This window comes from Talpa occidentalis, unplaced genomic scaffold (assembly GCF_014898055.3).
Source record: "Talpa occidentalis isolate TD23 unplaced genomic scaffold, MPIMG_talOcc4v2.1 talOcc4.4, whole genome shotgun sequence".
NCBI lineage: Eukaryota > Metazoa > Chordata > Mammalia > Eulipotyphla > Talpidae > Talpa > Talpa occidentalis.
Genome location: NW_023604295.1, coordinates 39,464,495 through 39,525,442, shown reverse-complemented (window position 1 = coordinate 39,525,442; position 60,948 = coordinate 39,464,495). Strand labels below are relative to the sequence as shown.

The following is a 60,948-nucleotide window of genomic DNA, read 5'->3' as shown; positions in this document are numbered from 1 at the left end:
TAAAAATCCATCTTCTTTAAACTCTTGCTACTTTGGGCACATTTTGTTATGGCGTCCTAATGTATCATAACAGTCCCATTGCTGATTTATAATGATGCACACTTGAAACCTAAATAATGTTGTAAACCAATGTTACTTCAATAAAAAATTAAAGGAGCTTTCCTGGTGGTGCAGGGGTTGAAGTCTCAGCACTATCAAGCTTTTGCTAGCCTCTGCAACAAGAGTTTGATCCCTGGCTAGGGAGCTACCCACATGGTGCAGCAGACCTCTCCTGTATCCCCTGCTATTCCCTTCAGTGGATCCACCTGTTCTGCTCCCCACTCTGTCTCTGGTGGATGCTCTCACCCCTGCACCTCTGGCCTGTACCACAGTTCTTGTATGCATAAATAAATGAAATAAATATTTAAAAAAAAATAGAACTTTGAATTCCCTTGAATTCTCCCGTAGCTGCCCCTCTCCCTCTTCCCCAGAGCAGACTTAGGTGATCTCTGAAAGTGGTTCACTAGTCACTGGACCCAGAAAACCCTATGAAATCATAGAAAACAAGAGTTCAAATCTTTGTTCTTGGTCTAAGAACACTCGTCAAATTGCCCAGCACATCAAGGGTATTTATATTTGAAAAACCACCAAGTGTCTGAAGGACATCGCTTTACACTTTCCTGTTGTTCCGTCATTACAGCAGTGCTCTTGGTGCGCCCTGGCCAAACAGTAGGGCTGGATGCAGAGTTGTGATCCCCAAAAAAGCTAGATGTAGAGTTGTGACCCCAAAAGAATGCTGAATTTCTACTGCACATGCTTAAAAATGCAGAGTGTAAAGCTGAACATATGGGTTTGGATGTAGAGTCTCTGGTCAGCGAGCACATCCTGGTGAACAAAGCTCCAACGATGCGCTGCAGAACTTAGAGTTCAAGGCCACATCAGCCCTGCCACAGGGAGAGGATGCTTGCTGGAAAGAGCAGGCCTCTTTGTAAACAAGAAGAGGAGGTTGCACAGAAGAAACTGAAACAATGAAAATTGATGGCTTGGGAATGGATTCAGCATAAAATAAATGCAAATTAAAGTAAAAGCAGAAGGGTAAACAAATATATAATAGAACTTTGTTCTTTGCCTTTTAATTAGTTGTTCTAATGATCAATTAGAGGCAATTCAGGAATGTATGTTCATTTAAATGAAACATAAAACAACACAGATAGAAAAAAATCCTATTCATCGTTGCTCTCTTCTCCCACAGCCACAGCAGTTTTGAGTGTGTTCTTCCAGATCTTCTATGCGTTGTGTGTAGGTATAGATAAAGCTACATGTATGCGTGTCTGTGCATGTGTGATGTTGGTATTCACTGGGTGAGATTTCCTTTCACCTGCACTGCCCCCTCTCGTTTCTCCCCATCTGTGCTGGGAACCTGGATTGATGGCCTTAGGTGGCTGTGTGCTCCTTCAACCCACAGTCCTGTTAGGAGAGATTTACAAGAGAGCAAAAAAGGGGAGCCTGCTTGTCTTTGAGAGTCACTGTTCTGAGGAGCAAGCTGAACTTCCTCCTGCAGATGAGTCAGGGCTGTGGGAATAACTGGGAGCTGTGGCTGCCCATCCAACATTCTCTGGCTCCAGTGAGGGGAGCAGCCAGTGAAAGCCAGTAGGTTACTGAGAGGGAAAAGACGTGGGGATGCAGGCAGAGACATGAGCCCTGGTGTCCATCCCAGTCCAGTGCTGTGGACACAGAAGGGCCATTCGATGGGAAAAGGGACACTTTGCACGACTTCCTAGCATTTTGTGTTAGCATGGTGGACACATTGTGAGGATACTTTCCTCACTAGGTTCCCTCACATGCTGAACTAGAACTGAGGAGCTACACATTTATGAGTTTCCCCCAAAACCAGTAAGGACAATCATATTATATAATCTGCTAAATGCATTAGATATATTTTTCTTTCTCAACAAATAAAGAGCAGCCCATGTGTTAGAACTGGCTACCTGCTACGGTGGGCATGACGGTGGAGTCTCTGTCTGCCTGTGGACAACTGTGTTTATAATGACCTGCCATTGCACACGGTGTGTTGAGCACTTCTGAACATAGAGCTTTGTGTGCACATATGGCCAGGTCTGTGTAAGTGGCAAGGGCCTTGGTAACTGGTTTACACATTCTGAATTTTGATAGCCACTGTTCGACCAGTTTCTATTCCCATCAACAGTGCATGAGACCATGCCCACCCAGGCCAGCCTGTGTTCTCTCCATCTTTGTTATCTGCCAACCTACCAAGGGGACTTCGTTGTGTGGTACTGACACCCTGCCCCCCTGAAGTAGACAGAGCAGCGTCATAACTTCAGGGATGCTAGGTCACATGACCTCCAATTCCAAGGATTCTATGCTCATTAGCTAGAGCACAGAAACATACGTGGGTGGGGGCAGTGGGACTTCTCTGAAGCCCTGAGGCAACCCTGGACTTCTGGTTCTTCAGGGGGCCTGGAAAGTGAGCCTTGAAGTTTACAGGGCCTGTGGGTGGTGATTCAGGCTTTTACTTTCACCATAATAGATCTCATTTCTGGGGGTTGATGGGCCATTTTGCTTTTCTGAGGTAGTGAGCGTGTGTTCCAATGAAGGAGAGCTTGTCAGTATGCAGAAACTCAGAGGTGCTGTGATTGGACCCCTAGAACGACCCCCAATCTGGGGAGCTGGTTCTTCCCGCATGACTCAGCCCACATCCTGTCATGAGGCCCAAAGGGGATGACAGGAGTGCTTTGCCTTGTGGGCACCCAAGGGTGGTCCGTGAAATCCTGAACCCCTGCCAGATGCCATGACCTGCTGTGTGGCTCAGACTCTGTCTCTCCTTCCTCCAAAACCAGTGGTAGTTCCTGCAGAGGAACCTCACACTCCTCAGGGAGGCTGCCCAACCTCTCTGGTGAGGCCTGTTATACCCCCTGGGCTCCAAGGCTCTGAGTGTGCAGTCCATAGTGCTCCCTCCTTCCTGATGATGATTCTCCTTGCCTCTCTCTCCTACATTTCCAGATCCATCTCATCCTTTATGGCTACTTTCTACATAAAACTCAAGTCCTATCCCTTCAAGTGTGCCCACATTTATCAACCTTACCCAGAGGAAGGTCCTGTCAGTGACCTCACTTCCCTGATCCTCCTTCAGTCTTCACTCTGCATCTGTCTAGACACAGTCACTCTTCTATCTGTAATAGATGTGCATCTGAGCACACAACCCAATGGGGGTGGAAATAGCGTACAATTCACAGTCTAGGCTTCTGCCACTTAGCGTGTGATCGCAGGCAAATTAGTCAACTGCCCTGGGCCTCAGCTTTCCTATCTGTAAAATGGGAGTAAAACTCCCACTCACAGGATTAGTTAGTAGATTGTGGTTCTCATTTGTGTGAGTGTGCGTGTGCATGTTTTGACACTCTTGCCAATGTGTAGAGGTATTTTTGGTGGTCAGGCCTTGGAAGAGATGCTGCCACTGATATCTAGCCAGTAGATGCCAGGGGTGCTCTAAACACCCTACAATACACAGGACAACTCTCCACCACAAGGAATTCTCTGGCCCCAAATGTCAGCAGAGATGAAGTTGGGAAACTTGGTATCAGTGAAACAATGTGTAGATGTGATGTCATACCTGTGGCTCTGGTTCACACAGTTGCCTCATGAACATCCATGCTGCTTCCCTTGCCCCCTGAGTCAGTTTTTTAGGGCAAGAAACATCTGATTCATCCCTGGGTTGCCCACAGCTCTGTCACAAGGCCTAGCCCCAAGGGGCTGGATAGAAGGGTGAGGCAGGAAGGAAAGATGAGGAGAGGGGTATTGTTATTCTTGCAAGTTCCATGAAAGGAAGCAGAAGACCCTGATTTTGGGGTTTGGAGGTGCCGGGTAGTAAGAGCGAGGGTGTTTTCCACACAAACTTTATTTGGAAGGGAGGTTGGTGGCTGAAGTGATGGGGCTGCGAGCTGTGTGGAGCAGTGCCTGTCTGCGGACCCGGGTCTCTGGAGGGACAGGGCACTTTTTGTTTCTGGTCCAGGATCCCGGTGCTGGGTGAGGAGGAATGCGCATGATTCAGGCTGCCAGGCTGGCCGTGTCGCGAGCCACCCAAATGACTATTCGGTAATGACTCTGCGCACTTTTATGTCAGTCTTTCATCGCAGATCTCAAAGCACGGGCAAGCATTAATTAGGGCTCTGGGTACTCAGTGAGGCAGTATGTAAATATCACTCTCCCCAGCTGGCTGAGAGGGTAAACTGAGCCAGGGCAGGGCAGGTGGCTGCAGCCCAATGCAGCTCACGCTTTGTTGACGTTCCGTCTCAAATGAGAAGTTGAGGTTTGGCAGCCTCCTTGCCACTCCCCAGCCTGACTTTTTTCTTTCCTCCCTTCGCCCTCTTGGGGATACCCTGAATAGAAAGGGTTTCTTGTCCCTCTCTGGGGCATCAGGTGCAGGCGCCCATGCAGAGGTGAAGGACATAGCACCTTTCCTTTCTCCAATAAGCCCCTTCACTGGGGTGTGTACCACTTCTGGCAGGAAGCAGTGAGGGGACAGCGGACGATGTCAGAAGCTCACTGAAACATTGTCCTTAGGAGACACAGCTGAGGGAGGGCAAATTTCACCTTTCCTTGGAATTTAAAATAAATGCTTCCCCCAAATTGTTGAGAATAGGCGTGTTCCTTGTATTACCCTTGCAGCTATTCTATAAAATTGAAGCAACCTCCAAATAAAACCTTTGCAAGAAGAAAGAACCTGCCTTTTCTCGAGCCTCTGCTCCTCTCTAGAGCCTCGTGGCCAGGGCAGCCAGCAAATCTGAAAGAAACATGGAGGGAAAGTAGAAAAGAGGAAAATGTGCGTGTCTGTGTTAAGAAAGCCCCTTCGGCGGCGGAGCTCCCAGTCACCCTGTTGCTTTGCTGGGGCTTCAGTGGCGGCTGTCGTCCCTCCCCGCCGCCCTGGCGACACTGCCCCCTGCGGTGACTCACGGCCGGGATCGCTTAAATACCGGGAGGAGGGCAGGGCGAGCGGCACTCATGCTGCAGCCGTGAGCTCTAGTCCTCTTCTACGGCTCCCTCTGGTCCACAGCGGGTAAGTTGGTGGCTGCTGGTAAGTAGGCAGCCCGGCCCCTCCCTCCTCCTTCCCTCCTGCGGACACCACAAGGTCCCAGCCGGCCATCTCCCCATCTCTGCCCCATCTGGCCTTTTGCTAACCCTGTTCCTTGGAGAGAGACTCCAAAAGGGGCAGGGCTGGGGATGCACTCCGGACATTGCTAGCTGGAGCCTGCGCTGGAAGGCATGGCCCATGGCGCCTGGGTCCCTAGCCCCTCTCTGCAGGTCCTGCTCTACTTGCCTTTACCATCCCATGATGTCAGTCCCAGGGGCTGAGAAGATATTTTGGATGGACAGGATGCGTTGAAGTTTGACTAAACTATCATACCCATTACCCATCAAGTTTAGCTCATCCTGGATACTGGCTCCATTGGAGGAAGCATTTCTTTCTTTCTTTTTCTTTTTTTTTAAGGCTCTCTTTTTAGGACCCCATGTATCTTTCCTGACACCGTGGTGACCTGTGACCTGTCCTGCATTTGGGTCTGTCCAGGACCAATGAGATCTTCCTTCTTGAGGGCTTTCCCAGGGAAAGACCCTCTTTTGTGGACTTAATCTGTTACATAAGCAACTCCAGCAGAATAGGCTTGGATTTCCTATTTGGACTGCAGTTGTGGACTTAGAATTGTTCTGGCTTCCAAGTTTGTGTGTGGCTTAGGTGACCCTGTTCTGGCAGCTCTCCTCTCTTGCCAGCCAGAGGTGGATTTGTGCTGAGGGTGGTATGATTTCAAAACTGTGACTGTCTTACCTTTACTAGTATCTCTGCTCAAATGTAGAGCAGGAGCAGGGCCAAGTTATCAGCTATAGAAACCCAGGTCTTTTCTGCAGCTTCTCACCTGCACCTGAGAGTGAGACATTTTACCTCCAGGGTCAAATCTATCACTCAGACTGCAGGTGCTGGAGGATTGTCTGGGATTGTATCTCTCTATATCAGGTAGCTCTCAGATGCACTGGTGCCACTGTCTCCATAATTCAGGAATTCTCTAATGGAGACTTTCCTTTTATTCTGCATCACTTGAACATCTGGGGCACATTCAGGACTAGACAGACCCAATTGTCTGTGGTCTTGAGTCACCAGCAGGCTCCACAGTGTTGAGACAGGCATGTGAGGGTGGGCAGGGCTGGGGGGAGGGTTCTGAACAGAGCTGCATGTATGGAAGGCTGTTCCAGAGCAGGGGGACTGTATCTGGGCTTGCTCACTAAATAGAGGCAGCGATGGGGAGCAGGTAGGAGTGGATCCAGATGTGGAGAAATAAATAGCGACAGGAGACTTCTCTCCTGTACCAACTTGGTTCTGCCTGCAAACACTCCCGAGGCTGTGATTACACATAGCAATTTGCTTCTCTGAATCCTGACCACGAAAGATCGACTGCAACTTCTGGTTTCACTCCCTCCTTTGGGACCCAGGATTTGGAAACTGCCTGAAATGTTTCGATGAGAGGCTGATCCATGTCTATTTCATTTGGGGCCCCTACTTGTTACCCTGTGAAGGGGCTATAGACCATGGCTGTTTTAATCGGAACCTCATGGGGGAGCTTCTCCTTGCTCTGTTGATAAATTTGTCAGTATCTCCTGCTACTTTTGCCAGGCTAATTATAGCCCTGCTTTGACCTCTGCAAGAAACCAAGTTCTACCTCCCTTAACCCGGGGGCTGGAAAGAATTGGCTTTTTCTTACTAACTTTTAAAAAACAAATGAACAATAATTTGGATTTGAAAGGCACTAGAGATGGGGGTCAACAACCTTGAGTGAGGCAGGAGCTGAGGGTGTGCCTGGTCTTATCTTGGGCTCTGGGGTGCTTTGGGTTTGGCAAAGCCTTGAATGGGGCCATGTGATGAGATTACAGGATCACCCCCTCCACTTTTACTTTCTCTTTTCGCTCTTCTCCTCCACTCCTCCACACCACTCAAGAGCATCAGAGGGAGCAAAGCCACCTCGTCCCCCCATCCTAGGCATGCCAGACACACGGGTAATAAGATACGGAAGACTAGTGATAAAGTTCAGGGGTTCGCCAAGCATTGTGATTAGGGAGAACACTGATCTAGGTGTCGGGAATCTTCAATAGACCGATGACCTTTGGTCAAGTCCCTTCCTTCCTGTGGGTCCCTAATTTTCCTATCCACAAAATCACCAGATGGTTTGACCAGATGGTCTTACCAGGCCCTGGCACCTTTGATGCCCTGGGCTCAGTCTAAGCACTGCCTCAGGAAGCAGCATCTACTCCTGGGTTCAGCTTCGCACACACCCAGATTTCTGACAGAGATGCAGAAAGGACCACTAGAGGGAATGTCTATCAAGGAGCCGGAGCACGCTGGTGGTCTGAGCTGTGAGTCATGCAGCTCAGGAGAGGGGTCCCAGCCATTTAGGCTCAAGTGCTGCTGAGTGCGGCTTGTGGACACCTGCAGCGGAGTCACTTGGGGAACTGGTTAAACATGCAGGGTCCTGGGCACCCCAGACCTAGGGACCAGGGTGTCTGTGGGTGGAGCCTCCGGAGATCCCGATTTTACTCAATAGCATGAGGAACAGTAATTACAACTAAAATTTATTGGGTGCTTATTTTGTGCGAAGACTAAGTGCTTTACGTCTATTAACTCACTTAATCCTCACAGTAACCACGCTATGAGGTCAGCTCTGTCAGCAAGCTTCCCAGGTACTTCCAGGCAATTTTTATGTCCTGCGCTGGGAAGGGGGAGGTTCCCCTATTTAGTAAGAATGAGATGTCTGTACACACTGAGCCTTTCAGCCAGATGGCAACTTCAGGGCTGTTGGGCTGAGCACTGAAGAGAAGCTTGGTTGAATCTGACACTGGCTTAGGGGTGCGTGTGTGTGTATGTGGAGGGAAAAACCCCTCAACAACTTACAACTTCAAGTCTGGCATTTCCCTCAGGACCCTTCAGACTGACCAGGGAAGCATCTCACTGAGGCCATGCTTAGGGAGACCTCTGAGGGGAAAGCCACAGGGTAGGGAGGGAAATTTCTCTGGGCCTCAGTTTCCCCAGGTGTGCTGGGAGGGCCAGGACCACCAGTTCCCTAGGGCCCCTGTCAACACCCAGACTCCATGAAATGCTATTGACAATGTGCACTGATTAACCAGTGGGATTCTGCTTGGAAAACTCTGAAACAAGGTGGGCCTGAAAAGGTGGGCAGATGTTTCTCAAATCTTGGTATGAAGGTGGGGCCAAGCCAGGTGGCATTGCTGGTGCTTTGGCATGCCTTCTCATGAAGAGCAGGTGAAGGGAATGGGTTAGGGAGGCTTCAGGCCTCTCTTTTTGTCCCCCCTCAAAAGATGTCAGAGTTATCAAGGGCCTTTGGGAGTCCTTATAGGAAGGAGCTGAGGCCTGGAGAATTTACCTAAATTCAGGTCCATCTTAGTGTCAAGACCAGATTTATGCGTCAGTCTCTAGGCTCCTTCCAAAAGCTTTGCTCTGTGGCATTTAAATAAGAAGGCATCTCGGGAACATCGTATTTAGGGAATGTGAATGTGAATGATGTTATTAAACCAAAAAAGTCCCAACCCTCCAACCAACAAAGCCCAGGGCTTTGAGGCAAATTATGTGTTTGCTTGTGAATCATAGGCTGCTCTTGCTAAGAGACCCCCAGAGTGCCGGTCCCAGCGCTTCTGCTCCTGGGAAGGGATGCCATTGGGTGTCCAGGTGAGCTGTCTGTCCTTCTGTCTGTCTCCTGGTCTCACTGACTTTCCAGGCCAGCACTGTCGCCAAGCGGCACCTCCTAGGACAGGAGCTGGACCAAGTGACTGCAGTGGCTGAGGACATGATTGGTCACCTGGGGAGGAGGGTGTAATTAGGGTAGCTTTGTGGATCTTTAACTGGCATTTGTCACAGCTGCCAAGCAGCACCGGGCAGCGTGGGCTATTAGGCTGCACTGTGCTGGGCTCCTGAGGGCTGCAGGCTGCTGAGCCTCTGTCTGAGAAGACTGCTGAGATACAAGGGCCCTACTCCCAGGTCTGCTGGGTAACTCCGCCCTGCCCTGAGGGCTCCGCAGCTGGTTTGAGGTGGACTTTCTGGAGGGCCTTTGGAGTAGGTGGTGCCAGCTGTGGCAGTAACAAGTGCTGGAAAACAGGAAACCACTGCATGTGGTGCCGGGGTGGGCTCTGCAGACATGAGGATTTATAAAAAGAAAAATCTGCAAATTCCTGAAATTTTTGTCAAGCTGAGTATGGCCTACTTTAAACAACAATGGCTCTGTTCCCATAAGAGAATTATCTTTGCCCTCCTCTTCCCAAGCCTCAGGGTACCCTCCCTGGGGCTGACTTGAAGCCCCCTCCTCAACTGCGGAGGATGAGAGACGGTATAAGATGGGTCCTCAGAGGGTGCCTCGCCTCACACCCTCATTTACACATGGGCAAATTAGAACCCATCTGCCCAGGCTATGGGTTCTTATTTAAACTCTGATGCTTGGGTGTGGGGCCATTTTGAAGCATGCCAGGCATGGCAGTGCAAGCTGGGATGTCCCTAGGGGAATTTAGAGCTTCACCTTTGGTAAGGCAGTCCAGGGGGTCAGTCTCTCCCCCACACACACATGCTACGGAATGGGCAAACTCCCACACCTGTCCATGCAACCCTGGGAGCACAGGTCTGTCAAATGGATGTCATCTCCTTGCTTTGGGATTCAAACTTAGAATCTTAAAGTCTTGGGAGGTGAATAGGACATCAGCTGCCATCTAGGCCATATCCTGCTATGTGTGAGAATCTTCTCTCCAGCTTCCTTGCCAAGTAGTTGCTCAGCTTCCAGTCAAACACTTGCAATGATGGGGAGTTTACTACTTCTCTGAGGCAGTCCATGCTGACTTGAACAAGGTCTCTTTGGGGGTGAACTGGAATCTGCTATCCCATAGCTTCTGCCCACTAGTATTGAGCTCTGGAGCCACTCTGAGTAAAGGTGCCTTTTTTTTTTTTTTAATTCCAGGGCAACTCTTCCTGTATAGAAGAAAAGTACTTGTGGGCTTCTTGCATCTCTTCTTCTGGTTGTTCATCCACAGTCTCTTCAGTGGAGTTTCAGATATTTCCTTCTGTCTCATCCTTCTCTAGAAAGTCTTTAAGAGAGCAATTGTCATTTCCTTCTTGAATTTCAGGGCAGAACTGGGCACAGCACTATAGGTGTGGCCTGATCAGGGCTGTGTAAGACCATCCCCTCCTTTGTTCTGCACTCATACTTTTATTAATGCAATCTGAGGTCACATTAGCTTTTGCAAGCTGTCTTCTTTCTTGTTACCATCAATTAAAAGCCCTATATATTTCTCCTGGCGTAGATGTTGAGTCACTTTTTTCTGTGCCTCCTGTTTAAGCATTTAGTGTTCTGCTTTCAGATTCTGGAGCTGACATTTGTCTATACAAGTTTATTCTTTTAGATGTGTCCATAGCTTAATCTGGTCCCATTTGTTTGTGTCTAGAGTCCATTGGCCAAGTTATTCTTCCTTTCTTTTCTTTCCTGTTCTGCACACTTAGTCAAGTCCTTATTGCAACAGTATAGCAGGTCGGCCTTGGATGGACTGTGAATAAGTGAACTGTCAAGGTCTGGCTGGGTGAAGATGAATTTGGCTTCTGTCCTCAGAGTAAACTTTTGGGGAAGCAGGAGAAGGGTGTATTGAGCTGAGGCCAGGTTGGGATGCCTGGATTATTCTGAGGCATGGGCTAGATTCAGGACTCCATGGGTTGAGGAGACAAAGGGGCCAGAGAAATATCTTCTCCACACAGCCAGTTTGTGCTTGACATGTATAATTTGAAATTCCTTCCTGTGACTCAGGATTTTTGCTCATTTAAAGGGGAAGTGCTGTATGAACACTCAAAGAATTCTCCCAGTAATCTGGAGATGGAGGTTTTAAGCTCTGAGCCTCAATTTCCCTCCTTCCTTCCCAGCCTCATAAAATGATGGCAATGTATGTCGAGCTGTTCTTAACCCTGATGAACCTCAGGTGGAAGTCACAGAAGTCCTTAGTGCCTAAACTAAGAGTGCCAAGGTTAGAAGCACTGTGAGGCCTTTCTGCTCTGAGTCTATAAAGCCCATGATGTGGATGAAATTGGAACAGCCATTTGCACAGTACTGCGTGGGGTGCCCGCACACCCATCCCTAGTGTGCTCCTCACAACAACCTGGGGGCAGGGGGTGGGGGAGGCGGAAATTAGCATACTGATTTAATAGATGAGGAAGCTGAGCTTGGAGGCCTCAAGCTTCACTCAAGGTCAAATAGCTAGTTAGTGGTCCTTAAATGTTTGTGTAGGGACCAGTCTCCATGTTTCCTGCCTTCACATTCTTTTTTTTAATATTTATTTTATTTATTTATGCATATAAGAACTGGGTGTAAGCCAGAGGTACGGGAGGGTGAGATGATTCATCAGAGACAGAGTGGGGAGCAGAACAGGCAGATTAACTGAAATACACAGCTGAGGGGAGCAGCGGGTAAGACAGGCGAGGTCTGCTATGCCAGGTGGGTTAGCTCCCTGGCCAGGGTTTGAACTCAGGCTATAGTGATGACAACGCTGAGACTTAATCCCTGTGCCACCAGGGAGGCCCAAGATCACTCAATGTTTCTTTGTGGCTGCTGGGACAAGGACCCAGAGGCAGATCCCAGGCATCAGCTGAGCCTCTGTACCTCTTTCCAGCAAGACAGGAAGTGGTGGAGATGATGATTTCCTCTTGTTGGAAAGCTGGTTGTGTTTAACCTGGATGGGCACAAGTGAAATGCTTCCCAAAGGGGCAGGTTGGTGATAGTGGTGTTGGGACAGGGCGGGGCAGGGTGGGGCTCAGGAGGAAAAAGCTGAGCTCCTCTGCAGTTTTTTCCCACTGGATCACCAGAGTGCTCTTGCCTGTGCGAGCTGCTGCTTCTCCTGGAAGGCTGCCAAGTGTGGCCTCAGCACCTCTCCCCCACCCTCCGGCCAGTTTCAGGCCCTATTTATTTGTTCTCATTTCCTCTCAGTTCTTTCTAAGGAGGCCATGTTGGACCAGAAAGTTCAGGTGCTCTGAGTTTACTCTATATAGAGGTGAATAAAATACTGTTCCTGCCTTAAGGATAGAGGATGAAAGACAGATATCCCTGCCCTTGAAAGGCTTATTGGCTAGTGAAGGAGACAAAGAACAGGAACACAAGAAATGCCCTAAGTTGTGGCCTGTGCCATCATGGAGCTTGGGAAGACCACCCACATGGGAGAGCAATTAATGCTGACTCACGGAACCTGGGAAAGCTTCCTAGAAGTGATTGCATTTACATTAGACTTGGAGGTATGGAAAAGATTTGGATGAGGATGAGAGCACGCCAGGTCGGGGCAGCTGCTTGGGCAAAGGCATGGAAGTAGGAAGGCATGAGGGATGGAGAGGAAGCCTGCTGGAGCAGACCACAGGTAACATACGTTGGGTATGTTGCGATGAGCTTAAAGGCAGGCAGTATTTGGCATTGAATGTTGATGTTGGCTTACAAACAGCTGCATCATGAGTGAGGTGACCTTGACTCATGTGTGCTTTCTCCCCTTGCAGAGGCCATGCCATTGAAACATTATCTCCTTTTGCTGGTGGGCTGCCAGGCCTTGAGTGCAGGGCTAGCCTACTATGGCTGCCCTAGCGAGTGTACCTGCTCCAGGTCCTCCCAGGTGGAGTGCAATGGGGCACGCATCGTGGCAGTGCCTACCCCTCTGCCCTGGAACGCCATGAGCCTGCAGATTCTCAACACACACATCACTGAACTCAACGAGTCCCCATTCCTCAACATCTCAGCCCTCATTGCCCTGAGGATCGAGAAGAATGAACTGTCCCACATCATGCCTGGTGCCTTCCGCAACCTGGGCTCCCTGCGTTACCTCAGTCTTGCCAATAACAAGCTTCAGGTTCTGCCTATTGGCCTCTTCCAGGGCCTAGACAACCTGGAGTCACTTCTCCTGTCCAGCAACCAGCTAGTGCAGATCCAGCCGGCGCACTTCTCCCAGTGTGGCAACCTCAAGGAGCTGCAGCTGCACGGCAACCACCTGGAGTATGTCCCTGATGGTGTCTTCGACCACTTGGTGGGCCTCACCAAGCTCAATCTCGGCAAGAATAGCCTCACCCACCTCTCCCCCAGGGTCTTCCAGCGCCTGGGCAACCTCCAGGTGCTCCGGCTCTATGAGAACAGACTCTCGGACATCCCCATGGGCACTTTCGATGGGCTTGGCAACCTCCAGGAGCTGGCCCTTCAGCAGAACCAGATTGGTATGCTCTCCCCTGGCCTCTTCCACAACAACCGTAACCTCCAGAGGCTCTATCTGTCCAACAACCAGATCTCCCAGTTGCCCCCTGGCATCTTCATGCAGCTGCCCCAGCTCAACCGCCTCACACTCTTTGGGAATTCCCTGAAGGAGCTCTCCCCAGGGATCTTCGGGCCCATGCACAACCTGCGTGAGCTCTGGCTCTATGACAACCACATCACTTCTCTACCTGACAATGTCTTCAGCAACCTCCCCCAGTTGCAGGTCCTGATCCTCAGCCGCAACCAGATCAACCACATCTCCCCGGGGGCCTTCAATGGGCTGATAGAGCTTCGGGAGCTGTCCCTCCATACCAACGCCCTGCAGGAGCTGGATGCCAATGTCTTCCGTGTGTTAGCCAACCTGCAGAACATCTCCCTACAGAACAACCGCCTCAGACAGCTCCCGGGGAACATCTTTGCCAATGTCAATGGCCTCATGACCATCCAGCTGCAGAATAACCAGCTAGAGAACCTGCCTATGGGCATCTTCGATCACTTGGGGAACCTGTGTGAGCTGCGGCTCTATGACAACCCCTGGAGGTGTGACTCAGACATCCTCCCGCTGCGCAACTGGCTCCTGGTCAACAAGCTCAAGTTGGGGACGGACACACTCCCGGTATGTTTCAGCCCAGCCAATGTCCGAGGCCAGTCCCTCATCATCATCAATGTCAATGTCCAAGTCCCTAGTGCCCAGAGTCCCATGTCACCCGAGGGGCCCGCCTACTCGGAAACGCCACAGTACCCAGGAACATCAAGCTACCCTGACACCACCTCCTCCACCACTGAATTCACCACCATGGATGACTACACAGACATGACCACTGTTGAGAACATCGATGACCGAGGCAAGTGGGGCATGACCCGGGCCCAGAGTGGGCTGGCCATCGCTGCCATTGTCATTGGCGTCATTGCCCTGGCCTGCTCCCTGGCTGCCTGCATCTGCTGTTGCTGCTGCAAGAAGAGGAGCCACGCAGTCCTGATGCAGATGAAAGCACCCAATGAGTGCTAAAGAGGCAGCTGAAGGCAGGGCTGGGGGAAAGAGGGGCCACAGAGGAGCTGGGAATTTCATCGGTCAGCCTTCACCTCCGGGTGCACAGAGTCATCCCCTGATCCCACTCTGTGGGTCCTGAGAGATAGGGGTCCCACCTTTCCCTGACCTGCCTTGTTCTCCTGTCTCCAGGAGAAGTAGGTCGTATGGGACTTTCTTCCCACCAGGGAGGGCCTACAGATCATGGCAAAGCCTTCTGGGGTTCTCATTTGTATCCCGGAGCTTCTCGCAGAAAGCCCCTCCTCCGAAGCCTCACCAGCACTCCTCCCAGAACAACCTGCCCCAGCCTGCCCTCCTGCTGGCCTCCGTAGACTCAGTTATCACAATGCCTGCCCACTTTGTGGGAATAGTTCTCCACAGGGACAGTCCCTCTTTCAAGTATTATGTACGTTGATAAACCCTCTTTTGCTCCTTTTGTTTGTGTTCCCTCAAATGAAACGTCTCTCCTTGATTTTCTGCTCCTGAAGGCAGGGTGAGTTCTCTCCCTTAAAGAAGGCTTCAGACCACTGAACTGGTTTCTTAAGAGGTGCCCAGCATCCTGGTTTTCTAGGTGCTGTGAAAGTGAAGGAACACGACACTCCTCGGTGCCTGCCTGGAGTCAGAGCCGTCAGCACCGTGTCCCTTGTGACTTTTGTCTGGAAAACAAAGAAAGGCACCATGCAAATCCAACCTTTCAGAGGATACTTCCAGACAGAAATGTTACCTTGAAAAATTTAACCCTTAAAGGAATAAAATAATATAGAAGTCCTGACCCCTAAAAACCTTTAAAATCACCTTATTGGTACCAGATAGAGAAAGCAACCTGGCACCCAGGGGCCTTGTGTTCACCCCTGGGCTTTTTCTCTTTTAACGTTTTACTGAAGAACAACATACATACAGAAAAGGGGGAGCGTGCCAATGTGTGGGTTGACGGGTCGTCACAAACTGTACACTCCCGCGTCATCAGCATCCAGATCAAGAAAAGGGATAGCACTGGTATCCTCCACTCCAGGCTTTCACTGGACAAGACCAGCACTTGTGGAGGTGACATGAACTAAACTGGGGCCTGGCTTCCCATGAGCCAGGATGGGTGTCTCACCGCTCCCCGCCCCAACCAGCACTTGCAAAGGCCCAGCTGCCATGGGTGGAGAATATGAGGGTACACGCTGGCCTGGACAGGAGCTTTTATTAAATCCCCAGACCGGGAGAGGCCCCCAGGCTGGCCGGGGCAGAAGCAACTGGGCTACAACAGCCCACACAACCACACCCCCCTGCCAGCATGCTGCCTGCTGCCCATTGGAGGCCCTTCTGCCTGGGCCTTTTATGGGCATGATATGCCTATAACTGTTTTTAATTTTCACTCTCCCTTTGGGGGAAGTGAAATAGTTCAGAGATGAGATCCTTTAATTGAACAGCCAAGTGTAATGGATGCCACAATCCCTCTAATGTCATGGTAAAACTCAATCAACATTACAGCCAGCTGGCAACTGAGCTTCAGAATTTCAAACACAGAATTTCCACAGCAGGGGACTAGCAGGTCGTGCATCTGCGGACTTTCTGGAGTTTCTCCTGTCTGCGGTCTGGTTATGAGTTGAGTTGTTTGGTCTCCAACTTGAGGTACAGTCACATGATCACATGCCCTCACCACCCTTCCTGTGGCACATATAATGTCACACTGGGAAAGAAATTACACATGTGACGTGCTTGCCTTCCTCTGGATAACTGACCTACCAGTTTAGCAGTTAAAAGTAGTGAAATGGGGATTTGATATCTACTCCTGGAAAGAGCTGCAGTCAATGCTATAAGGATCTAGAAATCTCCCATCAATCCTGACTGGCTGTTATTCAGTCCCTCTGCCCCACAAGACAAGTAAGCACTCCCAAGGGGCCTTGGCAGCATGCTGCTGACAGGATGAGCAGATCTCCCTTCCAGTCCCCTGCACAAAGGGTCTAGGAAGATGTGTAAGAATTAGTGCATTCTATAGCTTTTTACTCTGGCCCAGGGCACCTGGGAGAAATGACATCATCTCACCGAGATAAATCTGGGTGTCCAAAGTGTTTTAGAAATATTTGTAGTAACCGGTAGATGCGCATCAAGACTTGCCAGGGCCCAAAAGAAAGTGAACCCAGTGCTTGGCGCATGGACAACACTGCATGGTGGCCTGGCATACTGATCCTGAGGCCTGCTCTCCTCCAGACAGGAGACATGGGTGGCACTGCATTCCTCAAGGTGCCCCTTGGAACCTGGCACCAGCATCTCATTGTGCAAGAGAACACTGCACTCAAGATGGCAGACAGGTGAGGGAGGAGTCCTCCTCATTCTGTGTGCCCTGACAATCTGAACCCAGAGCCTCAGGTCTTTCTGGCGTTGGTCATCACATTGGAGTACCTTCCTTTCAGGCCTAGGATATGAACATGTCTCCAGAACAAAGACTGGCCAGAGGCCTCAGATGACACCCACCCCCTTACCCCATCAGGAGCAGCCCTCGGGGGGTGGTAGGCCTTGGCCTTCTGAGCTTACCTATTTATTCTCTTCTCTCATCAGAGTAGATTGGATGGAACCATCTGATTCCCTGTTCCTCAGTAGGTGAATCATATTATTTGGTCAGGGAACTGCTGGAGAAGCTGAGTGGAGTTTCCTTTCCAACAGGACTGGCATGAGCCACTTGGGCACCCAAAGTTGAGGCTGGGTCCAGAATTCACTTTGCTTTCCCTCTGCTCACTGGCTCCCAGGTCACCTTGTCAACACCTGCATCTCCATTTGAGTTGTTGGGGGGAAGATAATTAAAGATAATTAAAGTAGAACCACTCTTTTCCAGACATGCTTCTTGTGCATAGGTGCTCCCTCAAGCTCCTGCCAGGCATCCTCTTGTTAACCCTCACAACGCCCTGTGCACAAGTCCTGCCATTATCCCCAGTGAGCAGGCCTGAAGCCACTTGTTCTGCGGCAACATTATTCCACAGGCGGTGTGTATTCCTTCTCTTTTCAGCTTTGTACAAGGCCTCTTGGGGCCGTCTTGGGCTTTCGTCATTAAAGGAAGAAAATGGAAGCCTCTCTCCCACTCCCCCACAAAGTCTTTGCCACCGGGACTGTGAGAATCAAAAGATTTGCAGAAGGCAGGAAAAAATTAAACTCATCCATCCGTTAAAGGAAATAGGCTCCACTCATGAAGTTGTTGGCTTTGGTGTGGATATTGTTCCTCCTTTTTAGAATTTAGAGGCACAACACAGTTGTAGAATACTTCTTGGGCAACCAAACCATTTCCACAGCCTTTTGAATGTCGCTGTAGAGTGGAAGCAAGATATCTCCAAGTCCAGGAAGTTTATGGAGGGTCATCAGCTAGGGGTAACTGGATCACTTGGGTGGGAAACAGGGGTGGATGGATCCCCACCTTTAGAAAATCCAGCTCACAGGACCCACAGTTGGAATTAAAAGGGGTGTTGGGTGGGGCAGTGGTGGTTTTGGGGAGGAAGTAGTGGCAGTGATTCAGAGAGGGTGAAAGGATGCTTCCCCAGGCTAATCTCCCAGCCTGAGGCCTCTCTTCCCCAAAGAGAGATATTTTCACTGACCTGTTGCCTTCACGCTGTTTTCCAGAAGTAGTTCAAATTTGCCTTGCATAGAGAATCATTACAAATAGCCCCAGGTGCTTGGTAGTGCATTTAGAGTATTCTAGGGCCCCCCAGGGTTTTATAGAGTGTGAGCCCTGGTGGGCAGGGTTGGGGTTCTGTCTTTGCTGGATGCTGCTTGTAACAAGTTTGGTGTACAGAATCAACAATAAATGGTATACACAGGATACTTGTGCTCTCTGTGAACATCTTGGTTAAGGGATACCACACCTGTTGATTCTACAATTGTTACCTGCGTGCAAGTCTCACCAAGATAGCATCTCAAAGAAAGTAGATTCTGAGCTGGAAAAAGAACTTTGGAAAATGAATGGGCATCAAATAAGAAATAATACATTTAGAGGTTAGTGTGCTGGAAGGGTCCTTGAGAATAGGCTCAATCCTCTTTATAGATGAAGAAAGTGAGGTCAAGTCAAGAAATGAATTTCCCAAAGTCACCTAGAGGCTGAGCTTGCACTACAATTAGGCCTTCAGAATCCCTGGTTGGAGTTTCATCTATGTCATCAGAAAGACATTGAAGCTCGCTCAGCATTCATCTAACGTGCAGGCATTCAATACATGCACATGCATGCACATATTCACACATGTACATGCCTGTATCCCATCGAGGCTCTGGGTGGGAGGACTACCCTGCATACCTTTGCACTCCTTTCAGTGCTTAGCGCCAGGCCTGGTGAGTTACAGCTCTCAGAGTCACCCTCTGAGTGAAGCTGACACCCTCCCTGTGTCCAAGTGTCCCTCTGGTTCTTTCAGTCTCAGGCTCCTGGAGCTGCCACAGCTGCTGGCCAAGGTCCAGGGCTTGAGAGAGGGCTGATTTTCTCTGCTGTTCCTTTTTTTTCTTCATAGAAGAATTAGGGTGTGGGCCAGAGGTGTGGGGGGAGAAATACACTGCTGAGGGGTGCAGCAGGCCAGACAGGAGAGCTCTGCTGCGCCATGTGGGTTACTCCCTGGCCGGGGATGAAACTCAGGTCTTAGCAGTGATAGTGCTGAGACTTAAGCCCTAGGCCACCAGCAAGGCCCTCTCCTGTTCTTTGACCCACTGCTATGGCCAGCAAAGGGCTTCCAAAAATATTTGCTTGGGTCCCTAAGCTCTTAGATCCTTTCTGTCAGATATGAGCCTGTCCCAGGAGTCTGGGTCAGAATAGGAGTCAGTGGCATGTTCACTATCTTGAAGAGCTGGTCCCTATGATGACCAAGGAAAGCCTCAGTGTCCTTCCCTATCCACTGACCCTTCCACTCAGACAGATTTCTGGAATTCTGGATAACGAGGAAAAGAGTTCGCTTGGTTTTGTACCCATGGTTGAACACCTGCAGACAGGAAAATCACTCCCTCCCTAAGCAACTTATTTCATCCTCAGATCGCTGAAAAGCAGTGTTTTTCAGATTGGGCCAAAGTTCACTTCCCAATAACTGTTCCCCCTTTTAACTCAGAAAAGGCTTAGAAAGTTCATTAGAAAAGCAAATGCAACAAAAGAACAAACCCACAACCCTTGGAGAAAGCCAAGCAGATGCTGATGGCTGGCTGCCCTGGAAACTTGGGTTCCTGGGAACCAGCCTGAACTTTTACAAGAAGGGGTGCCATTATGTACTGCTAATCCCAAGCCTTACCTCTGGGGCAACCTATTGGGAACTTTCTAGGGCCCTAAAGTGCCAAGTTCATGACCCCCGCTGGAATTTGGCCACATCACAGATTTTGTCTGTGGGAGTAGTTCGGGGTCATTTTGTTATCTTCAGAGGCCTTGCCCCAGATTTTCTCCTTTTGTCCCATGACCCTGGTGACATTCCGGGAATGCCAGGCCACGTGAGGGGAGGAACCGCTACCTGGAACTTTGATCAGTGCTGGGGCGGAGCTCACACTGACCACAGAGTGAGCCAGATGCCCTTCTACTCCCGAGGAAGATCCAGGGCAGCCCATCCAGTTCAGCACCTAACGGTAGGTCTCCTGGGGTCACTAGAGAGCCCCTGGGTCTGTGGAGCTAGGAGAGGAGGTTGGCCTGGGGTCGTGACTAGAGAGCAGGAGGGCAGCTAGCTGCTGCCCCCAGCTGTCAGTTTGTCTCCAGCTCAAGGCAGGCTACCTATCCCTTTCCCGCCCTGGGAGGAGAAGCCCTAAATTATCAGCCAGCCTGGGAGAAGGCCGGAGGGGTTCTGAGATGAAGGGACCTGGGCCTTGTGTTCAGGGACTCACAGTGAATGGTGCGGATAAGTAGGTGACCACATGTCTGGGTTTGCCTGGTTCTGCCCTCACTTATGCTTGTCACCTCTCATGATTTTTTCCTAGTTTTGAAATTGAAGTAACATTGCATTATAACATTATATAAGTTTCAATTTATACAAGTTTGTTGTTGAGAATCAACCTGTGTATATGCTACATTTAGTTCACCTCTGAAAGTCTAATTCTATTCTTCCCCATACCATTGTTCCCTTTTTTCCTGGTTACCCCCTTTTCCCCCTTCTTTCCTTCTGGTAACCACTGATTGGTTTTAGAGTTCAAAAGTTTATTTTTGTTTTATTTAGCTCATCTCTTTGTTTTCCCTATATACCACATGCGAGTGGAATCATACTGTGTTTACCTTTCTCCATCTGTCTGATTTCATTTAGTAACACCCACTAGTTCCATCCTTGACGTTGCATAGGACAGGATTTCATCTTATAGCTATGCATGTATATGCATATAACCGAGCAGGATTCCACTGTGTCTACACCCCACATCTTCCTTTATCCACTCAGCATGCGTGCACTTAGATTGATTCCAGTTCTTGGCTGTTGTAAACAGTGCTGCAGTGAACACGGAGGCTCATATATCTTTTGGAATTAGTGTTTTTGCATTTTTTTGGGTAAATACTCAAAACTCACATAATCACTAATCGCTATCCTGTTATCCCCAGAAATGTCTTGATTTACATGATAAAGTGTATAGTCACTGTAGGAATAAAACTTGTATATAGCGACTTTTTGTTGATCAATATTAATCATTTACCAGCCACTGTACTAAGAGTTTTATATTTATTATCTGATTTAGTCTATTTACCATGCAGTGGAGTACTAATTTTAACCCTAAGGGATGCGGTTATAATCACATCTGGGGATACTGAAGCTGAGAGGCGTGAAGTGACTCGCCAGAGACCACACAGCTAATAGGGAGCCATGTCAGAATTTGAGCTCAATCACAGTGCCAGTAGGGCCCAAGCTTCCTCACTCCATGAGGCAGGGTACAGAGGATGACACACAAGAGCCCCAAAACATTCGGCTCAATTCAGCACATAGGGCCTGGGTAGCTTTTCTGTGCCCTGCCCTGATGCAGGTGCCCCGTGGGCTCACAGTCAAGTCCACATTCCATAGTATTCACAGAACAGAGGACCTAAATGGTCAAAGGAGGACATGAGTGACCTGTGGGGGCTGTAGGAGAGGCAATCAAGGAGGACTTCCTGGGGGAATTGAGGCCAGGGAGGATAGAGTTAATGGGGCCACGTAGCAACAGGGAAAGGTGGCACTGGCATTCTAAAGTGGAAGCAACAGAGTAAGGAAGGGCTGGAGGGGGATCGGTAGGGAGCGTTTGATGAAAGGACACTACCCAGTTCATAATCTCTTATTTCCGAATGGTAGCTGTCTCTTCTTCAAGAATACTACGGCAGGTGATAGACAAGCTTCTAAAGTCTGTGCAATGTAATTGCAAGGCAGGAGAGAAATCAAGGGAGCCCTGGTTATGTGCCTGGAAATGGGCTGCATGCTACATATGATCATCTTAGTTTTATAATAACATTTAGCATTATACAAAGTGATACCTGTTTATTATTTTAAAACCATAAAAATAGGGCCTCCCCGGTGGCGCAGCGGTTGAGCGCTGGGTTGCAAAGCTGCCTGCAGCCTCTGCAGTGCCGGTTGGATCCCCGGCTGCTCCCCGGCCACCGGAGGAGGGTCCCACATGGCGCGCAGACCTCTCCTGCCGCCAGCTGCTCCCCTCAGCAGTGTGCTTCGGTCCTTCTGCCTGCTCTGCTCCCTGCTCTGGCTCTGGTGAATTCTTTCACCCTCCTGTGCTTCTGACTGTACCCAGTGCTTATATAAATAAATAAATAAATCTTTAAAAAAAACCATAAAAATACATAATTAAGCAAAGGGAAAAATTAAAATTATCCATAATTCTATTTTCAGAGCTAACCACTGCAAATACCTTGTATATAATCTGTTGTTTTCTATGCACAAATATACTTTAAAAATGGGAACTTAGCATTTGGGGATCCCATATATTTCATTAAAAATATGGAATGCTTTCTTTCCATTAAAACATATATCTACTATATAATTTTAGAGACCTTAGAGAACATTTTCATTAAATAGGGAGACTTCATTTAACCAATCCATCAAATTGGGTATTTAGATTGTTTCTGATGCCACAAGCTTCCTACTATGATCTGCTTCTAGTTACACACTATGACCAAAAAGTATGAGTCTTTCACCTCCCCAAATTCTCCAGTTCTCTGCAGACACCAACTGGATGTTGTACAAGTCAATTCGATTCTGACACTAGCTATCTGAAATTAGTGTAGATGACACAGCTTACAGGTTCAGCCCAAAGGCAGAACCCAGCAGCACGTCCAGACGTCCATCACCACCCTCCGTCCTACTTGACTCTGACTGGAGGTTCCCTCTCCTCAGGTTCAATGATCTCCTATAACAACTCCCAGAACTCAGGGAAACACTGCTTGAGAGTGCCAATTTATTACTGAGGATGCTGTAGGAGAGACAGATGAATAGCCAGCTGAAGAGATAGAAGGTCGGGAAGGGTCCCCCATGCAGGAACTTTTGTCCCCCGAGGAGTTTGGGTTGCAGCACCCTCCTGGCACGCAGATGGTGTCCCCAACAGAGGAGCTCTGCCACCCATCATTTTTGTGTTTTCTGGAGGTTCCATTCTGCAGGCATGATTGAGCCAGCCGTTGGCTTTTGGCAATGGGTGGACTGGGCAGAATCACATGGTCAGGTCCTCTAACACTAGCCTCTATCTTGAAGCTATCGGGGTCCAGGCATGATTGAGCCAGCCATTGGCTTTTGGCAATGGGTGGACTGGGCAGAATCACATGGTCAGGTCCTCTAACACTAGCCTCTATCTTGAAGCTATCGGGGTCCACAACAAACTCAGAGTCTTTGACAGGAAGGATTTGTTATCGTAAATAACAAAAGACACTCCTCTCACTCTCACCACTCAGGAAAGCCCAAGGCTTGGATGCTTTGTTCAGGGAACGTATACATACACATTTCTTATTATCTCACAATATCAGAAAGAAGTCCATGCTAGTGATTGCACTGAATTGCCATGATAACCTGAATGACGCTGTGATTTGGGTAGTATTTCATCACTAGTCTCAATTTGCAAATGCAGAAATGGAGACTCTGAGAGTTTCCTTCACTGTCTGGGACAGCAGGTTTGGGGGCTCCGGCAGAGAGAGGAAGAAGCAGGAGCCCAGCCCAGGTCTGCTGGTCTCAGTTACCTGGTTTGTTTCCCCAGGTCAAAAGGAAAGAAGATGGGGTGCAGGGAACAGCAGGTCTTCCCTGGGGACTTGGATGAGGCAATCAGGGGCTCCAGACGAAACTTGGAAGTCCCTCTTCCCGCTCCTAGTTGTGCTGGGGCCCGGGGGTGGGGTGGTGGTGACAGAATCCAGTGCTGGCGACAAGGCAGATGCTGGTGTGGACAAGTCTGATTGAAACAGCAGTGCCTGGGGCGCTGGGTCTGGGTACTGGCTCCATCACTCTGGGAGAAGTGAGGGTTAGTTCCATGGTAGATGATAAGCAGGTTTGTGGCGCACACAGAAATGTACTAATGCAGAAGAAATGTGAGAAGAGGAAAGAGTACATTTGCAACAATTAACCAAAAAAAAAGTCAAATTTCCTTGACTTGCTGAGAACATGGAACATTTTTGTAGGCATGTGCCAGTCTCTGCATAAATGAAGCAGCATTTCCTTCTTCTGACTGCTGCCCCCCTGGCCCCCTGGTGCCAGCCTCCACAATGCCGAGGGGCACTTTCCCAGTCCAGACCACCCCAGAGATCCTGCTCTTGAGGGTGGGCCAGGAGGGGTCCACATCCCGGACGTCCTGGCCTGAGCCATCTGAATCTGCTCCACTTAGCCAAGGACACATTTCCCTTGCTTGGGAGGAAAGAACTAGAAAAAGATGCTGTAGAGAGGCATCTCGCTGGTCCACGAGAGGTGGTGGGATAACCTCTACAATCTCTAACTACTTCAGAAAAGAGCTGGGCTGACCTGAACTCAGGATCACCCTGATCTTGCTAACGCTCACTCTGTGCGAAGCTCAGGCTGAGCACTGGCCAACTGTTCTCTCACAGAGTCCCTGCAGCAACCCCCTGGGAGGTAATATTGCAGCTCACCATTTTGAAGCCAGGAAAATTGAAGCACAGAGAGTAAGTATTTCAGTGAAGGCCACACAGCTAAAAAGGGATGGAGATAGGATTTGAACCTGATGTCTGACTCCAGAACACAAACTCAGCGTGGGAGAATGAGACTTGGGCTGAATGTGGATCAACTGGAAATAATTATTATTATCCTCTGAGTATTATTCCTGCTTGCTCCAGCCCCAATAGACTGGGGCAAGAGGAGTCTTGCCCTGTACTTTAGAGGCCCTCTTCTGGCTTTGCCTCCTCCTTCCCAAGGGAGGAGAAGTTTGCAAGACCAAAGACCCGTGGGCTGTGTGGATGGTCACCCCTCCCCTAGGTCCATCTTCCTGAGATTGATCATGTCACAGAAGCACAAACCCTCTGAGGTACAGGGGGAGCTGTGGGTGGGGTCTCCATTCACACTACACGACAGTTAGGTGGGGGAAGCAGGGAGAGATAGGCGGTGAGGTTCCCTTGCGTATGGGCACAAATGTGAGGAGCGGGCCTGCCACCCACCCCATGCACTGCCTTACCGTGAGGGGTGGCTGCAAGCACCTTGCTTATATTCAGCCAGTGGTTCTCCCTTCTTAGCCATGTGCTCTTGGGGCAGTTGCTGTAGCTTGGGCAGTTTCCCTGTTCTGGGAATATCCAGATTTACTGGAAATTACAGAGCTTTGTGGCCACCCTCCACTCAGCCACTAGTGTCCCCCTCACCCTCCACCTGCCATCACCCAACCAGAATTTGATTTGTCTGCACTTGCTTGGTTTTCTGTATTTTCTATGCATCAATTGGGTGACTTTTGTTAGAAACTTCTAAAGCACAGTATTTCTTTTTTTTTGTTTGTTTACAATTTTTTTTATTTAACTGAAAATTAAATTTTATTTATTTGTTTGTTTTTTTAATATTAATTTTTTTTATTTTTTACATCATTGTTCATTTTTAAACAATATTTGCGTCCCCCCCACCCCTTCGGGTGTAGTCCCCTCTTCACCTCGGGTGCATTGGGGAAGGAAAGTTTCCTTCCCCAATGCACCCGGGCACCATCACCACAGCCCCCCTGTGCTCCTCCTTGCCTCCCTCTGATCCTTCTCCCTCCTCCTCCCCTGCAGGATGTCTCTGATTTATAATTGTCCATTTTTGCTTTGTTGTGTTTTGTACTGTTATTATTTTTTTACAGTGATGTCTTATTTGGTTCCCTTATATTCCTGATGTAAGTGAAACCATCTGATATTTTTATTTTTCTTTCTGACTTATTTCACTGAGCATAATTCCTTCTAGTTCCATCCACATTGCTGCGAGGCATGAGTTTATCTTTTTTAATTGCTGAATAATATTCCATTGTGTATATAGTATATATATGCCACATCTTCTTGATCCAGTCATCTGTTTTTGGGCATTTGGGCTGTTTCCAGGTTTTGCCTGTAGTAAATAGTGCTAAGCACATTATTTCTTAACAACAGTGGATTAGAAGTTACCCACTGTTAGAGGCACAGGCAAGCAGGAGAGGAGGCCTCAGCTTGTCTCAGTGGGTGAAGCACACTGTCTCCAGGGAGCTTTAGCTTTCCTTTCATGGGCACCTCCCACTTTAGCAGGAGGGATCTGGAAAAGCACCTGGGTTATGCCCACAGTACCCCCTGCAGACACCCTGGAGCAGGGGGCAGGAGGATGGAGAAGGGTTCTTTGCTCACTCTTTCTGTGAGGATCCCGCCAGGCAGCCTTCAGAGCCTTATGTCCAGTGTATGTGATCCAATGTTCTCTGGCCCTTTGAAAACCAAGAGTAAAAGTGGTTATTAAGGAAGGGATGGGTGTGTGGGTGACATTATGGCTTGTTATAAATAAGAATGGCTCCCCTCTGGGGGAGGGAGGACTTGAGGCTGCTCTCACAGCCTGTCTGGTGGTCATTTACTCCAGGCTTGAGCAATTCCAGAAGCATGGCTCTGCCTGCCAGGTTGCTGACTCCAGCCCTGAGGGGTCAGTTCAGCAGCTAGAACTGAGCCACATAAGTCAACATGATGCTGGAAGCTGAGCACAGAGCTGTGAGCACGCTCCTGTCTTCTCAAAAAGGGACAGCCAGGAGCTTGACATTCAGGAGGACTCTGCCAGGGCTGAGAGGAAGGAACAGGGGAGGCTGTCAGGAAAGGCTCTTGTCAAAACCGTTCAGGGTTTTGTGCGGGGGGGGGGGGGGGGGGGGCAAGGGCAGCCCTCAGGGCAGCCCAGGTGGCAGGTGTGGGTGGGGCGATGTCTACCTCATCCCTCTCCAGCCAGGGCACGCTGGCTTTATCTGTAGCCTCTGCAAACAACTCATGAGAAAGAATATGAAATCTCCTTTTCCCAGGGTCCCAGAACCTGGAGGCACATACTTGACTGAGGCGTGTTCCTTTCCCTGTCGTGTCCTGGGGCAGGCAGATCAGTCACTTGTTTAGCCCTTCCCAACCTTCATGTAAAATCCACAGCCTGCACCTTATAGCTTACTCAGCATCTGTGTGAGCATCAGAGGACTCTCAAGGGAGAGGTATGCACTTTCTCAGGGAGAAATTGTGGCTTTCTATTGATTAAGAAAAGAAAATTCTGGAAAAACGGAGAAATATTGAATATCTGAATGAGGGGAGGGTACAGGGGACGGTTGTAAGCACCGTGTTTGCTTGAAGACTTTTGCACACAGTGGGTGCCCTTTGGCGCCAGCCAGAATCAGGCCATGGAAAAGGCAACCAGCAGAGGGCAGCAGAGAGGCAGCCAGCAAAGGGCTTTGGGGAAATCTCCATGTGAATTCTCACTGAAGACAGGTGAATTGAGAAAAACTAGGATTATGTTGCAATGTTGCATGAGGGCCTTTGCCTCCCTCTTTTTCTACCTCCCTTCCTTCCTTCTAGGTTTTACAAATAAGGAACTTGAAGCACAGCTGGATAAGTAATGTGCCCAAGGTCACACAGCGGGAACATGATGGGAGTTGGGGCTTGAATTCACAGTACTTGAATACTCCTAGCCATGGAAATGATGTTGCTGGAGAGAGCAGCAGTGACCTGGGGTGCACACCCTCTGATGGGGTGGGGCTAGTAAACCCTAGCTGGTCTTGTCATGTAGGAATGTGAGCCCACGGCCCCTAGATCAGAATTTTTAATGTAACGTTTCTCAATTTTTAATATATTGGTTAATGCTTCAAACATAAAAGAAAGAGTGAGAAACAAAAGCTACATTTCTAATTTATGACCTGTGGGTGGAAGCTGACATGAAAAAAATTAGTGTTTAATGAATTAAAAACCTGGTCCCCTTCCCTTATTTAAAGAATAAAGCTATTGATGCGCAATTACTGCACCTGGGATGAATAAATGGAAAATTCCATGGGTGCCCTCATGGTGGGGATAGAGGGGAGCATTTAGCAGCAGTATGGGGGAGCCAGACCTTTTCTCAAGAGTTTGGTTTGTCCCTGCATAGACATGCAAAGAACAGACAGACATGCAAAGAGCACATGTAGGACCTCCTCATAATTAGGCTCTGAAGTGCGCTGAGGTGCAGGGGGACCATAGGCAGGCCAGGTGACCCTTGCTGTTGGAGGAGAGAGCCATTGGCCTTGCAAGCCTCCTGCGAAGTGGTATGAAAATAACTCCTGAGGGACCTCCCTGTTGGCACAAGAGGTTAGTCTCAGCACTATGAAGCTATCACCACCCACTGCAGCACGAGTTCGATCCCTGGCCACGGAGGTGATCCACATGGCGCAGCAGACCTCTCCTGACTCGCCCGCTGCTCCCCTCAGCAGTGTATTTTGTCATTCTGTCTGTTCTGCTCCCCACTCTGTCTCTGGTGAATCCTCTCAACCTCCCATACTTCTGGCCTATACCCCAGTTCTTGTATGCATAAATAAATAAATCTTTAAAAAAAAAAAAAGAAAAAAAGAAAATAACTCTTGAAATGATAAACTGTTCCCCAAATGGGTGGCCTCCTGACAGAACAAAGACCCCTCTTCTAGATGCTGGTCTAGTTTCTGGTCACACTAGCTGCCTTGGTAAAGGCTCCTCTCCCACTTTCTTTTCCCACTCGGGTCTAGGAGATGCTGCCTGGAGCCTGGCTGCACTGGGCCTGCCTCCTGCTTCTGGCCAGGCTCACCCAGTCCTGCCCTGTGGGCTGTGATTGCTTCACCTGGGAGGTGTTCTGCTCCGACAAGGCCTTGGTCACCATCCCCCGTGACATCCCGCCGCACGCCACGGGCATTGTCTTCGTAGAGACCTCATTCACCACAGTGGGAACCAGGACCTTTGAGGGTAATCCTAACCTGACCAAGGTGGTCTTCCTCAACACCCCACTTTTTCACTTTGGGCTGGATGCCTTTGGGGGGCTGCCTAGGCTCAAAGACCTGGAGATCACCGGCAGTGAATTTTCCAACCTCAGTGCCGCCATCTTCTCCAACCTGACCTCACTGGCCAAGTTCACCCTCAACTTCAACATGTTGGAGGCCCTGCCGGAAGACCTCTTCCACAACATGAATGCCCTGGAGACCCTCCAGTTGCAGGGCAATCGGCTCCAGGCCCTGCCTGGCAGGCTCTTCCAGCCTCTGAGACTTCTGAAGACCCTTAACCTGGCTCAGAACCACCTGGCCCAGCTCCCCAAGGAGCTGTTTGACCCGCTTGGCAACCTGCAGACCTTGAAACTGAGCTACAACGCCCTCTCCAGCCTGCCCCAGGGAGTGTTTGGCAAACTGGGCAACCTGCGGGAACTCTTCCTCGACAGCAACGCCATTTCGGAGCTGCCCCAGGAAGTGTTCTCGCAGCTTCTACACCTGGAGAAGTTGTGCCTGAAGCAGAATGCCATCCGGTCCCTGCCTTTCTCTGTCTTCTCCTCCTTGGGCCACCTGACTTTCCTGAGCCTGCAGGGGAATGCACTTAGGGTACTGCCCACTGGCCTCTTTGCCCAGACTCTGGGCCTGCAAGATTTGTCCCTGTCCCACAACCAGCTGGAGACCATCGCCGAGGGAGCCTTCACCAACCTGACCAGCCTCAGTTCCCTCAGACTTTCGCACAATGCCATCACCCATCTGCCGGTAGGGGTCTTCAGAGACCTGGAAAAGTTGACCAAGCTCTACCTGGACAGCAACAACCTGACGTCTTTGCACCCTGCCCTCTTCGAGAACCTGTCCAAGTTGGAGCTGCTCAGCCTTTCCAGGAACCTCCTGACCACACTCCCTGAGGGCATCTTGGACACCAACTACAACCTGTTCAACCTTGACCTGTCTGGCAACCCCTGGCAGTGTGACTGCCACCTGGCCTACCTCTTCAACTGGCTGTACCAGTATAGCGACCGGTTCTTCAACACCCAGACCTACTGTGCTGGCCCTGCCTTCCTGAAGGGCCAGGTGGTGCCTTCCCTGAAGGAGGAGCAACTGGTCTGCCCTGTCACCCGGGACCGCTTGGGCTTCCAGGCCCCGGGGTTGGACAACAGGGATCCAGGGTGCGCCTGGGATCTGGCCGCCCAGCAACAGGCAGCCTGGAGCAGGTGCACCTACAGCAACCCTGAGGGCACAGTGGTGCTGGCCTGCGATGAGGCCCGGTGTCACTGGCTGACAGTCCAGCTGTCTTCCAGGCAGAGTTCTGATTCCCCAGGACTGACACACAACGCCAGTCAAGAGTGGAACCTGAAGTCGAGCTGTGGCTCTGTGAGGGTCACTGTGTCTATTGAGGCTCCAGCAGGGGAGCCCTAGGTGCAGGGCGCAGAGAGCAGAGACAACAGAGCTGGAGCTTGAGCAGGCACAAGGCGGGGGCAGCAGGGCAGCCAGCTCCAGAAGCTTGGTTCTGAGCCTGGTTTTCAGGTGCCAAGAAAGCAGCTCCACCTCCAAGGAGGTGGAGGGGGAGGCAAGAGCTCCACCACCCAGTCTCCTCCTGCTTCTCCTCGCCCTTCATTACTCCTTCTCCGAATCTGAGACTTCACGAGGCCTTCCTTAAGCTGTCCAAGACTCCTGTTAAAGCTGCATCATGGTCTGGAGAATAAAATACCATCCCTCCCTTGGTGATTTCCTGTCATTTAATACTGACCTCACTCTCATCCCCACCCTGAAATTCCAACTTTCAGGTACCACCCCGCCGCTATTCCAATTCTACAAAATAGGCCCTGCTCTCTCCTGACATCTGTTCAAAAGCCAAATGTCTGTTCTTATTTCTCTCCCTGGAAATTTGTTTTTAATTTATGCAGAGAGGGGAAGGACATGATAGAAACAGGTGACCAGAAAGACTAGCGGCAGGGTCTGCCTCTAGTGCATGGGGCTCTCCTGTCTCTGGCGTTCACCCCAGTGCTGCATCCAGGAGGAATCAAAGTGAAATAAACGGTCCCTTAGGAAGGGGAACACCTATGTTTGGCTTTCACTGCAGGAAGCCTCGGAGCTGGAGCGGTGGTTTGCTAGCTCAGCAGATAAGATGGCTGCTCTCTGAGGAGAAAGCAATGTGTTGAGGAGGAAGGAGGGAGGTGAAGGGCCTGGGCAGTAGAGGACATGCTTCAGTTCTTGCCTTCCTCACCACATCTGCTCTGGTTCCCTCACTCACGGGAATTCTTCTCCTTTGGTTGTCAGAAGAGCACCTTTCCTCCAACCTCAGCTTCTCTTTCAGTCTTCCCCAGCCATCTCCTCTATGCTGGCCTCCCCAGGGCTCACTGTCACTCAGCCTCCATGCAGACTGAAGCATGCCCCTAGCGTCAGATGCCACCTCTGTGCTGATGACTGTAAGTCTCCATCTTGGGCTTAGTTCTTCTCTCCTCCATGCTGACATGTCCATCTGCTCAGCAGCCTCATGTGTCGTAGCCACAAACATATCTAAGCCAAACTCTGTCCCCAGCTCCTCCTGAATCTCCACCCAGGAGGACATCCCAAACCCAGGAGCTGGGCATGTGCTCCAAACTCTCCTCCGCTTAAATCTCAAGGCCGACTGGTCAGTGGATGCTTCTGCATATACCTTGACCCTTTTCTTTCCAGACTCTGTCTAAGACACAGCATAGCCTGGACACACAGCACACCTCCCTCCTGGTTTCCCTGCCTGCAGTGTGGGCTGGGCTGGGTGCTGGGGTGAGGGAGGCAGAAATGGATTAAATGTGCAGCAGGCTGGCCAGGAGCTCTCATTCTGATGGGAGAGATCAGACAAGGGCACATGCGCCAAAGCATGAAACATGAAGGGGAGGTGACTGTGCTAACTCTGGGGAGTAAGGAAAGGTGAGGCCTGGGCTAGCACAGACCTGGAGTGGGGGAGGGGCTGCTTTTCACTACCAGAGATTCTGATTCAATGGGACTGGGGAAGACCCAGATACCAGTTTGTGTTTTTTTTTTTTTTTTTTTCTAAGATTTATTTATTTATGCAAACAAGGACTAGGGTATAGGCCAGAGGGAGGGGGGTGAGAGGATTCACCAGAGATAGAGTGGGGAACAGAACAGGCAGATTGACTGAAATACACTACTGAGGGGAGCAGCGGGTGAGACAGGAGAAGTCTGCTGCACTATGTGGGTAGCTCTGTGGCCAGTCGGGAATCGAACTCATGCTGCAGAGGCTGCGGATAGCTTCACAGTGCTGTGCTTAACTCCTTGTGCCACCAGGGAGGCCCACCAATTTGTTGTTTAAACTCCCCAGTAACACCAACACTCAGCCAAGGTTGAAAACTTTGTCCAGTTCTGAGTCTTACCACTATTTGTAGTTAGGCTGGGAGCAGCAGAGCAGAACTAGCCTTGTCAGACCCAGCTAGTGGAATGCTCTGGTTGGATTCAGGAATCAGTCACAATGCTGTTTTTTTTCCTTGGAGTTTTTTTAAATTGTATTATCCTCAGGGCTCACAGTAGATCTTGAAGAAACAACCACCTGTTGCCACATTTTCTGCAGTATATTCATGGCTGAGTCATTCCAAAGCAGCAGCTCCTTCCAGTAGGTGGGACGCCTCGCCTGGGGGGGCCTTGAACGTTCCAGAATTCTTCTATGAATCCCTGTCACTTGCCTGTAGTATAACTGTCGGCAAATGAGTGAAGCTCTCTGTGCCTCAGTTTCCTCATTCAATCTGTTTATCACCGGCACAACAGTATCCACTTTGCAGTGTTATTGATGACTATAAACTAAGGTCATTGGTGTAAAGAAGACCAAATAACCACACACAGTAAGTTCTCCAAAACCACTATTATTTCTAGAGAAGTGTGGGTAGGTGTGGGGATGGTACGAACAGCCCATTGGTTGGCCATGGCATTCCTTGCACATGTTCCCATGGGAGTTTCTGGAAGGCTGTTACAGTTGCTGTTTATATATCAAGCCGATATTTTTTTATTATTTGGGAGACGGGAAATGCCACTTACAAAATCTTTCAGTGCTAACAGCAGAGATTGGAAAACTGGACAGCGGTGCCAAAGATTAGACAATTGAGCACAATACAAGTCAAATCATGAATTCTTTCTCACACTGCGTTTTCAGTTTGCCCCTCTCTCCTGCACCGGTAGTTTCATTTTAACATTGCACAAACCTGAAAATCTCCTGATTCGGGGTCTCGGGCGCCCCCTTGTGACAATCTGTAAGAATGGCTTTCCTGGGGAGTAAAGGAGCAGCGCTGGTCTCCAGCAGCATCGGGGTGAATCCAAAGAAGTCACAATGGGGCTTCTCCTGGGAGCAAACGAGAGCACTGACGCTCCCTGGTAGGCCGGAGGAGCTACTGAGGCTTCTGTCTCCTGCAACTCTGGAAAAAGCCGGCTCGCCGGGCTCCCAGGTGGGTGGAGGCGGTGGTCCCCAGGGGGTACGGCCACCTTCTGCTTGTCTCAGTGACGCAGCTCGGTGGTACCCTGCAAGGTGGAGCAATCTTGAAGGACAGCGAGTTGTCCTGCATCTCACACGATCTGCAAACTTACTTCCAGACACCGCTGTGGATGCAATACTGTTGGGGAAAGAGCCCGGCCTTGCGCAGCGTCTATTACGGACACGCACACAGTTGTAGTTGTCGCGGTGGTTCGAGCGCTGCTCTTTTCCAGCACCTTATATACATTCTGGGAAGATTGCATTTTTTTTTCCTTTGGCATTTTATTGAGTTATTCAGAATTTTTGAAAATCGTTTCCGCTTGGCAATGCTTAACCTTATTTCAAAAAGTTATAGGAAAAGCAACTTCTTCTAGGGCCTCCCTGGTGGCGCAGCGGTAGAGCGCTGGGTTGCGAAGCTGCCCGCAGCCTCTGCAGCGCCGGTTCGATCCCCGGCTGCTCCCCGGCCACCGGAGGAGGGTCCCACATGGCGCGCAGACCTCTCCTGCCGCCCGCTGCTCCCCTCAGCAGTGTGCTTCGGTCCTTCTGCCTGCTCTGCTCCCCGCTCTGGCTCTGGTGAATTCTCTCACCCTCCCGCGCTTCTGACTGTACCCAGTGCATGTATAAACAAACAAATAAATAAATAAAAAAATCTTTAAAAAAAAAAAAAGAAGAACAACTTCTTCTAAAGTAAGCCTTTACTCAGTTTAAGTAGGTGAAGGCCGCTGACTCGTTGATCAAGTCTCTAGGGAGAGCTTATCCAAGCATTTTCACATGAAAATGAAGGTCATCTTACTGGAAACTACCTTTTATTTCTAATTTATATAAGTTAGATCATTTAATTTTAAAATTCTCTGTGAGGTCTAATGAATTTATCTGTGCATGTTGCTCTCAGGAGTTGTTGGTGAGGAATTATTTGCTATCAGATGGCTGATGGATCTGTCCACGATGAGAGTCACTGTTCCAGAGGCACAGAAGGAGCAAAATCTAGAGGCAGGGTCTTCAGAGAAAATGAATCAGTGGGATAGAGAGATATAAGGAGAAGCTTATCATAGGATTGACAAATGGGAGGCAAGGAGTACCACAATCTGCCATCTGTAAGCTGAAGAACATGGAAAACTGGTGGTGTCATTCAGTCCAAGTTCAAAGATTGGAAAACCTGGAAGTTCTCTAACCCAGGGCAGGAGAAGATGGATGTCCCAGCTCAAGCACTGGGTGTGCCCAGTGCCCCTGCTGGCACAGCCCAGCCTGCCCTGGAAGTGCCATGTCTAAATGAGCCTGCCCGTAACATTCTTGTTGGCCTGATCAAGGGCACATTGCTGTCCCACAAGAGCCCTTCATATTCCCTCAGCCATCCCGGGCCTTCAGTCATGTATCTCAGTCAAAGCATCCCCAGTGGTGACTTCTTATAAGAAGCTATTTCTTACAAGGTATGGTCTTCACAGAGGTCATGGTTAGGGTTCAACATGAATGGTGTACTGCTATAGGTGTGGGGCGTACTCCTGGCCACCTTCCTATAGAGCTAGGGCTCTGGGCCAATGGTCCCATGGGAGACAGGGAAGCCGTTGTTCCTGGGTCTGGAATCCTGGGTCTTTTTGTCTTCACGCCGGGGGACACTCCGCTCCAACTAGCAGGGAAACTCCCAGGCCAGTGATGCAATGCTGCTCGCCCAGGCTGGAACTTCTGATAGTGCTGTGCTTCTGCCAGACTCACCTCAGCCAAGAAGCTGGCTCATTGTTCCTCATAAACAGATTTCAGCTCTGCTTTGGGGAATTGTGGATTTGGGAAACTAACAGATTTCAACTTGGAGGCCATTTAAAACACCTCTTTAGTTCTCTTACAGAACTTGCAGTTACTGAGGTGGTGAATTTGTCTCAAGGGCCTTTGCTTCCCCACCTAAGCTCCCATCTGTTCCTTCTCCTGCGGCCCAAAGGGTTCCCGGATGGGTGGGGTTGTTAGCAGAAGGGAAGAGAACTTTCCCCTTCTTCCCTTCTAGGTTCATTGGCTGGTCTAGTAATTAGATTAACATACAAAAGATTAACAGAGAAAAGCAATTTTTGTACATGCTGGACTTCCAGAGACATGAGAAGTGGAGATAGGCAGCTGGGGGTTATACGACATCTTGTGCCAAGGAGAAGGGAGTAGGAGTCTGGACTTTAGAGGGGAAGACAATTCACAGAAAGATGGGAAGAGCAAATGTTTGATGAACAAATGTTTGCCATGCCTCTCAGATGTAAAAATTTATTTCTGGTGTTAGCTCCCTTTCCTGGTATAGGCCCTCTAGCTAAAGTATTTTAGGCAGTGAAGGGAGAGATTAAAAAACAACTCTGAGTCTGATGGGTCCTTGCCTTCAGCTCACTTTGGTCCATGTACCGAAGTGGGGTATTTTCAGGTCATGTATTATGTGCTCCCCCATCATCAGCACCTTACTACCAACCTTTGTGCAACAATGCAGAGGGACTGCGGGGTCTGCTTTTCTTACAGACGGCCTCATTGAGCTGTGCCACCTTCAGGAGCATCACTGGTGCTGCTGAGACCACTCCAGCAATCACCCAACCCCACCTCTCTGCAGCCAGCCACCCTCAGCCTCCAACCACATCCTCATCAGCCTCCTCTTGGGGAACCCCAGCCCTCAAACCGTACAGAGTGACTGACCCCTCAGTGACAGCACTTCTTCAATTCTCGTGTCCATTTAGCAACCAGAACTCTCCAACATTAGCCCTCTTATCACTTGTCCCAGCCAAGAACACCTGTCTGGGGTCTGCGGAGTCAGAGCATTGGAGCAGAGCCTGTGTTCCTTCCACCTTGACTTCTAGGTGGAAACACTCTCCAGCTGGAAGCACACCCCCTCCCATCACCGCTTGTCCTGGGGAGGTCCCACAGCCAGGCCTTTCGAAGAAATCCTACCATGCTTTTGTCCATCTCTGTTCTCAGAATGTAGAGAACACTCAGAGATAGCTCTCTGATTCCCCACTTGCTCCTCCAGGCAGTTGGGGCAGATTATGATCAACAGACTTGCTGCGCTTTTTCTGCTGACCGTGCCCAAATTGTGGCTGATCTATCATCTCCACCAGCCATGTCATTGTCTATGGCACCCAGAGCCCTGCCTCCTGTGCCCCAAGGCTGAAAAATTACTGGGAGGAAGGGGAGCCCAGTACAGAATTCCACCTACTTGGGAAATCCCTTGTCACCTTGAGGCGAGAGTGGGCACACCCTCCTCCTGCCCACGCGTGACTTTGTAAGAGAGGAAAGGGGTTACCCGGGGTAGACTTAGAGGCTGAACAGGGAGGTTTGTATTCAGTCCCTGGACAGATTCCAATTTTGCTCCAAAATCTGTGTGTAAGCCACCATTCTTGGGTATATGATATTGTTTTGACATCTGTGGAGCTGGCAAGTTGCAAAGTCTCCTGGAGTCCTAAAAATTTGATCTATGAAATTGGCATAGCCTAATAAATGGCAAACCAAAGCCTTAGGGCATTTGTGATAAGCATTAGACCCACTGCATTTGCCCAAAAACACATCCTGTATTTAAAATGAAATATAAGAACTCATTCATACAAAGTTTGCTATCCAACCTCTCGACTCTCCACATTAGAGTTCTAACTGGAAAAAAATTAAAATGTCTCCCAAGAGCCAAAATATGTTTCCAGTGCCTTGATGAAAACACATGCATTCAGTCAAAGGAACATTCCTCCACTCAGACTCTGTTTACTTTTATGTTAGGCCCTAGTCTATTAAGTTTGGTCATAGGTTTTCCAGACTCTAGCATCTTGAAGGCAAGGATCATAAATTAGGAGGAGAGGACAGTTCCGCTAGAGACTTTGCTAGCACAAAAAATAAAGAGATGAAGAAATGGCAAAATCAGACACGGACTCCTAATAAGAGAGGGCTGGGCGGTGTAGTAGAAGCCACCTCAGCAGCGCTTGAGGGCCACGCCTTGCTCCTTTATAGAACCAGACGTAAATAATGGGTTGACAGAGATAATGATGACTTCAAGCTGCCCAGGAAGGGTAGACATTAAGAATAATACTGTCTTTGCTTGGGTGTCCCTGAAAGCAGAGCTCGGGGTGGGGACTTGAATACCATCTAGTTGGAGGGGATCCCAGAAAATCAATACAAGAATGTTATAGCATGATGGCTGAGGTGCTGTGGAATCTGCTGCTGTGGACAACAGAGCTCAATTCTATAAGGACTGCCTGAGTAGCCTCCAGGATGGATCTAGAGCTGGCCTCCTACAGGACAAGAGTTGGCTCATTATCAGCTTCCATTCCCCCATAATTCCAGGAAAGAGGCGGGAGATGATGAAAAGTCGTCTTGAGATGAGCAACTCCATGTGTGGACTAAGAAGTGAACCCTGAAATTGCTGCTGACAAATGGGAGGGGGCTGCTGAAGGTATCTTTCACTAGCAGACTAGCTGTTTACAGGGTGTAAACTAAATATGTTATCATTGAACAAGGCAACTACTGTTATCCAGAAGATGAGCAATCTAGAGTGGTCATTCAAGAGGACTCTGGGGTCTCAAAATAGAATGTGGGAATAGCCCGTGAGGATGTCTTTTGAGGGTGCTGAAGTTGCAATAACCTACATGAGCTGTTTTAAAAAGAGGCACCTGGCTCCAGCCCTCAGGATGCTTCCATGCAGCTTCCACAGCCTCTGCTTTCCTTTAGCTGCATGTTTGCATTTTTTTGTTTAGATTTTATTTTCTATTTATACAAGAGCTGGGGTACTGGCCAGAGTCATGGGAGGGTGAGAGGACTCACCAGAGACAGAGCGGGGAGCAGAATAGGCAGACCGACCAAAGCAGCGGGTGAGACAGGAGAGGTCTGCCTCGCCATATGGGATTCGCCCTGGCTGGCCAGGAATCGAACCAGCACTGCAAAGGCTGCAGACAGCTTCACAGCAGCGCTGCGCTCAACCCGCTGTGCCTCCGGGGAGGCCCTGCATGTTGGCATTTTGCAGCGTGCTTGGTCTGGTGTTAGGTTGCCATCCCTTCATTCATTCCACAAGCATTTCCTGTTGTCTGGGTTAGGATCCCCAGAAGCAGACCTTGAGATGGTGGCACAGACACAGGTGATTTTTTTTTACTAGGAAGTGCGCCAAGGAGAAACTGACATGGAGTGGAGAAGCAGGCCAGGCGGGGCGGAAGCCCAGCAGCAGACAATTATAGGAGACACAGCCTCAGTCAAGCTCACAGGAAAGCCCTAGATGTCAATTATTTCTCAGTGTTTGCCCCAACTCGAGATGAGGGTCTGGGCTTTATACCCTTCACCTGTCAGCCACTGGCCAACCTTTCCCCCAGGGCCGCGCTCCCTAGGATGCAAAGTGATTCCAGCAGTGGGAGGACAGTGGGAGAGACATGGGTGCCCAGGTCAGGAGTAAAAAGCACCCAGAGACTGGGGAAGGGCCCAGAGAATCAGTAAAAGTTACTCTACGGAGCCAGAGGGTCATTGCCCATGTGCACAGCAATGGGGTCTTGCTTTGTGCCCTGGCTGGACTAGGGGTGTGTTTTTACTCGCTTGCCTCTGGGGAAGAACTGGTTTTGGTCACTCCTTCCCCCAAGTGTACTAGACCCTAAGAGACCTGGGCTCTCTCACAGGACCTGAGACTTTTAGGGGTTTCATTTCCCACATGTAAATGAAGGGGTAGACTCTGTAAGACACCCCTCCCTTCTACTCTCACAACCCAGTGGTCACTGAAACGTGACCTTATGTTGTGCGTGTGTGTATGCACACACTGACAGATTTCCTTTTGTCAAGTCTGTTTTATCTAGATATATGATTAAAGTTCTATTTAAAAAGGCTGTTGATAAGACCACCAAATTGTTTTATGGTAGGATGGACTCATAGAGCATTTTACTTACATAAACTCAGTCATAAGACCTGAGGCGAGGGGGAGAGGGGCAGGGCATGTCACGTGATTTTAGGAGGATGTTTAGGCTGGTGAGATATTAAGGTGAATCAGGCTTAAGAACAAAAAGTGAGAAGAAAAAGTAATTGCACAAAAGAAGTGTAAACAACTGAACTACAGTATCATTTGGCTTTTGCCCACCCACATGGCATAGTACAGAGACCAGCTTTTTCCAGAGTGAGTAACTGTTGCAGCTCGGGGAAGCCTCTCTGTGTGGGAGTGTTTGTGGTGTGGCTGTTTTCTGGAGCCCATCTTGGAAGGGAGGCGTTTTTGAGTGATGAGCATTTTCCTGCCTCCATAAAGTATATTGACAGGACACGGGGACCTCTCAAAGCGCTGTGCTCCTGGCTGACCCATTCTGTGCCTGGGAAGGGATGCTGCGCCCCAAAGAATGCTTGGGGCCAGGGTTGGGTCACTGCGGAAGCCTGACTGCCAAGCAGTCATTAGGGGAGATTGATGGAGAGGGAGTGCATCGTGGGGGAGGCCCTGGCGGCCTGCTGCAGTTTCATTGCTGTTATTTATGGCCTAGCTGGGGCGTCAGAAACCCGGCTGACAGCTCGCTGTAAGCTGACCTGGCTGGCGCACAGCCTGTAGCCTCTGCCTGCCCATCCCTCAACTTGAGGAATGTCAGCCTCAAAGACAGTGACTGGACACAGTAGGTGTGGGAGGAAAGGTTCCAGAATGCATCCTAACCCTGAGACCTCTTCATTCAAAGAGGCATATCTGTGTGTGTGTGAGTGTGTGTGTGTGTGTGTGTGTGTATGTATTTCTTTTGGCAACAGACCTACCAGTCTAATCCTATTTAATTTAACTAAACTTTTGTCTCCTTTGCTTAGCTGGCACTGTGGGTGAAGGAGATTCACAGATGTTCTAGGGGTGAGCTATGACCAGACATCTGTAGATGATTCAGTCATCCAGGGCACACAGGCCAGGTGGGGAGAGGGCCAGTGGTGCGCAGGCCCAAGTCCAGGCCAGGGTTCCAGTGTGACCACTTCCCTTCATAAAATGGGCTTCATGTCCCTACCAAGTGCACCTTAGTCCTGGTGGCAGGAGATCAAGTGAAAAGATGCCAGGCAAATGCCCTGAAGGTTGTGAAGCCTCCCAGGAGGGTGGCAGGGCTGCAGAACTTCTCTGCCTGTAGGGCCTTCCCTGAAGAAAGTGCAGAAAGTGTTGGTCATGGTGGAGAAGGCCAGAGGTCTGCTCTGAGACAGCAACTTCAGTGGCTGCTCCCTGCGGGGGGTTACAGCCTCAGGGCTGGGTGTTCTGTGGGGAGCTCTCAGAGTCCCAGGGGGGTGTGGAGGGGGCGGAGGAAGGCTTGGAATTATTTGAGGCCACCCTGGAGTCATAGCATGAGAAGTGAAAATAAGTTTAATGTGGTGGTTTCATGGCCACCTAAGCTGAAAAGCTGAAGGGAGATCATGGCTATTCCGTCTCTTTCACCCTCTCATCTGTTAACTCCACAGTAAGTCCCAACAGAGACCACGAGCAAGTCATAAAACCCTAAAGGTTTAAGTGAAAACATTCTCACCAATACTTTATTCATTGGGGGGGAAAAACATTTTGTATCTCTACAGCTGCAGTTCAAGTATTTCCTTAACCTAGGAATTCATTTTTGATCGACCAAATCGCCTTTATTACCTGAGTTTCATTGGATAAACACTTGTTGAGTGTCCTTGAGCTCCAATCCGTGTGCTGGGCCTGGGAATGTGAGGCTGACAGGCTGGCGGGAGCGCTCTGCAGGCAGAGAGAGTGCTCCTGTCTGAGAGGCAGAGCTGCAGCCAGCCAGCAGCAGCCCTGGGAGAAGAGACTCTGACAGCAGCACCAGGGTCCAGGGGCTCCAGGGAAGTGTTTTGTCAATTGCCGCAATAGCCAATTACCCTAAACACCAAGGGTTAAATCAACAATAATTGCTTATTATCTCTCAGGGTTTCTGCAGGTCAGCCCAAAGGAGGAGGCCTCAGCTGGCAGGGACTGAAAGCGAGCTGGTCACTGTCACCTGGATGCTGGCTGGGCCCAGGGCTCTCCCCTGGCCTGGGCTTCCCCACAGCAGGGGTCTAAGCGCAAGTGTAGGGGGCAGGGAAGAGAATTCCAGTGAGAAGCTGGGGGAAGTGCTCTCCTTCTGACCTGTCTCAGAAGGCACAGAACATAGCAGGGTCGGGATATACACCTTGGTGGGGGCGCATTGGAAAATTATCTGCCATTTCTGGGGGATGAGGGGATGAAGGGGGGATTTCTGGATGCTTGAATTGAGTCTTAAAGAATGGAGAAAATGAGATGTGAGGAAGAGGGGGGATTCTTGGTGGAGAGGCCCCATGCACTGGACATGAGTGTTTAAGAAGCAGGGAGAGTTTGGCCATTATGAGTATCTCCATGAAGTGGGAGCTGCTTACGTGAGGGGGGTATGGGAAATGGGGGTGCAGCATGGAGGGTCTTAACCTGGAGCTCATGACTCCTGGGGGTTGCCAGCTCCTCTGAGAAAGAGATGAAAGATATGGCCCCTTTCTCAGGAAAAAGTCCTAGAGGGTTTTGCACTCTATTTCAGGGACACAGGTAAGGCCCCAACCCAAGCAAGCCTCAAACACCCCTATCTGCCCTGCAGTCCTGTGAAGCCAGCTTGGGTACCCCACTTGCCAGTGACTCTGAGCAAGGATCTAAGGGATGAAGAATTTACCCTTATGGTTTGGTATCAGGGAAGGAAGAGTTTGAACCTTCCATGGGGAAAGGTTCATTTGTCCTTGGGCAAATGCCCAACTTAGTGGCCTGTACTCTGCCCTGAGTCTGCAGTCACCAGGTTGCTGCACTGGGGCACAGAGCTCGCCAGGGTAGGCTTTTGGCAGGACATAGGCTCCCTTTGGGACGTGGCTCCATCAGTCTTCATGTGACTGGGGGAGAACGTGGGTGGACCTTACATTTTATGTCAGTGTTTCAACACTCAGATTTATGGTCTAGCAAAGAAAAAAAAATGGGGGGAGGTTTATTTTGCCAATGAAGAACAGCAACTATTATCATCAACCACTATCGTGATTGTGCAAGAAAAAGGACTATCATGATTATGGTGGTCCTGTAGTTGTGCACATAGTACAGAGCTGTCCATGTCGTCTCATTGGGTTAATTTTTCACCCTCTCCCTCTGACTCTCTCCAAGTCCCATCTGCAGACCCACCTGCCTCCATGCCCCCAAGGGGGTTTACTCCTTGCCTCCCTGCTGTCTTGTGACTAGTCACAGGCCCAAATCTCTCAGGGACAAGACAGTTTGGCTCTACCTGGGGTCTTGCCTGCTACTCTGCCTTCTCTGTCATTTACAACATGAGTGGCAGTGGTTGCTGAGCCTCGTAAGGGACCTGGCCACTGGAGATGCTTGCCAGAGTGACAGGTGGGGAGCCAGAGATGTGGCTGGGCAACTTTTGAAAACCCACTTGAAATTCGCCTTCTGCTACTGCAGGCAGCATCAGGAATGCTGTAATCCCCGGGAACAGGAGCATGTTGGACTCAACCTGTCTTTGTCTCAAATGCCTCACCCAGCTAGTGGTGTCACCAAGCCCTGGCTAGACCTGGCATCTCACTAAATGCTCGAATGTGGTTTTGATTCTCCCAGCAGGGGAGATTTTGCTCCCCACTTTACAGATGGAGAACCAAGACGCAGAGAACACTGTTAACTTGCATAAAGCCACACAGCAAGTTGCCTTGGGAATGGGGACAATGCCATGCTCTGACAGCCTCGCTGGGCCAGGCTGGTTCCAGTGCACCATCCTCTTTCCTCTTTGTGGGGTCTGACAGGTCCAAGTCACCTGACATGGCCCGGCCCTGCCCCACCCAGGAGGTTCAGCCCCGGAACGGTGTGACTTGGGCATGAGTCAGCTTTGGCTTGGCTGGGGAAGCCTCAGAAACCACGCTGATCCTTCCACATGCACATCCCCCACGCATGCCAGCCTGCCTTCCAGGGAAGCACTCAAGGCTGCACTCACCATCTCTTCTCACATCCAGTCCCCTTCCTTTCTGCCTGCTTCTTGCCCAGGGGACACATTTCCCAGGACCCTTGATCCCTTGACTTGATGGCATAGTAGAAATGGGGCTGGCCTAGAGACCCGTGGCACTGCCCCTGTACTGATGGCTCACTAGCTGTGTGGCTTTGGGTGCATGAATGATGCTCCCTGGGCCTCGAATATCCATCTGTAAAATGGAGTGCATACCTCCCCCACTGGGAGAAGAGAAACCATCTAGAAGCACTTTGGGAATAGTGAGGATTCTAGATTTAGCTGGGCCTTGGTGATACCACTGGCTGGTGGGGGAAGGTTTTGCCAGTACCAGGTGTAAGACAAGAGGGTGGGTGTAGGGAGGCGAAGTATTTCTTTCTCAATCTCCTCTCTCATGCTAGGAAGCATCTGAAGAAGACCACGTCTCCTCTGAGGCTCAGCAATACAGGCCCCCTCTGATTTCAGTCGTACTGTATAGCTCCTGGCATCTACCAGGCCTCTTCTGAGGCACAGGTAGTGCCTTTTTCATCCTTCTTGCTCTATATGTTGCCAGCGGCTACTCTCCATTGCTGATCTCTGGCCTGTCTCAACATCCCCCTTGACTTCTCAGCTTTAACCTCACTATGCAACCAGCTCTGTGTATTCAGGGCTCTTGGTCTGAAATACGCATGTGCTTCCTGCTGCCTAGTTGGGCCCTGGTGGAGACCATTCCTTTCTCAGAGGATGGCACTAAGTCAGGGAGTTCAGTCCTTGCCTTTACCCACCTAATTAGTCACAGGCTAGAAGACATGCCTCTGGCTTGCCTTGAGCCCACCACCTCTGCTCCTCCCCGCCACTGCAGCCCAGGACAAGTCCTTGTCTCAGCAGCCTGCCACCAGGCACCCTGCCAGCCCACCCTCCCATTGCAGGCAAGGACTTTAGATATGGCCCCTAGAACCTTCCCAATCAAGCCTGCCTTCAGTGCTAAACTTTTCAGTCTGGTCTAAGTTGCCTCCTGTCCTGGCCATCTTCGATAGGCCCCCTCTCCCAGACTAGGCATTTCCCAACACACCCGCCCCTTTGCCCACCCGCTCCCTCACCTGGGCTGCATGATCTTTTTACCAGTAAAAGTCTATTGATTCTTTAACACTTGCAGCAGATGATCCTGGGTGTAAAACACTCATTCTGCCTTCAATGGCCCTGGCCCTCCTTCATAAGAGCTTTTTTCACAAGTGAAGAAGGTTTCTCAGGACTGGGCCTGCTAGAGCCCTCCCCATACCCAGGTCCCTGGCACCATAGCCAGCCTTTCCCTGGGATCAGGAAGCGTTTGTTGGCCAGAATGAAAAGTGCCAATTGGAACTGACTGGCCTCCCAGTCCTGGATGGGACCTGCCTCCAGGTCCTCTCTTGATTGAATATTCCCCAGAGAGCTAGGGCCCCTTCCCTCCTAATACCAGGGCTGTTCACTTCAGCAATTCTCAGGGATTCTGGTTAATGTTTAATCTCAGTCTCTTTGTTTTCTGTAAAGCTGCTAATAGGGAGGTGTAGCTGGGAATGTAAAAGACTAAAAGAGGAAAACAAACACCCAAACATTTTTACTTAACAATTACAAATTGTTACCTCCCCCCACCCCAACTTCTGGGGATTGAATAGGAATGGAGGCAGTGTGTTGAATGCAGCCTACCAAATGTGATGGCCCTGTAAAGGCCCTTAGTGATTCTGTTACCACAGGCCCCTAAATGTAGAACTCCACACATCAGCAATATGCTGGACTCTAGAAAGTCACAGTCTTCCTGACATTTCCATCAGTATCACTTTCTTATCCACAACCCAGATGGCTCCTGTGGGATCCATGAAAAAGCCCAAACTTACCAACTTTAAATTCAAACCCCTCCACTGCATTCCACCCTCTCCCTTTGGTCTTGGCTGTCTCTTTTTCCAACCAGACATCCTGTTTACAGATCCCAGTCAGGCCACGGGACAGGTCTCACCTCCGCACCTTTTGAGAACAGGGTAGAGGAATGTGAGGTCCAAAAGCACACAGGCCAGTGTTCACATTTAACCTCCACCATATCCTGGCTGTGATAGTCACACAGCCTCCAGGAAGCCTGCTTTGATTTTTCTGACCCATGGCCATGCATGGCTCCACCTGCTCCAAGTGCCATCCCTCCTGCTACCCCCATGAACATCAAAACCTCCACAGTCCTGTGACAGCTATTTCATTGCTGCTTATTCATGTATTTGCCTAATTTCTCCATGGGGACCCTCTGTGTTCCTCAGATTGTCTGCTTGAAAGATGAACAGGAAAGATGGAAACCCACCATGAGCTGTAGTTAGAACTTGGACAGTCTACTTTAAGGACAGGATTCACAGTATGTACAGATATGCTTCTGGTGCCTATAAGATAAGCTTCTTATCGGTCTTTCTTCCCTGAGAAGTCAAAAAAATAATCATGAACAAAAAAGGGGTAGTGACTGACACTCAGCTCTCAAGCCTGGCCCCTCCTGAGTCACCTTGCACTTCCCCCAGCCCCCTACACTCCAGTCTTTTTCATCTTTTTTCCTATATCTCTACTCCCTCTCCTGAGCAGACAGGACAGGACAGCCTTCAAGTTCCCCTTGAGTTCATGAGGTGGCTGACCTGTGGCTGAAGATCAGAACTCACACTAGAACCCAGGACCCTAGGCAAGTGCCTTCCTTCTCTGGGCCTCAGTTTCCCACAACTGTCATGTGAGACCATTGGCTCCGACAATCTGAACATTCCACTCAGCTCTATCATCCAGAGAGGTAGGGGAGAGTGTAAAGAGGTTTTGCTGGCACTCAAAACAGCCTGGTGGAGTGAGCCCAGACCCAGTGGTGTTCGAGTAGCGCCTCTATGCCTGAATGGCCTATGAGTCACCTGTCCTTAGATAACTATAGACCTGAGTCAGTGGGTCCAACGTGGAGTCTCAAAGTCTGCATTTCAAACAAGCTCCCAAGTGAGCTCCCTGTGCCCGCCTTGGTCCACTGTTTGCTTAGCAGAAGTTTAGCACTGGTTCTCAAGGTGTGGTTCTGGGGCTAAAGATTTATTCATTTATTTATACAAGCACTGGGTACAGCCAGAAGCACTGGAGGGTGAGAGATTCGACCAGAGCAGGCAGACCGACGTAACACACTGCTGAGGGGAGCAGCGGGCGGCAGGAGAGATCTGCTGTGCCATGTGGGACCCTCGCTAGTGGCCGGGGATTGAACCAGCGCTGCAGAGGCCGTGGGCAGCTTTGCAGCCCAGTGCTCAACCGCTGCGCCACCAGGGGAGGCCCAACCCTGGTTTTAACAAAGCCCTCCAGGTGATTCTGAGCTCAAGTCTGAGAACTATTGCTTTAAGAGAACTTGGCGGTACATAGGAAACACCCAGAGAGTTTTTAATAATATTGTCTCCTGGATCCTGCTCCCAGGGTTTCCAATTTAATTTAATCACAAGTGATTCTTCTTTAATTTTGTAATTAACACCACCCACTTATTTCATTTTTTAAAATTTATTTATTTATGCATACAAGAGCTGGGGTACAGGCCAGAGATGCAGGGGGTGAGAGGATTCACCAGAGACAGAGTGGGGAACAGAACAGTCAGATCACCCAAGTAGGAAGTACGCTGCTGAGGGGAGCAGCAGGCGAGTCAGGAGAGGTCTGCTGCACCATGTGGGTTGCTGTCTGGCCAGCTGGGGATTGAACTAGAGCTGCAGAGGTTGCAAATTGCTTAGCAGTGCGATGCTTAACACCTTGCGCCACCAGGGAGTCCCCATTGTTCATTTTTAAACAATATTTGCTTTCCCCCACCCCCTCAGGTGTAGTCCCCATAGAGTTTCCTTCACCAATGCGCCCGCCCTCCCACCGGGGCACCATCACCTCAGTCCCCTGTGCTCCTCCCTCCCTCTGAGCCCTCTCCCGCCTCCTCCCCTGCAGGATGTCTCTGATTTATAATTGTCTATTTTTGCTTTGTTGTGTTTTGTACTGTTACTATTTTTTTACACTGATGTCTTATTTGGTCCCCCTATATTCCTGCTATAAGCGAAACAATCCAAGTGATTCTAATGTGAGGCCAGTGAGCCTTGGTTGTAGGAAAGCAGTCAGGCCCCACTGCTAGTCCCGCCAGGGGCCTGGACATGCTCTCTGGGTCACCGCCACTAGGGCGCACTGTCGCGCCACCCGGGAGGCCCATCCCTTGGCGCGCGGCCGGGTGACTCAGACTCCTGAGGCTGGAGCAGCTCCCGGGCTGGAGGACCCCGCTCCTGCTGCGGCTCCTGGCCCAGGCTGCCCTGCCCCAAGCATCTGCATTTAGTTAGTCCTGGCCGCGGCCCCGCTGCGCTTGACGTCAGTAAAATGCTCCATGCTGGGAACAGGTTGCTCCAGCCGTCCTGCTCCGCTGCCTGCCTCCTCCAGGCAGGAGGCCGGGCTCACTCCAGCACTGAAGCTTTGTGCGCTTTCGGTGGCCCTGGAGCCCCAGCCCCCACACTTGCTCCACCCTGCTTTGTCTGAACCTTTAGGTTCTGGGGAAACCCCTTAGGCCCAAGTTCTCAAATGTGCTAGATCAGATTCAGGAACCAAGGTTTATCTTTCCCCTTCTGAGTTTCTCTTCCTGGTGGCTCTCCTGCTGCCTGCTCTTCTCTTTTCTCTTATCTGAGGGTGGGAAGAGATGGGACCAGAAAGTCTCTCCACTTACTATGACAGATAAAGCAGTGTCATTTGTAAGGAGCAGTGTAAAAGGGGTGCAGGGGGAGTTCTGGTTGTTGACGAATTGTTGTTTCTCACCGCCCTCCCCCCATCTTCACCCCTCCACACCCAAATGCTCTCTTCTTTTTTTTTTTTTTTTAAAGACCCATTTATTTTTATACAAGAGCTGGGGTACAGGCCAGATGCGTGGGAGGGTGAGAGCATTCACCAGAGACAGAGCGGGGAGCAGAACAGGCAGAAGGACTGAAATACACTGCTGAGGGGAGCAGCGGGCGAGACAGCAGAGATCTGCCGTGCCATGTGGGTTGCTCCCTGGCTTGGCTGGCTGGGAATTGAACCCGCACTGCAGAGGCTGCTTCACAGCGCTGCGCTCAGCCTGCTGCGCCACGAGGGAGGCCCCCAAATGCTCTCTTGAAGCAGGGGTGGGAGCTTGTCCTGGAGAGGTGCACCCGGTCAAGTACAGTGACGTCTGCTCTAGCGTCCCTCACTGGCAGAGCACACTCTTCCCGCACCTCCAGCCCGGACCCTGAGTGGCCTTCTCCTTGTCCTAAGTGCTCCATTTCACCTCCGCTCTTCCATCCCCCTCAAATGTTTGATACGAAGTCTGGACTGTATTAGTGTAAGATTTCATTTGGGTAAAGACTTTGTGAGTAAAGAAATATGAACAACCCTTGGGCTGGTGGTGCATCTGGCCCATCACTAGGCCCCTCGTCCTGAGAGGAGAGGAGGAAGCATCCTGGGAAGCAGGCAGAAGGCTGCACACCTGTCTCTAACCTTAACTGCAGATGTCCTTCTGTGTTCTCCTGGATGAGGCCCTCCCCACTACCCCTCTCCAATAGTGGCCAGAGAGTGAAGTCGACACACTCCCCACAGCCCCTCAGTGAGAGAGGCTGCTTGGATTTTGGGTGGAAGGGACACTGTCTGCCAGTACTGGGTGGAAGGCAGAGAGCTAGGCCAGGCCAGATGGGAAAGCTGAGGCCTGGAGAAGGGAAAGGATTTGTTTGCGATCACACACTGGTGCTTGGCAGATCCCATTTCAGGCTAATTCCTCAGAAGTCCTGGCCAGGCCCTTCAGAGCTCTTGTAGGTGGTTGAGGGAGTGGAGGCTGGGCCCAAATGGAGCCAGTTTAACTTGAAGAATACTAGTCTCTGCTGGAATCCAGATGTGTGACCCCTCCCCAGAAGCTAACAAGGGACAATGTCCTAGCACAGACCCAGCAGGGGCTCTGGGAACCCCTGTGCCAAGTGAATTTAACTTATTAGGACCTGGGTCCCACAGGGGAAAGCAGGCCAGGGAAGTGGTGTGGGATGTCAGCATGGATCTAGATCCACTCTGACCAGCATAGACTCTGAAAGTAAAAGGGAAGCCTTGGACTGGATCTCAAGTGGGTCTGGGGGTGACCAAAGAGATCTAGTGAGTCTTTCCTCTATCTCAACAATACATCTGGCCAGAACCCAGCTGGAAGTCAGAGACTCATGAAGGATCAGCTTGAGGAGGTCCAAAGAAATTGATGTTTGTGTTTTATGGGTAAGAAATTAGGGCCAGGCAGGAGAAGGGACTGGCCCAGGGTCACTGGACAATTAGCAGCCTTCTTGGAACTTAGACATAGGTTCTGGAACCCATCAAGTGTGCCTGGCATTGTCTTGTTTTCCATATGGACAGTTGCCCTGATCTCGATCCCCAGATCCCCAGATCCCCAGGGGCTAGGTGTTAGGGGAAAAAGGCTGTCCCAAAGCTAATTCCATACAGGCTTTGTGGACTCCACCCCCACCCCAGTGTTAGGGGGAAAAGGCTGCCCCAAAGCAAATTCCATACAGGCTTTGTGGACTCCACCCCCACCCCAGGCCAAAGCCAAAGACACTGGGAACTCTACATCCCATCACCACCCAAGGGAAGGTGGCTGGGACCTGAGGGTGGGGTTAAGCAGCCAGGTGGATACAAAAGGCAGACACGTGGGCTTTGGGGATCCCCCATTTTGGCTCTCCACCAGCTCGCAGCGTCCAGCCAGCTCTGAGAGTGACTTTGGGTTTCCAGGTCGTCGGATCGGGTAGGACGCATTAAAGACTTTATTTCCCTATTTTCTCCCTGAGTTGTACATTTTCCTTATTTCCTTTTCTCTTGTAAATAAACCTTTTATTAACCCTTTTGCGTGTGTCTGTAGTAGAGTATTCATAAGTCCCTTTAAAGCGCGCGGGTGAGGACCCACAGCCAGGAACCCGTTTAATATCGGGGTTGCTCTATAACATAGGGACATCATCCACACCACCCCCTCATCCCCCCCAGGGGATCTTTTCCCAGCCCAAACACAGGAGTTAGCGTTATCATAAATGCCCTCTCTTTGGAGTTTGTAATGTGTTCTATCTCTCGTGGTATACAGAAATTTCCTGTTTGCTATCTGTTTCCAAATCCTATCTGCTTCATAAAACCAGAGAAAAAGACTCTATAACCTCATCACCTATTCCAGGATCTCTGTCAGGAAATCCTTGTTCCCACCTTGCCCAAATCTCCCATGCTCTAGCTTAAGTCCCTCCAGGTGGGCTGGCAGAGTTCGTGGGATTTACTCCAAGGGCCCCAGGGAAACGGGTTGGGCTGTTTCGGGAGAAATGCTTACTGGGGTGTGCATGCCTGATGAGCTGTCTCAAAATCCACATTGCAGTCTCCAAGCACGGCTCTCTGTCTGCCTGAGAGCTGGAATGATGCTGTTTGTGGAGGGTGCTGGCCCCAGCCAGTGATTTATTGTCTGTTTACTCAGAAACTGCTTGTTCACTTCTACTGGTGGGAAGGGAGAGAGGTAGGGAGGGAGTGAAGGCACGTCCTCAGCTGCAGAGGAATGACTTGCCCACTCCCCCTGATAGTGACCTCCATGAACTCTTCCTCCCTGCCTCTCTCCACCTGATGAAAAACAGAGAATGAATGTACTTTCCTCCCACTGGGGAGGCTTCAGACACATTTTCTGTTCAGAGGCCACTGCATGCAAAATTCCACCCTGAAGTTGAGGAAGAAGGAGAGAAGTAATGTCTGTGGAGTAATGTTCTATGCCCTCTGATCTCACTGGAACTTCGTGTCACAGCCGTCAGATGCAAGTCTTGTCTCATCTCCCATGAGAGAGCTGATGCTTAGGGGACTTAAGCTGCCCGAAGTGAAGAGAAGTGGAATTCAAGACTCTCCTCTGGTTAACGCCGAAGCTCACACTCTCCCACCACTTGGGTTTCTCAAGAAAGCATTGCCGGCCACAGTATTGGAATCCCTTCCTCTGTTAGTCCTTTTAAACGTGTTATTCAGCAGTGAACAAAATGGACACTGCCTTCGTGGAGCTCCCATTTTGAGGGAAACCATAAAGTAAGAAATAAGTTAATGAAAATGAAGTTCTAGTCAGCTTAGGCTGCTATGACAAACTCTGGGTGGTTCAAACAACATTTATTTCTTGCAGTTCTGGAGGCTGAGAAATCCAAGATCAAGGTGTTAGCGGATCAGTTGTCTGCTGAGAACCCTCCTCCTGGTGTTTAGATGGCTGCCATCTTGTGTGTCCTCACACGGTGAAGAGAGAGCTGTAATCTTTTCCTTTTCTTCTAAAGGCACTAAGCTCCATATGGATGCTCCGTCCTATGATCTTATCTAAACCTAATTACCTCCCAAAGACCCTACATTCAAATACCATCATAATGGGGGTTAGGGTTTCGATCTATGAATTTGGCACACAAACATTCAGTCCCTAATGGTATAATCAATGAGAAAAAAGAGAGCAGAGTGGGGGTAAAGGGGGGAGTGGGGAGGTGGTGTGTGGTTGTGATTTAAAATATAATATTCAGGGTAGGCCTTACAAAAGGGTAACTTTTGGACCAAGACTTCAAAAAGGTAAGTGTTTGGCTATTAAACCTGCACTTCCTATGCCCTCTTCAGAACATCTGGGAATATGTATTTTAACCAATCTAAATCTTATATACAACCAAATTTTTGGAAATTCCTGCTCCACACCTGGTGCTTCTTTTCCGTGCAAAAGACTTTTATCTAACTAGTCAGGACATACTTGTGCAAGTTGAGGTGTGAACTTAAGAGTTCACGAATGAAATTGGAATCCAGCGTCCTGGTGATGATTCCTTTGTGATTTGATAATTGGCTAACACTAGTAACCAAAACAAATAAACTGTTTTTGTGACTATGGCTGAGTCTGGAAAGCTCTGTGTCAGTGCAGGGCAGGTTGCCATGTATTCGATTAAGGGGCACCCCAGATTATTGAAGCAACAGGCTGGTGTCATGGGAAGAACATGACTTACAAGACTTGGATTCTAGATCAGGCTCAACTGTGGTGAGCTTAGGTAAGTCATCAGCTTTGAGGATCTTCAGCTTCCAGGTTTGTGAAATGGAGCTGCTGAAATTCCCTGCTTATCTCACACCACCTCTATAGAGGGATAGAGTGTCACCACCTCTATCACTAGCCTGTGTACCTGTCCCATCTATTCACTCATGTATCCATTTATATACCCACCCAGTCATCCGTTTATCAATTCACCTCTCTATAATCCATGCACCTACCCACCTATCTGTCCATGTGCCCATTCATTTATCCATCCATCATCCATCCATCCATTCATCATTAATCCATCCATCCATCCATCCATCCATCAGCCATCCCCCCACCCATTTATCCGTTCATCTACCACCCATTTATCCATCCGTCCATCCATTCATCCATCCATCCATCCTCTATCCACCCACCCATTTATCCATCCATCCATTTATCATCCATCTTCCTATCCACCCACCTATCCACTCATCCATCATCATCAGGACCATCAATACCCTCACTTCATTATTATCAACATTTCTCATGTGGCTATATTCAGGTAAACTAAATTCCATTGCAATAAAATAATTTGGAACATGCTTATTTTTAAGGAATTTGGCCTGAAATAATACTGAAGAAAAAATTGTATGGAGAGTAATTAACAGGGATATTGAAATCTTTAATCATAGAAAATCTGTCAAAAGAGGGGTCCATGCTGCTTGTCTTGGGGAGCCAGACAAGTGCCTTGGAACTTCAGTTGCAGTGAGAGCTGCTGTGAAAGGCAGCTTCAGATTTCCCCTGATGGCAGGGAGCCCTGCCTCAGTGCCCAGCCCTATTAACTGTTGGCCTCCCAGTTGCTACATCCAGCCAAAAACATCCTCCGCCGTTTGAAGTGCTTATTGGAAAAGCAGATTTCATCTTGGCTGGAGCTCTGAGCAGTTCCTTGTGTGGGGTACTCCCCAGGGCTGTAATTGAACACAAGAAAGCATCGGCCTCCTTTTGGCATTCTTGCTTTCATCTCAAAGTCACATTTTAAAATTTATATTTAAAAAAAGTCAGGGAAGGGGGCCAGCATGGCTCACGCGGCCACTGGTGCCAGAACCCCCAACACAGCAGCTCCAGGAACTAAGGCTGTGGAAGATTAGACAGGGGAATTAGGACCATACAGTGCGGTGATGCTTCACACCAGGCTTCCGGGAGCTGGAAAAGTGCTTTTGAGCTGGTCCTTGGTGTGATCTGGGCTTTGTATAGAAGGAGTCCTGAGGCCCCGCTCACACCAATCCATTTGGGTGAATACTTTTCTAAAAGTCCTGCAGACCAGGAGACTCCAGACCTGCCTGGTTATGCACCCGGGACCTGGCTAGCCTGGTCAGCAGGAAATGCTTTCACCTTTGCTGGTAAAGGTTGGGTTCCGTTCTTTCCTCCTGGATGCTCCCTTTCCCAGAGATTATGGCAGGATTCTGAAAACAGTGGGCATGTATGGATGTTTGTTAGATAAGCTCTCCCATGCAAAAGGATTGCAGCTAAGCAAGATAAAATTTCCCTACAAGTCACAGCGACATCATTATCTTCTCAGGGACCAATGTGAGACTGAAACACCAAGCTTCATGGAGGATTGAAATTAAATACATTCTGGAAAAGGAATAGCTCTCACAGCTTGGACACACGCCCAAATGCTTCGTCTCTTAGGCCCAGCTGCCCCCTTGCACGCGGCGATTGTTGCGTCTTCAGCTTTTGCCCCATATGACCTTTTAATCATTTTCAGAAATTTTTGTTTATGGGAAATCATTACTATTTTTGCAGCTGGTTTCCTCTCTGAGTGCAGGATCCTGCATGTACCTCAGTTTCACACAGAGATCATTGATACCTGCATTTTGCTTAAAAAAAAAAAAAAGAAAAATTGGGTTCTTACAGAAGAACACATATTAAAATAGTCATTCTATTTTCAGGACCACAGGAAGAGGAGGGAAGTAAATATACAAAATTTCAAACTATTAAATTTAACTCTGAGGCCAAGGGGAGAAAAAGGACACAAGTATATTGATTCCTTAAGGGAGAAAAAAATTATCTTGGTTTTGAGTTCCAAAAGGAATTTCAGGGGGTCTGCTATAGAATGACACGATGAACCAGTGTGCTGACAACAATTTTATGCTAAGGGCAAAAGTTTTCACTTTTCAGTTTTTATTATGACCTCAGCCAGCACTTAGGACATTACTGTCCTATCTCCTAATTTTGGGAGAATAGAATGTAGGAAACTCCAAGAGGATTGGTAAGGTCATGGCTTCCATATAAAGGGCATTTTGAGTTGGATCTGGGACAAAATAGAAGAAAAGCAAACTCCCAAAGCATAAGCCAGAATCTACCTCAGGGGAATTATTAACTCTACACACAGCCAATTCTCCCCGACCCCTCACCAGCTAATGCCTGCATTTTGGTGTTGGGGCCCATGAGCATGTGTGTGTGGGAGTGGGCATGGATACAAGCCCATTTCCCTTGTCCTACCTCTCCCATCTCCCAGTATACACCCCACCATAGAGAAGATTCTCAGCATCCTTTTTCTGTAGTTGATGATGATAACCAGCCAAAATACATGCTCCTTTCAAGGTCTGAAGATACATGAACTCTTGGAAGAACACCAGGATGGTATTTGAATGCTTAGGACAGACAGTCTGTGGGCGATAACCTTAATTATACCAACTAAAGAGTGAGAACCAGAGTGAGGCAAGCCAGCAGAACCAGAGGAAGGAATCTTTGTTCCATGCCTTCAAATTCCTCCTTAGACTGAATTGCCCTCCCCTGAGCTGAACATAGTCCCCAGGCCCCCACATCCCTTGTGGATAGGTTATCCTCTCCCCCATAGAGGTATTATCTTTATAAACTAAAAGGTTTATTTACTTATCATTAACGATAGACCTACTGTTTTCCAGGCACTGGGCTAGGCTCTGGGAGTGCTGACAAACAGGTTCCTGCTCTGGGAGTAGTGGAGGAATACAATTATGAGACATAATCTCATATATGAGAACATGACAGGGAATAAAAGTAAATTCTAAAATTCTTCTTGTCCCAGATTGTGGCTTTCCTTCTCTGGAACCAAGCCATTTTCCTGTCGAGATCATGTTTGCCATCATTACTGACCTTTGAGGTAATGGCATGACTTTGGTGTAAACGCTGCAAGTGGGGTTGCCACAAAGCCCTTTCTGAATTTTGAAGAATGGGGCCTTCATCTCTATGGGCAAAACTGCTGCCATGACTGAGGCAGCTCTGTCTGAGCTGAGGCAGGGATGGGGGGCACAGTGATGGCAAAGGGTGCCCACCTTCCCTTTGCACTTTTGCTCTAACGAGCCTATACAGGCTTCCTGGCCCCTGTGGGGCTGGGATCAGCACACAGTCCTTCTTCCTAAACTCTGTTTCAGCTAGAAAAACAGCTTATGATTCCCACTTTATTTCAGCCTATACTAGCTGGGAATTTTCCAGTCCAACTGAGATCTGTGATTCAGGGAGTCTCTGGCACCAATGGAGGTAGAATCTTGGTTGTGTGCTCATTTCAAAGCCATTGCACCCCCCACCCCCACCCCCTGCCCCATTCTTCAGTGTGTGATTCCACTGAAGGGGCTGTATGTAGTGGTTCTAGGCAAGTTTGACCTTGTTCCTTTGCAATAAACAGCAAATGGTTTCTTTTCAAAACCAGTTGTTCTTAACCGTGTTCTACCTTGAAACACCTGGAGAGTTTTCAGGTTAGTTCCAGACCAGCAGCATCAACATCACCTGGGAACTTGTTAGAAATGCAAATTCTTGACCTCACCCCCAGAGTTACTGAATCAGAAACTCTGGGGCTAAGTTAAGCGGTTTGTGTTTTACCAAGCCCTCCCAGTGATTCCGATGCCACCCCTGTCAGAGAGAGGCTGAGTATCACAGAGGTGACTCTTGGTCAGGGGAGGCCCCTCTGGGCATGTGCCAGAAGCTCTGGAACTGGTAGTGGGAGGGTACATTTGAAAAAGCGCCCTAAATAGATTTTGATCTCTTCCTCTTATCCTACCCTACTTGAATTTCATTGATCGAGAAATTAATTGTGCCTTGGAAGTATCTCATGTAGCTATCTCTGCATTTTGATGATTTTTGTTTAAACTTCAGAAATTTTATGCTACCACTGAAAGGCCTGGACTTGGTCTGGAGAGCTCCCTCCATCATTATATACAAAGACAGTTTATATACTCTGAGATGCTGGAGAAGAGTTCCCTCAAAGTGATTTGGAAAATCCATCTTGTTTAGCTTGTTTCGTTGGACAAGGCCACCCCAGAAGTACAGACCCACCCTGGAGCCGGGAACCTCACTTGTGGGGGGAGTGTGGGGAGCAACCCTGCGAACATTCAGGAATGGGATATTGCTTTGCTTATCCTCAAACAAGCACGTCTGCACTATGTTTTTAACAAGCTCCTTAAAGGAAGCAGATGTCAGGGCCTCTCTTTATTGTCTGAGATGTGGAGATGATATATCCTAAGTTGTTTGGGGTTTGCAAACAGTGGTAGAGCTGAGGTGGTTTTCTCTTTCCTCTAAAAATGTTATATTTGGGAAGCCGCCCTGGATTTGAGGAGATGGTAGGTGTTTAAATAGTAAGGGGAGTTTACTTTAACCCTTCCCCCCCCCCTTTTTACTACTGTCTGCAGGTGTTCAAGCTGCTTTTACTTGCCAGCAAAACAACTAGAGGAAGGAGCCTGCTTCTTAGAAAGTGGGTTTTCCTGTTGAAGTGGGCAGCCTGAAAAGGCCTGCTTATCTGGGTGACAGGCTCCTCCTCCTCAGAAGGTGGGATTTCCCTTGTGGCCACTGAGGCAGGAAGCAGGTGGCTGGGGGCTGACCCCACAGAGTCTCCCAGAGCAGGCCGGGGTTTGCCACCAACCGTGGCTGGGGCTGATCTCTCTGATTGCTGAGTGACTGTGAGTCTCTCTGAGGAGATGGAATCAGCTGATGTCCTTGGCAGATCCGGTGCTATAGGCCAGGGGTGGGACGCATCTGGGCTCTGTCACGAGAACAGCAGTTCTGAAGGAACCCACTGCCACCACATACTCTGAGCAGATAGGGGAGCAATCTTGGCCCAGCATGGATCTGGCTGGGTCCCTCACACCCGGGGGCGGGATGGGGGGTGTGGGGGGAAGTGGTGCAAGGGAAGCAGGTTTTCTAACATAAAGGCCTCCACCTGAGTCCGGTCCTTCCCCTCACAAGAACAGGCATTGTATTCATCAGCCTCTGGAACAGTGCCTGGCACAGAGTAGGCTTTTAATAAATATTTATTACTAAATCATTGAATTCTTTTTCCTCCCCCAAGCCTCCTCTCAAGTCTGACAGGGGAAAGGCAAAGACCTTCCCCGGGGCTGGAGATGCCCTCTGGTGCCCCAGGGTCAATGAAGTCTTCATCTCAGGGAAGACTATCAGTTTTCTGAAGATGTTTCCAAGGAGAAACTCTGAATGAGGGAGATGAAGTGAGTGCCCATTCCCAGAAAGGTCAGTGTGTCATATGTTTCTTAGAGTTGCCAGACCAGCCCTCTCCCTCCCCAGCACTGTGCTGGAATCTGCATGTGAGATGAGGAGATAAGGTGACAGACACACAGAACTTTACAGACATTTGGGGCCACTGCTACTCTGGCAGTTTGCTTTATCCTGAAGTTGGAGACCACTAGACAGGGCTGCATGGGGGGTTCCATGTTGGAAGGGGTTGGGATGGACAGCTCAGTGGTAACCTGAGATTCCCATGGGTTTGTGGCTCTGGTGAGGGCAGAAGCTCTCCACACACAGGCCCCTGACTGTGTGGTCCTTGAGGACCCTGAAGGATGCCCCTCCTACCCCATCCCAGGGAGGACCTTCTCCACTGCCTTGACCCAGAAGATTCCAGTTTAAACTATTAGCAATATTAATAGAATGTTAGTAATATTAATAGAAAAACATTCCCTGGGGCTTGACTAAGCAATTGAATTTTAACGATGCCTATAAAAGTAAACGATCATATGTTGTGGTTTGCAAACTTTCCCTTCTACCTACAGGTGGTGACATTGGCCCTGTGGTGTCCTCTTTGGTGGGCTTGGCAACAAATAGGACAATATGAAGGTGATTAGGAAAGAGAAAAAGAGCAAGGAATGGGTACAAGCACAATAGGCTCCACTCATTAAATTCGATAAAATTGACCATTTCATAAGGTGGTCTAAGCCTACCCCTTCTAAGTGCCGTAGCTAAAGGGGGAAAACTTGCCTGAGGTCTCTGGGTTGTCTAGACAACCTTGGAATTTGCCAGCGATGAATACAGTGCCTTAGAATGGCACCAGGCATTTGGCTGCAGACCATTTAGGACAAGGCCGACTCCTTTCAGGTCCTGTGGTCAATTGCCATTTTGAATATTCATTCAATTGTCCAATCAATCATCCTCCAACAAGTGCCTTTAGCAAGTAGTCTATACTGGCACTGCGCTAGCACTAGGGGACAACAGTAAACAAAAGGTAGGGTTCTGCTCTCCTGACTTACAGCCCCACTTTCCATCCTCCACTCTATTTCACTCAGGAGATAAAAGCAGTCAGAAGAGATTGGCTTGGGCTTTGGTCCCACATTGCCTATGCCCCAGGCCTGTGCCTTTGCCTCTGCCTCTGGCCTGTAACTGTGGATGAACTTTCTTCAGTGCCTGGCAGAGACCAGCCCTCCACTTAGGCTTCCCATGCCCTCCCGGCTGCTCAGTGACACTGCTCTAGGTCCTCCAGTCTCTCTTGTACCATCAGTCCCTTCCTCTCTCCTGGGATCTCCTGCCAGCATTTGCCCACTTCTCCTGTCTAAAGATACCCTCTTTTGGCCTTGTTTCTTCCACCAGAAAAATGGCCCTGCTTTTTCCTCTTCACAGCTAAACTCTTAGAGAGCTGTCTGTACTTGGCATCTCCAAATCCTCTCCCCCATTCTCCTTTGCATCCATTCGAGTCAGGCTGTCATTCCTGAAACCACCTTGTCAAGGTCACCAATGTCTTCCTCTTGCTAACTCCAGTGGGTACTCCTTCGTCCTCATTGGGCCTGGCCCATAGCAGCACTGGGTCCCTCCCTCCTCCTGGAGAAACTTTTCCACACAGCTTCTAGGTCACCACCCTCCTGTCACTTTCCTTCTGCTGCTGGCTGCGCCATCTCAGTCTTTTTTGTGAGCTTCTCTTTATCTTCCCAACAAAGGAAGTACAAAGAACATCAAGGCTCAAGCCTGGGAACTCTATCCATCGTCACTCATCCAGCCCTGTGGCTTTACATGAGATGCGTATGCTGACTCCCAAGGTTATGACTCCTCGACTCCTCCTCGCAACCCACTGTAGCCAGACCTCTCTGCCTGGCAGCTGACAGGAATCTCTTCCAGAGCAGAGCTTGCTCACCCCTGCCACACCCCACACAAGTTTCCTCTCGATTACAGCTTTCCCATCTCAGCTAATGGTAAGTCCAAAAGAATCTTTGTGTCTCTTTGGATCCTTCTTTTAGACTCACACCTCAATTTGATTGAGTCTTCAAATCCTGAGATTTACCTCCAAAACATGACATTTCTCATCACCTTTATTGCTATCCCCTTGTCCAACCCACGATTATCTTTTGGTTAGACCATTACAAAAGACTGCAAACTGATTCCTCCTGCTTCTACTGCTCCCCAGCAAGCCCCCTGGCTGCCTTCAGTGTATTCGACACACAGCTTCCAGAGTGGCCCTTTCAAAAAGTCAGATCATGTCTTTTGCTTCCCATCTTGCACCCAGTGGTTGCCATCACTCCAAAGACTGTAGAACCCCTCCCACTCCTCTATCTCCTACCATTCTTCCATTCTTCCTTTTGCTCACTCTCTCTTGCCTCAGGACCTTTGCACTTACTGTCTCTTCTACTTGGAAATCTTTCCCTCAAGATCTTCACTCAAATGTCACTTGCAGAAGGGCTTCCCTGATCATTCTTTTAAAATTACAATCTACCCCACTCACATCCCCTTTGAACCCCTCCCTGCTTCAGTTCCTCCATGGCATTTATTACTCTTTAATTCAGCATCATAGCAATTCAGGGATGGAGTAGGGAAAGGGTAGGGAATCTGCTCTGGGTCCAGGTAATACATAGTTGAACCATCTGTTGAAAATTTAAGAATAATTGTGAAATGTACTACAAGTCTGCTCTTTATTAGCACCTTGCCCTGTTGATTCTAAACAGTGCTCCCCACTGGAGTGGACAGCTTAATGAACAGCTCCCACTAACTCTCCACTGTTTAACACACTCTGGATTTCCCTTATTTATTTGCTTATTGTCCTTTTTACTAGGATATAAGTTCCTTGGGGTGCAGGATGTTTTGTTCACTGATATAAAGTGGCAATGATCTTTAGTTGAATGAATGACATAAGGATGATATGAATGCCTGTGGTTGGGGGTGAGCAGTGGGGATTCTTGGATGAGTCCAGGTCTCAGAGCTCTAGACAGAAGAAACAGCAGGTACAAAAGCCTGGAGCAACTTCACTCTGAGATTCACCAGCAAAGGGCAGGAGGTGGAATCCATGAGTGGCAGTCACCAGCACTTTTCCCTTTATAACATCAATGTTTGATAAATGAATGTGTTTCTTTATTCTAGTAGGTCCAGGATCCATGTTGACATCTTGCAGAGGGCCAGCTGTCACTTTTAATCAGAACAGCTATTCCCCATTCCAGCCGAAGAACTCCAGGCTAGGGCGGGAGCACATTCACCAACGCACTGTGAGAACTGTCACGGATTCCTTTCTGTGAGGGAGCTGGGGGAACCACTCAGATGGCTGTGGTAACAGTCCTGGAGGGTGACAAGGAGAGCTGGGAGTCGTTCCCATTGCCACCTCCTTCAGGAAGCCCTCTTACTTTCTCTTCCCACTTCTGAGCAGAGCTTGTATCTTCCTCCTTTGGGCTCCATGTTTCATTTCTCTATTTTTAACACCACATGTTATGATCTTCATTTGCTTCCATGTTTGCATCTTCTACTGAACATGACTCTGAGAACAGAAATGATGCCAGTTCATGTCAATTCCTGATTCCTGGCACAGA

At 49.4% G+C, this 60,948-nt stretch overlaps 2 protein-coding genes across 2 annotated transcripts; both read left to right on the top strand.

Annotated features, from left to right (window-relative positions):
• Positions 1–5,017: 5,017 nt before the first annotated feature.
• Positions 5,018–17,763, top strand: LRRC15 (leucine rich repeat containing 15). The gene is made up of 2 exons (XM_037525303.1): positions 5,018–5,050; positions 12,554–17,763. Exon 2 carries the CDS (start codon positions 12,559–12,561, stop codon positions 14,302–14,304), a length of 1,746 nt encoding a protein of 581 aa, XP_037381200.1. The 5' UTR covers positions 5,018–5,050; positions 12,554–12,558; the 3' UTR covers positions 14,305–17,763.
• A 10,611-nt stretch (positions 17,764–28,374) lies between these two features.
• Positions 28,375–30,018, top strand: CPN2 (carboxypeptidase N subunit 2). The gene has a single exon (XM_037524559.1). The coding sequence runs from the start codon at positions 28,375–28,377 to the stop codon at positions 30,016–30,018; it is 1,644 nt and encodes a 547-aa protein (XP_037380456.1).
• Positions 30,019–60,948: the final 30,930 nt, after the last annotated feature.

Excerpts from the sequence above, each read along its gene's own strand:
- CPN2 (XM_037524559.1), top strand. The coding sequence starts at position 28,375 with ATGCTGCCTGGAGCCTGGCTGCACTGGGCCTGCCTCCTGCTTCTGGCC.
- LRRC15 (XM_037525303.1), top strand. The coding sequence starts at position 12,559 with ATGCCATTGAAACATTATCTCCTTTTGCTGGTGGGCTGCCAGGCCTTG.